At 45.6% G+C, this 72,089-nt stretch overlaps 2 protein-coding genes across 2 annotated transcripts; one reads left to right on the top strand and one right to left on the bottom strand.

The window, feature by feature from the left end:
* The first annotated feature begins 18,407 nt into the window (after positions 1-18,407).
* On the top strand, positions 18,408-20,170 carry LOC147435871 (protein PHOSPHATE-INDUCED 1-like). The gene has a single exon (XM_086488788.1). The coding sequence runs from the start codon at positions 18,453-18,455 to the stop codon at positions 19,509-19,511; it is 1,059 nt and encodes a 352-aa protein (XP_086344914.1). The 5' UTR covers positions 18,408-18,452; the 3' UTR covers positions 19,512-20,170.
* Positions 20,171-20,301: 131 nt separating this feature from the next.
* On the bottom strand, positions 20,302-69,025 carry LOC147435870 (uncharacterized). The gene is made up of 6 exons (XM_086488789.1): positions 68,728-69,025; positions 68,558-68,644; positions 55,604-55,686; positions 52,848-52,986; positions 21,728-21,875; positions 20,302-21,630 (listed from the first exon to the last, which is right to left on the bottom strand). Exons 1-6 carry the CDS (start codon positions 68,817-68,819, stop codon positions 21,316-21,318), a joined length of 864 nt encoding a protein of 287 aa, XP_086344915.1. The 5' UTR covers positions 68,820-69,025; the 3' UTR covers positions 20,302-21,315.
* Positions 69,026-72,089: the final 3,064 nt, after the last annotated feature.

Raw genomic sequence — 72,089 nt, 5'->3', positions numbered from 1 at the left:
ATCTCCCCTTTAGCAACACTATCTTCAAGCAATGTCACCAGGGGATGGGATCCAATGGCAAACATTAGGGGGTGCAGGAACCCTATTTTATAGATATTTTGACCTCAAAGGTATGCACAATTCTCTTGTTGAAAAAGATCTCCGATTGGCTACCTACACCATAAGGGTACTGACCAAGCGGCACATTTGCGTCCCAAAGCCTAATAAATTGTTGATATCTTCAATGAGCGACCATGTTATCCTATCTTGAGTTGCGTAGTAGGATACACTCTTGCTTAGTAAAGCAACATATTCAATGCCGACCGTTGCTTCCAAAATATTGTCATAAGTTGACCTTCCCTTGATAAATCCATGTTGGTGGGGAGTCAGGACTTTGTCGAGGAGGGGGAAAAGCCTAAGGGCTACAATTTTGGCGATAATTTTATAGGCTACCGACATCATCATTATGGGGTGCCAATGCTTTAGTTGGGAGCAGCCAACTTGTTTGGAAATAGGCTTAATGAGGCCTCTTTTAATGCTTGCGTCCATGACTCCATCAACCAGGGCTTGGTTAACCATTCTCGTGATAGGAGACTTAAGATCATTCCAAAATTCCTTGAAGAACTCTATAGTCAACCCATCCCAACCAGGGGACCTCTCTTTGCCAAAAGCTTGCAGCGCAAGAGAGCATTCATCCTGAGTGAACCCCTTCTCTAGTAGGTTGGCTTCAGAAAGGGATATTGTTCGTTTAATGCTCCCCAAGAGAGTAGATCTAACATTGTCTATCGTAGACAAGTAAGTCTCAGGTTAGCCTATAAGCTGTTGTAGGTGGTTAAGCATTAAATGAGCCATTTCATCAGAATTCTTTATATAATTTCCATCCACATCGATGAGCGAGTGGACCAAGCCTCAATTTCTTTTGACGTTGAGGGCCCTAAACAAGGGTGCTCAACTCGCCTCCTTTGGATAGAGAAAGGTTTCTTTAGATAGGATTCTGGCCTTCCTCAACTCCTCTAGTTGGTGATTGATTAATGACGCTTTATCTTCTGTGCTTCGTCCCTGAGACGGACCCTTCTTGTTGACGGACCCTTCTTGTTTTTGGTGGTTAAAAGCTCAACTTTGTTAGCAAGCTGGTTCAGCCGTTCCTCTTGGTTCTTCTTTCTCCTGGGCCTTGGAGATTCTTTGTGGAATGTCTAATGCATACACTTACTATTGTGAGTTTGAAAAAAAAAATTTGTCTTGGTCATGGACTCTACGATAGAGAAGTTGAAGTTCATAAAGGGGATAAAAAATTATCACAAGCTAATGCACACACTTTATGCTAACTAGTTGGGCAAGAATTTGCAAAGTAGTGCACGTTAGGAAGACTTCACGTGCACACTCTTAGTGCTAGCCTTCTCAAAAAGTAACTAAAATGTTTTGTGGCTCCTTATCTTGCACAATTGCAAGGTACTAGGCTACCTAACTAACCTACATGGGATCTATTATGGGGAGCCTTGTCTACAGGATTAAGGTGTACGCTAGAGGGATCAACTCTGACACTTTCTCTAGTTGTAGGAAGCCTGTGAAGACCCCCTACATCTATTCAACCAGTGCTCAACTTCACAGGGACTAGCCGCTAGGGTTAGAAAGGCTAGCAAGGGTAGACATAACATAAGCAAGCGGACTCTATGAGAAACCCCTTTTATAGTCTATGGAAAGCTATCTTAAATGCTAGCCCCTTCTCTCTCTCTCTCTCTCTCTCTCTCTCTCTCTCTCTCTCACTCACACACACACACACACACACAACTAGCCCTCATCTCTTCCTTTTAAAGAAGAGATGACCTTGTGGCATATTACCTTATTTTTGGATGAGAATTTCAAGAGAAGATTGGTAGGGATTTACCTACAACTCTCTCTCTCTCTCTCTCTCTCTCTCTCTCTCTCTCACACACACACACACACACACACACACACACACACACACACAACTAGCCCTCATCTCTTCCTTTTAAAGAAGAGATGACCTTGTGGCATATTACCTTATTTTTGGATGAGAATTTCAAGAGAAGATTGGTAGGGATTTACCTACAACTCTCTCTCTCTCTCTCTCTCTCTCTCTCTCTCTCTCTCTCAACTAGCCCTCATCTCTTCCTTTTAAATAAGAGATGACCTTGTGGCATATGACCTTATTTTTGGATGAGAATTTCAAGAGAAGATTGGTAGGGATTTACCTTTGTAGGTAGAAAGGCTTTGTTTTGAATTCTCTTATTAGATGAGAAACGGACACTTACTAATGAGAAACGGAGGGACTCATCAATGTTTTGGAATGATCAGCAACAAATGATACTTTGTTACTTATTTATTCTCATTGAGAGAGAGAGAGAGAGAGAGAGAGAACTATTTTCACTTTACTTCTTTGCCAAGTCTCATTGTTTTGAGCTCACACAAATGGGAGAGTCTTCAATAGATACGAGCTTATCCAATGGATTTAGGGACCTCAAATTCTTGGGCATGGGAGAGCAATTGAAAACACTACTTACCTAACCAAGGCCTTACGCTCTGTCATATTCAAAGAGGACTCAGATGTCTCAAAAATCCTTGATAAAGGGCCTCTTATTTTTAACAAGACAATTGTTTGTGTGGTATTGTGGGAGCTAGTTTTTGACTCGACGGAGTCTCTCTAGGGGATTCATCCTATTTGGGTTGAGTTTGTGGGTTTGTCTAGTTATGGGATAACACCAGGTTGCTTGCCAGTATTTTAATATAAAATTGTTATCATCTATAAACATACATAGTCATCATCTATAAAATTGTTATCATCTATAAACATACATAGTCACAAATGGTTTATGTATTATGAAGGGTCCCACTTAAATAGTGTGAAAGATGCACATTGCACATCAACATTTTGAAGGAATAAAATGAGAAGTAAAATTCAAAATTTCAAAAAAATAGTATTCCTTCATAAAGAAAGATAAATTTAATAAAGATAGAAAATAATAAAACTACTGAAATATATCCTTATGAAGTTTCTAAATGAAAGATCCCTTTATCAATACCTCACATCATGGGATCAAAACTCTTATGAATACACTTTTTAATTGAAAAAGTTGAATGCAACTTTGGAGATAGCATTTAAAAGACCATCATTTCTTTATATTCACGCTTTTAGAGACAGCATTTAAAAGACCATCATTTCTTTCTATTCACACTACCTCTAAGTACCCTTGGGGACACTTGTCCAACAATGAAATTGAACTACCTTCACCCATAGTGCACTAAGGCCTTTACAAGCCAATTACATGTGATTGTAAGCATTCATCCATACCTGTTGATCCCTCTTTAAAGTTATGTTGATCCCTCTTTAAAGTTAGCAGGCCTTCATGACTCGTCATCTTATTTTTCTTTGTTTGTTTGTTTTTTTTTTTTCTGGGGGGGGGGGGAGAGAGAGAGAGAGAGAGAGAGGAGAAGAAGAAGAAGAGGAGAGTTTTAACGTCGTAGGAAACTATCCAAAGAGACCTCGGTTTGTTGCACGTGCACGCGCGCACACACACACATAGAAGGAGGAGAAGAAGAACGGACTTTTAATGTCGTAGGAAACTATCCCAAGAGACCTTAAATATCGAGCCGACCAAGAGTTGAACTCAAGACCTGTTATTCAAGAGGGAAATGGCATAACCAATATACCACACTTGGGTGATAGAAAGGATATACCATTTTCCTCTTTTTATTAGCATGTGTGTGCGCGCACGCACACACACGCACTCCCAAGAAGAAGAGAGTTTTAACGTCTTAGGAAACTATCTTAAGAGACCTTAAAGATCTAGCTGACAAGGAGTTGAACTCAAGATTTGTTATTCAAGAGGGAAATGGCATAACCAATCTAAGACACTTTCGGTGATAGTAAGGTTATACAATTTTCCTCTTTTTAGAGAGAGAGAGAGAGAGAGAGAGAGAGAGCTTATGTTAAGGGCTCTATTGGCATAAGCTCTCTCTCTCTCTCTCTCTCTCTCTCTCTCTCTCTCTCTCTTAGTGTTTGCACAAACCGAGGTTTAGTGTATTTTTTAAATGGTTAGAATTGCAAAATTTCTACTAGATTTTGAGATTGCCCTTCAAAAATTTTGATTAGTTTTAGTGTAATAATCGAGAAATGCTCCAAATTCTAATCTGAAAACTGGAAAAATTTGAAGAGTGTTTTGGTTAGCCTTGCGTCCTATGACGTCTAGTTCTACGGAGTTCAAATTTTTCTTCTCTCTCTCTCTCTCTCTCTCTCACTCTCTCTCTCTCTCTCTCTCTCTCTCTCTCTCTCTCTCACACACACACACACACACACACACACACACATTTTTTTTTTAGTAAGTGCATTTGATTAATTTACAAGTGGGAAACCTTCAAAGAAGGAAAACCCACAACAAGAAGTCGATACATCAGAGTGAACACCAATGTGTTCAAGTATGAAAAGGTTCTAGAAACAAACATAAGAAAGCTGATAAAGGTCAGGGGATATATCCCCAACAGAGAGGGCAAAGCGCAAGGATTGTTGAAGAGACATCTTAAAGTAGGGGAAAGGGTCTAGATCAATGTGGTCAAACATGTGGGAGTTGCGTTGGCGCCAAATACTCTAGAAGGCCCAATATCTGACCCATACGAAGAAAGTAGCGAAAGGCTTTAACGCCAGTGACACAAATCCAAAAAGCCAGAATTCCTTCCCAAAGCCGCTGCGGGAAAACAGAGACGCATGAGTGTAGAAACCCAAGCAATAAAGACTCGAGTACAGCGACAATCCCATAGCAAGTGCTGAGCAGATTCTTTGGAAGCAGAGCAACGAACGCAACGTGAGGGGCTGATCCGACGCTTTTGTAGAAAAGAACCAACCGGCAGCACACCCATCAAGCAATGCCACAAAAATAGACGTTCCTTAAGAGGCAAATGGCTCTTCCAAATGGCAGTAAGGGGTTTCTTCCACCACCGGGTGGAACGCTATAGTGACCATAGGGCATTGCAGTGGTCCGCAAGCCACGTATCAGGCAACAAAATGTTGTAAACCTGGCGAGCAAAAAATTGTAGCGAAGGTGAATTGATGCAGTCACCAATCCATGATACGGCCTCCATCAGCAGAGGTGGAATGGGGAGTAGGTCAGCCAGCATGAGGTGCAATTGCTGCCAGAGAGGTCGATAATGCATGCCTAAACCAAAAGTGCATGCCATCTCGTCAAAATGAAGCACATTCTCTTCTAAATTCACGACATCAGCAACCATACGCAGCCTACGACGAGAAAGAAAGTAAGCATGGCGTGGGAAGCTGTCCACCAAAGTCAGCGCGAAAGCCATGCTCCAATGAATGCTTTCCAACCTCAAAGAGTTACCTTCATGCTCGGTGCGACCAACCCAGGTCAAATGCAAGGTGACCTTTTTCCACTCCGATATCAAAGTAGAGATGAGAGGACAGCCAGGAATATGTCCATCAAGTTTCCCAAACACAAACTCCCAAAGAGATGAATGCCAATGGCCAAATGCGGAGGTAACCACATGCTCACATAAGAAAGCAACCATCACTACCCATGGTTGTCGCTACTCAACAAGCGTGGGCAAAAGCGATGCTTTCTGAGCAATAGCACGTCTGCGCAAATCCAAGATGTTAAGGCCACCAAAGCGTTTTGGACTGCAAACCTTGCCCATGGACATCAAGCGAAAACCACATTTGTTAGCCTTTGTATGCCATAAATGCGACAATATAGCCGACTGAAGAGAGGTAAGTCAGTGTTGCGGCCAAGGCAACAAGGGCAAATAGAACTGAACATATGCCATCATGATGCTCTATACAATGCGAAGCCTGACATGTAGTGGCCAAGTAGACAATTTCCAATATTGGAGTTTGATATTGAGATGATGCATAACCCATTCAATCTGTTGCGTGCCAGTAACCTGCCAGACAATAGGATATCCCAAATGTCGGGTAATTTCATGCGGAGGCACAATCTTTCCAGGCCACAAAAGCTAATGCCAAGCTTGTGCATGAAGAGGCAAGAGATTAGACTTGTAGAAGTTAACTTTAAGACCAGTCGCAAGACCAAATAAGTTCAACGCCTGGATAATTTCGTGCATGTCCTCTAGAGTATTCTTGGGCATGAACAAGGAGTCATCCGCATAGGCCTGCCCAATTAAATTCTGGCCTGAAGGCAAATGTAATCCATGAAGGTGGCCTTAGGAGATCAAGTGATCCAAATGTAAAAGCAGAGGGTGGGTAGCAATGGCAAATAACAAGGTACTAAGCGGACAGCCTTGTCGAACTAAGCATCCAAGAGACCAAGAATCTGTCACTTCGCCTGCAAGGATCCTTGAGGCCGTACTGCGAGCGTATAGAAAATACACAACATGCGCTAGCTTTGGGCCAAATCCGAGACATTGCATGACCTCCGCAATATAATCCCAGAGGATAGTGTCAAAAGCCTTATCTATGTCAACTTGCATCACCAGAACATCCTAATGAGTATACTTAGCAAATTCCATACCCACTAGGATATTGGCCAGATTGTCCATTATTTGGCGACGGGGGATAAATCCGTACTGCGCTTGATGAAGACCTGCAAAAAAGATAATCTTTGATACGAAGTACCATCATTTTGGCCAAAATCTTGAAAATGACTAGCATAAGGGTAATAGGCCGCCTATGGGAAAAATGCTCGCAGAGTTTGCGTTTAGGTAGCAATACAAGAAGACCCTCTTTCCAAGATTCTGGCAGAGGCTGGGTGTCCCAAGCGGCATTCATCATGAGAAGCAGGGGCTCCTTGAGAGAATCCCAGAATGAGATGAAGAATTCAACTATGAGACCATCCCAGCCAAGTGAACGCCATCTACCAAGAGCAAGCAAGGCCAAGTGTAACTCATCCAGCGTAAATCCTGCCTCAAGGCAATTAGCAGCCTCTGGTGAAAGGATTGGTTGCACGCGAGATAACAATAGTTGCCGCGCTTGGTGAGCCTCAGCAGAGGCGGTGGGAGGAGCAGCAAACACAGAACTGTAGTGAGAAACCATAGCATCAGCAAGCTTCTGTAGAAGTCCAAGAGCCTGAGGGGAGCATAACCTGTTCAATACTTTGGGATTGTCTAGTATGATGCAGGTGTTTGAAGAATTGCTTAGAGGCACACCCTTTATCCATAAGAGCCCGTTTGCGAGCGCGAGTTTTCCATTATCAATTTTGCGCTGATCATTCTGATGTACACATAGATGAGCTTGACAAAGAGCGGCCTCTTGTGAAGCCGATAAGGGTCTTGAATCAGAAAACTCTTAAAGACTTTGACAAACCAACTTTGCCTCATGAACATCCCCGCGCAGCTGGCGCATGTACTGCTTACCATAATCCCGGATAACACATGACAAAACGATACCATGCAGTATCCGGGTCATAATGCATCTGATCGTAGAGTGGAGGAATGACCTCCTTAACCATATCTCGAAAGCGGTCATGAGAAAGGTAAGCATTATTCATCTGTAGAAGACGCTTCTTCTGTAGAAGAGCATTGTTCGGAAAAATCATGCAAATCATGTTCCTGTAAAACCACAACATCTGCCTTACATGTATGTATAAAGTGCCAGGTTAGCCTCCACTTGTCGAGGTTGCATAAGCCTCACACATTATATGAGATGCATACTATACTGCTATTCATCACACCACATATGTACAAAGGGTGAAGAAAGTATCAGCTAGGTTGGCATGCCCATGGACACGTCTTCATCCATTCTGTGCAAAGGGGAAGTTAAAGGCTGACTTGACCCAGGATGCGGATCCGAGCTAGAAGCTTCACCTGTAACCACATCTTTATAGGAGCGAACTACTTTATCCCATGCGACTGCCAAAGATTTATTGTCATTACAAGGAAGTTTGCGTTGACCCACAATCTTTGGTTGCGGTACATAATTACGTGAAGAAGCCGGAGTTCGAAGTTTAACAGGTTTCTTAGGGACCATCCATGCATCAGTATTGATAGGTTTCCCTTTATCTTTCTCTTTTGATATAGTGGCGATAGTCGTAGACTACTTCCCTTTCCCTTTATCTGTCGATGAATGTGTTGTAGAAACCGCCGTTCCAAGAGATCTATGCACAGGTGGCGACTTTGTAAGTGGGATGGATTGCGAGGTTGGAAACACTGAAGGAGGAGGCTATAAATTCGGCTCAGGGCATTCAGACTGCATATGTCCGAACTTACCACAACGAAAGCATGAATTGGCAAATTTACCCCATTTCAGTTTAAAAGGTCTTTTGCCCACCAAAGGATCCCCTGAATTTACATAAATACCAGTAGGCGTGAGAATATCTGTATCCCATAAGATGAAGAAACGATTTGTGTTTGCATCTAATTTTGGGGGACAAATGACCTTTCCCAGCTGCGAGGCTAACAACAGGAGAGAATGGCGCCATGTTCGAGGAAAATCCTCCACCTCAACCCACATCGGGCATTTATGACGAATCAAACTCTGATAATCTCTGGCGAGTGTCCAAGGCAAAACGTGAGTCATCTGGGTATTAAAAAACAAAGGGGACATTTCAAGAAGAGTGTCTCTGGCTTCAGAGTTGATCAACAAAACTTCGTAGAATCCTTGCGTTCCAAAGTAAACACCTCTGACTGCTTCACGTTTGAGAAGAAAATCCACCCATTGTCCCACATCTTGAGCAGTAAGCATCTTGCTTGGAAAAAAAAGGATTAGTGCATTAAGAGCATATTGTGCGACAAGATCCATCAGCTCCTACACGGGAATAAGCACTTCTTTATAAGTGTTAGGAAATAAGACGTAGCTAAATAGATAATTGAGTAGATTACTTAATGGAGAGAGACAGATTTATATACACGAGATTATAGAGTAGATAGAGAGAGAGAGAGAGAGAGATTACACACGATATACGTGGTTCACCCAATGTGGGCTACGTCCACGGGAAAGCAGCCACTCAATGGCTTTAGTACTTCAAAACAAGAAGTAGTTTACAAAGGGATTATACCCTTAATGGAGCTCCCGCCTTGCTTCACTCTCACCACCTCACACTCACCTTGTTGCATCAACTTCACACTATGAAATGTGTGTAGAAATGGCCTCCTTTTATAGGCCAAAAGGGCTGCCCTCTCTTATGAGAGACAGCCATGTGTAGCCGCCCTTGTGCGAATAAGTCCAAATCGGACCCTCCAATCCGCCCATGTGTGGCCGCCCTTGAGAAGACAAGTCCGCTTTTGAATTCGGCCACCAGCCATTGAATTCGGCCATCGGACACCGGCCATTGACTTCCGACCACCGGCCATCGGCCATTGACTACCGGCCACCGGTCAACCAACCGGTTGTTTTTCGACCACTTTCCGGACGCCGTCCGGCCATAATATTTCGGCGAAAAAGAATATTCCGGCGGAAAAAAAAGTCTCGGGGACGGAGGTCCCCGAGGCCTTTAAAGTTGCCCCTGATTTTTGTCCGTGAAATTTTTGGTTTCCGGTGAGTGATTTTCCTTCACGCACGATGGCTTCTCCTCATAATGGGGGCCTTACAAATGTGCGCTTTTATCACAGAAAATTACAAGGGTAAATCAGGCTCCATACTTAACAATCTCCCACTTGGAAACTGATCTCCAAACCAAACCTATGACTGCTTTCCATTCTGGCTTCTTATCCTTGAATGCCGATTGAAGATGAGCAAAAGCTCAACTTCTCCTTGTTGACCACCTTTGTAAACATGTCTGCAGGATTTTCACTTGTATGCACCTTTCCTAGCTTTAGTTGTCCCTCTTCCAAAAGAGTGCGTATGAAGTGATATCTCACCTCAATGTGCTTTGTCCTTGAATGAAAGGCTGAGTTCTTCGCAAGATGAATAGCGCTTTGGCTATCACTGTACAAGACACAATTGTCTTGTTTGAATCCAAGCTCTTCTAAGAATCTGTGAAGCCACAGAATTTCTTTGCTTGCCTTCGTCATTGCTACATACTCTGCTTCCGTGGTAGAAAGTGAAACCACTTTCTGCAGCTTTGAATCCCAGCTTACTACTGTGCCTCCAACCGTGAACACATAGCCAGTAGTGCTCCTTCGAGTATCTTTGTCACCTGCCATATCTGCATCAGCATACCCTTCTAGAAAAATATCAGTTCCTCCAAAATACAAAGCATTTGTTGTTGTCCCTTTTAGATACCTAAGTATCCACTTCACAGCTTGCCAATGCTCTTTACCTGGGTTGTCCATGAACCTACTCACAACTCCCACTGCATGTGCAATGTCTGGCCTTGTCCAGACCATAGCATACATTAGAGAACCTACCGCTGCAGCATATGGAACTTTAGACATATAGGCTATCTCCTCTTGTGTCTTTGGACACATATCCTTCGTTAGTTTAAAATGACCAGCCAAAGGTGTAGAAACTGGTTTTGCATTTTGCATTGCAAACCTTTCTAGTACCTTCTTGATGTAATCTTCTTGAGATAGCTTTATTGTCTTCTTCGTCCTGTCCCTTGATATTTTCATACCAAGTATCCTCTTTGCAGCACCTAAATCTTTCATTGAAAAAGATTTGGACAGCTTCTCTTTTAGGTCTTTGATGTCCTGCATGTTAGCACTTGCAATCAACATGTCATCAACATACAACATTAGGATGATGAATTTCCCATCTCTCAAATTCTCCGTGTAGACGCACTGATCCGAGTTGCATCTTGTGAATCCATGATCCAACATCCATCGATCAAACTTCAAGTACCATTGTCTTGATGCTTGCTTTTAACCATACAAGCTCTTCTTTAATCTGCAAACCATTTTCTCCTTACCTTTTACTTCATACCCCTTTGGTTGAAGCATGTAGATTTCCTCCTCTAAGTCATCGTGAGGGAATGCCGTATTTACATCCATTTGCTCGAGATTTAGATCATGAGCAGCCACAAGGCTTAAGACAAGCCTAATTGAGTTCATTTTTACAACAGGAGAAAATATTTCATTGAAGTCAATACCTTTCTTTTGAGAAAAACCTTTTACCACAAGCCTAGACTTGTACCTTTTCTTCCCACCTTCTTCTTCCTTTAGCTTGTACACCCATTTGTTTTGAAGTGCCCGCTTACCTTTAGGCAACTCAACCAACTCCCATGTTTGGTTGCGATGTAGTGAGTCCATCTCCACTTACATGCTCTTTGTCCATTCTTCTTTGGATTCATGTTGCATAGCTTCTTCATATGATTCCGGCTCTCCAGAATCTGAGATCAAGAGATGGTTGAAGGAAGGAACAAACCTTTCTGGAGGTCTACTTGCTCTTGTAGATCTTCGGGGAATAGGTTGAGGCTCCTCATTTGGTTGACGTTGTTGCACATTGTCACTGTTTGCAGTCCTTGAGTCTTCACTGTCCTTAAGCTCCATGTACTCATCACCTGTTTCTTTTGTTTGTTTTCTTTCCAAGTAATCTTTGTACATATTTTTTTCGTTAAAAATTACATCCCTACTCCTTAAGATTTTACCATCTTCAGGATTCCATAGGCGATACCCAAAGTCTCCTTCTCCATAGCCAATGAAGAAACACTTTTTGGACTTTGCACCTAACTTTGATCTTAGGCTTCTATCTATGTGCATGAAAGCCTCACACCCAAACACTTTGAGAAATGCATAATTCACCGGTTTACATGTCCATACCTCTTCTGGAACTCCCCCATCCAATGCCGTTGAGGGTGACCGATTGATTAAGTACACAGACGTACTTACAGCTTCCGCCCAAAGCTCAAGCGGTAGGCCTGCATGTAGCCGCATGCTTCGTGCTCGTTCCATGATTGTCATGTTCATCCTTTCCGAAATCCCATTTTGTTGAGCTGTCCTTGGGGTTGTCCTCTGCCTCCGAATGCCATTGCTAGCACAAAAGCTTTCAAAAGCTTGGCTGCAATATTCGCCTCCATTGTCAGATCTGAGGCATTTAACCTTGGTACCTGTTTCATTCTCCACAAAGGCTTTCCACCTTTGAAATATGGAAAATACATCGGATTTATTCTTCATGACATAAACCCATGTTTTTCTAGTCGCATCGTCTATGAATGTTACATAGTATAATGAGCCACCAAGTAATGGTGTACTTGCAGGACCCCAAACATCAGAATGAACCAACTCAAGTTTTTTTTTTCTCTTTCATTTCCTGATTTTTAAAATTTTACCCTCTTTTGTTTACCATAAACACAATCTTCACAAAACTCTAAGTCCACTTCTTTCAAACCTGGTAGAAGCTTCTTTGTTTGAAGGATTTGCATTCCTTTGGCACTCATATGCCCAAGTCGGTAGTGTCACACCGCACTGTCAACTTCTGTAGTTGCTGCACAAGCTGAAGGTTGCGTGCTAACAGTACACAAGTAAAGTGTTCCGACTTTTTCACCCTTGGCAACCACCAAAGATCCCTTTGAGATCTTCCACCGTTTGTTTCCGAATGCAATGTTGAGACCTTCATCGTCCAATTGTCCTGTAGAGATCAAATTTTTGCGAAGAGAAGGAACATGCCTAACATCTTTAAGCTTCCATTCATTTCCATTAGCAGTTTTGACAGAAACTGTACCTTTGATGACAATCTCACAAGCTTCATCATCTCCCAAGTATACATACCCAAAATTACCTTTGGTGTAGTCTTGGAAATGTTGCTTGTGTGGTGTCGCATGGAATGAAGCCCCAGAATCTACTATCCAGGAATTAGACACATTGTCTAATGAGAGAATTAGAGCATCTTGCTCTACTTTACCTGCCACATTGGCCTCCGATGTTGGCTTGTTGTCTTGAGACTCTGTCTCCTTCTTTTTCTTGGACAAGCAATCCATCTTGACGTGGCCCTTCTTGCCGCAGTTCCAACATTCAAGAACTGACTTTGTGCGTGACTTGCTTCGCCTTGAGCGATCACGACCCTTTTGGTTTTTGAACCTCTCCTTAGGCCTTCCTCTTGTTTCCACTGATAGTGCAGCACTTGATGATTCTCATGTGCTTCTCCTTCGCATTTCCTCGCTTAGGAGAACACCCACAACATCATCAAACTTAAGAGTATTTGTGCCAGAGATAGAATTACTTACAGCCATCACAAGGCTGTCCCAACTATCCGGTAGAGATGATAGTATAAAGAGAGCTCGCACTTCGTCATCGAAATTGATTTTCACTGATCGAAGTTGACTTGTGTTTGTGTTAAAGTCATTTAGGTGTTCTGCAACTGAACCATTCTCTGCCATCTTTAGATTGAACAAGCGCTTCATAAGAAATACCTTATTGGATGCCGATGGTTTCTCGTAGAAGTCGTCAAGTGACTTCATCAAGTCCTCCGTGGTCTTCATCTCCGAAACATTGAAGGCCACCGTTGACGCCAAGCTTAACCGGATTGTTCCCAATGCCTTTCGATCAAGGACAATCCATGCTTCATCTGCCATTGTTGCGAGCTTCTTCGCAAGACCGCCTAGTGGTAAATAGAGGTCCTTCTGGTAGAGATAGTCTTCAATCTGCATCTTCCAATGTTGGTAGTTTTTGCCGTTGAACTTCTCAATCTTGAGCTTCCCTTCCTCCGCCATAACTCCCACTCAATTCAAGGAATCCTTTCCTTGAGATAATTTAGCTACGAGCAAACCTTGCTCTGATACCAGTTGTTAGGAAATAAGACGTAGCTAAATAGATAATTGAGTAGATTACTTAATGGAGAGAGACAGATTTATATACACGAGATTATAGAGTAGAGAGAGAGAGAGAGAGAGAGAGAGAGAGAGAGAGAGAGAGTACACACGATATATGTGGTTTACCCAATGTGGGCTACGTCCACGGGAAAGCAGCCACTCAATGGCTTTAGTACTTCGAAACAAGAAGTAGTTTACAAAGGGATTATACCCTTAATGGAGCTCTCGCCTTGCTTCACTCTCACCACCTCACACTCACCTTGTTGCATCAACTTCACACTACGAAATGTGTATAGAAATGGCCTTCTTTTATAGGCCAAAAGGGCTGCCCTCTCTTATGAGAGACAGCCATGTGTAGCCGCCCTTGTGCGAATAAGTCCAAATCGGACCCTCCAATCCGCCCATGTGTGGCCGCCCTTGAGAAGACAAGTCCGCTTTTGAATTCGGCCACCAGTCATTGAATTCGGCCACCGGACACCGGCCATTGACTTTCGACCACCGGCCATTGGCCATTGACTACCGGCCACCGGCCAACCAACCGGTTGTTTTCCGACCACTTTCCGGACGCCGTCTGGCCATAATATTCCGGCGAAAAAAAAAGTCTCGGGGGCGGAGGCCCCCGAGGCCTTTAAAGTTGCCCCTGATTCTTGTCCGTGAAATTTTTGGTTTCCGGTGAGTGATTTTCCTTCACGCACGATGGCTTCTCCTCATAATGGGGGCCTTACAAATGTGCGCTTTTACCACAGAAAATTACAAGGGTAAATCAGGCTCCATACTTAACAATAAGGAGTCTGACCATCCCAAGCTTTGCGAGCATAGTCAAAATCCTCACTCAAACATTCTTTGATGATGGACATAACATCCTCCGTAGACGTCTCCATCTCTTTCCGACGCTTATAAGTGTAGATATCAGTTGTCATGAGGCCGATCAAGACGGGAGAATCACTGTCCGCACCCTAGAAACCCTAATGAGCTACAGTCCGATGGCAACCGCTGACTCTCTGTCTGACGCAGCGGACTCTCTGTCTGACTCGCTGCTGCTGATTCTTTGTCTGACGCTGCTACAGATTCTATGTCTGACGCTGCTGCTGCTTCTTTCCAGCGCGCAGCTGCTGCTAGCCTGTCCACACACCAGTGCGCTCACACACACCTGCGTGCCCAGAGACCACACACCTCCACCACACACACACACACACACACACACACACACACACAGCCTGCTGCCCAGGGAATTGACGCCGAGCAGCCAAAGGGGCGCGCGTAGCCAGGGGATGGACGAGGCACGAGAGAGCAACCTACTGATGCCTGCTCGTGCCCTAAAAAAACCCTAACAGATGCTTTCCAACCTGCGCGAGCCCTAAAAAAACCATGCACAAACCCTAACCGATGTTGTCCAACCTCTCACACACACACACACACACACACACACACACACACACACACACACACACACAAGTGTGGTAGATTGGTTATCCCAGATGCCTCCTGAGTATCAAGTCTTGAGTTCAAGACTCGTCAATGAAATCTTTGAGGTCTCTAGGGATCGTACGTAGGGCATTAAAAACACACATGCACTCTCTCTCTCTCTCTCTCTCTCTCTCTCTCTCTCTCTCTCTCTCTCTCTCTCTCTCTCTCTCTCTCTCTCTCTCTCTCTCTCTCTCTGTGCAGCAGTCGAGGCATACCCTCACACCCAGCCTGAGTCCAGACACCGCACTGGGAGTATGCCCCAGAATAGCTGGTATGATGATGAGTGCAAAGAGATGCGAGCTACACTTCAGAGGGAGGTACTTTTAGGGATTATCACACACAGACAGTCGCAGGTTCTCTTTCGACGCCTAGTACGACGAAAGAAGAGAGCTTATCTTGCTCACCTCGAGGAGGAGTTATATCAACTTTTCTTGAGCCAGGACTCAAGGGAGGCGTGGAGGCATGGAGGCGTTTTCAGGAGTATTCTTCTACACTTGCCATTACATCTACAGAGACTTGGGATACATATGCAACCTCTCTCTACTCGATCCCAAGGCAGCAGTCCTTACCTGATCCCCCAGAGCCTTGTCCACCGACTTGCACTTTCTTCACTGCTGAGATGGTAAAGAAAGCCCTTGACAGGATGAAGATTGGGAGAGCTTATGACCATGATGGTTTGGTGGCCGAACACTTTATACATGCTAGAGATATGCTTGCAGAGCTGATTGCAGTGATCTTCAACCGAGCCATGTGTGAGGGATTTCCTAGCACTTGGAGCTTATCCACTGTTGTGCCTATCTTCAAGGTAGGAGACCCTATGGAGCCAGGGAACTACCATACCATCATGATTGGACACACTTTGGCTAGGTTGTATGCATCTATTATCGAGCATCACCTCAGTAGATGGGCAGAGAGACAGGGCATACGAGCTTTAGGACAGGCTGGCTTCAAGAAGGGACTCTCTACTCTTGATCATATACTGACATTTAGAGCTATCATTGAGGAGGGTAGAGCGCACGGCAGGAGGATCTACTGTAGCTTTGTGGATTTCCGCAAAGCCTTTGACATGGCCCCTAGAGCCAGGTTGCACATATTACATGAGCTGGGTATGCCCACAGAGCTGATCTGGGGGATTATGGCCCTGTACAGGATAGTAGTGGGACAGGTACGCACTCCAGAGGGTATGTCTGGTCTAGTTCACTCCACCATTGGGGTGAAACAGGGATGCCCACTCTCCCCTACTCTCTTTGGGATGTACATTGATGAGGTTTCACACTACATAGAGAGGGACGGTGGAAGCGGAGCATAGTTGGCGGGCACATGGATTTCCTTGCTGTTATATGCGGACGATATTGTCTTGATCTCTGATTCTCCAGAGGGGATGCAGCGTCATCTGGATGCTTTACATAATTTTGCTCACGATAGTGGCATGTCTGTAAACCTTAGCAAGACTAAGGTTATGGTGTTGAACACCACACCACAGTGGGTCAGAAGGTCAGCTCCTGCATTTACTTATGGCCATCAGCCAGTGGAGTATACAGATGCATACACATACCTGGGGGTGGTCTTTAGCGGCCAGGGTTTTCTTTGAGGAGAGCAGCAGAATTGAGACTGACAAGAGCACATACAGCTTTGGGGAGATTAGAGAGGATGTGTTCGCATATCCAATTTCAAGAACCTCGTACAAAGCTTTGGCTCTTCGATACCTTAGTGACCTCAACCATGCTATATGGAGTTCAGATATGGGGCCCTTCTGTGGCTCATAACAGTCGCCCTAGTAGTACTGATGGGTGGAGATGCATGGAGAGACCTTTGGTTTCCATGATTTCGCGGATGATTAGAGCCAAAGCCTCAGTACCACATGAGATTATCCGCGCAGAGCTGGCTGCCCCCCCGCTGGTGGTAGAGGCACTAACTAGATCAGTCTCCTTTTTACATAGCATCTGGGAGCTCCCCAGAGACAGGTATGCACGTTTAGCATTAGAGTCTTCTCAGCAGCTGGCTTCACAGGGAGATACAACATGTTGGTATGCACAGATGACCTCTTGGTTCCACTTTCATGGTTTTAGCATAGACAAGCTACCACCCTTCCAGTATTCGCTGGATGCACCCTCCTTGTCCCTTACTCGGATAGAGGTTAGCAGACTCATCAGACAGGATGTGACTCAGCTGGATACCAGGAGGACTTGGATAGAGCCAACCCATGAGCTAGGCATGAAGATGTCTTTCTACAGGGAGCATCTTCTCCAACTCACAGAGGACGGTTTTGTGACTAGACCTAGCTACATGGACACACACCTGTCATATGGCTTACGATGTGCCATTGGTCAGATACGCACATCTTCTCATCAGCTGGAGATTGACGTGGGTAGAATTAGTAGAGTGCCAGCAGAGGCCAGGATATGTCAGTTATGCCATTTGGAGCCAGAGACAGAGCTGCACTATATATGCCATTGCCCAATTTACTATGAGATACGAGGCGGTTTTCATTGCCTCTTTAGGGATGGTTTTGGGCCGCTATCTCGAGTTATGAGGTACCAGGATCAGAGATGCCTTGGGCTATTCTTACTAGAGCTGCGCAAACATAGAGAGAGCCTCTTGAGGAGATCAGATAGGGGTAGACAATCCCAGAGGGAGATCACTGATTTCTTCGTGTGGAGACGTGCCAGTCAGAGGAGCAAGATCCAGGGCAGCCTCCAGGACCTACCTACACTAGAGGTATACTGATTGACAGGGCCATGGAGCTTGGGAGATCTAGACGCCCGCGATTGCGAGGATCATCACTGCATCGACGGAGGATTCATCAGAGGATCAAGATCATTCTAGCACGATATGGGAGACGCCCAACCAGAGTGCTTACTATGGAGGACATTGATGAGATTCGCCAGCGGCCGATGCTGGACATCTTGGGACCCTGATGTGCAGATGCTCCCTCACCCTCAGTTTCTTCATGTGCATGAGTTTGTATCATTGGATTATTGTACTGGCTAGAGAGTCTCTAGTCAATCCCCCCCCCCCCCCCCCCAGCCCCCCAGCTTGTCACTACAGCTTTCAGTCTAGTTTTTCTTTCATAGTTTTTTCATCTTTTCAGTTCTACTGACAGTGTATCGGATACACCATTTTGTAACCGTGATGGTCTCATAGGTCATTTTGGCCTTTTGTAGACGTAAATATATCATTTCATTTCATTTCTCTCTCTCTCTCTCTCTCTCTCTCTCTCTCTCTCTCTCTCTCTCGTTGTGTATCTCTTCGAGTCTACACTATATGTCTTGCTCTAATTTCAATGTGTGGGGCAACCAATGGCCATGGATATGGGCGAGAGCTGCGTTAGGAGAGATGTCGGCTTTTGGGCATCACCTATATAGCAAGAGCCATAAGCAACTCGTCCAAGAGAAGCAAAGAATGGCATCATTGAGCATCTCTCTCAGCATACTCGTACTGCTTGCCGTGGCCCAATTCCTCATTTCTTGTGTGTGTGAGGCCGCCCCCCGCAAGCTTGTGCTGCTGCCCAACCCTCCTCTTGCAGGGCTCTCCTACCACAATGGCCCCCTCCTCACCGGCCCCTCTCCTCTCCATCTCTACTTCCTCTGGTACGGATCCTTCTCCCCTGCCCAGAAGCAAATCCTCTCTGACTTCGCCTCTTCCGTCTCCCCCTCCTCCTCCATCCCCTCTCCCTCTGTCTCTTCATGGTGGTCCACAGCCGCCTCCTACACCGACTCCTCCCACTCTCACGTTTCCTCCACCATTGCCCTCTCTGCACAGACCTCTGTCACTCCATCCCGCTCCATCGTCCTCACCAGAGAGTCCATAGCTTCTCTTCTCCTGCACACATTGGAGAGTGGCGAGCTTCCTATTGACGAGAGAGGCATCTACTTCGTTCTCACGGGGGAGGAGGTAGCTGTAGAGGGTATGTGCGTGAGCGCCTGCGGGTTTCATGACCATTTGCAAGTCAATAATACCACATCAAAGCAAAATGTGCAAGAAGGAAAAGCTCATGACAATGAGGACTTGCATTTGCAGGTAAAAATTGGGGCCTCCAACAAGAAGGCTTCAAATGTGGTCTTTGCTTGGGTGGGCAATTCGCAGCGCCAGTGTCCGGGGCAATGTGCATGGCCCTTTGCACTGCCTGAATATGGGCCTCAAGGAGCAGCACCGCTCGTGCCTCCGAATGGAGATGTGGGTATGGATGGCATGGTGATCAATTTGGCCACATTGCTCGTGGGTGCTGCCACTAATCCTCGCGGTGCAGGTTATTTTCAAGGGCCGTCCACCGAGCCCCTTGAGGCAGCATCGGCATGTACTGGCATTTTCGGCTCCGGTGCTTACCCTGGTTTTCCTGGTATCCTTCGCACGGATCATCACTCTGGGGCGTCCTTCAATGTGCATGGCACCAATGGTCGCATGTTTCTTCTGCCCTCCATATGGAACCCCGCATCTCAAACATGTAGCCCTCCCTCTTAGCACTGTTTTCTCCACTATCCTTAAGTATTACACCCTAAGTCTTTCCAAAGCAAATAGTGCTTCAACTTTTAACAGAAACCCAAGTAAAATGAAAAAGAAAAAAAAAACATAGCCATCCACTTCATGACGCCTCCATGCATGGTCACACGTGCACCAGTTATTCATCTTATATGCAACTATGCCGACCTGCTGAAATCGGCATAGTTGCATCAATGACGTCTTTCTGGTAACCGATGCACGTATGACCACACCATTACAACCTTGAACTCTATATGCCTAGACAGCACTAAGGTGTTGACAAATCAACTGCCCTTCCTTGTTCATACCACTATCTCATCTTGTTTCCTTGTTCATACCATTATCTCAACTCCTCATTGTTCTTGTTCATACCTACCTCTATTTCTTTCCCTAAGTTTTCCAAGACTGAAGAACCTTCTTATTTATGCCCCACCATCTTGTAACATGCCTTTGTAAAAACAAAGCTTCATCTTGTGCCTTTAGTCATCCCCACATCCATACCACCACAGCATCAACTTTGCTACATGAACTTAATATTTAAGCAATAACCCCCCAGCATGGTTTTGAAAAAAGTAAAAACTACTGTCAAATGGTATGCCATTTGTGAGCTTAATGCACAAAACTTTTGTATGTGCTGAGAACTTGTGATCTAGTGTTGAGATATGAAAGGGTGTCGTTTATTTTGTGGCCTTATAGACTTGCTCATTCAGAATTTTAAGGTTGCAAGATGTATAGGGAGCATTTTATCCTCTTAGGAGGAGGGCAATGCTTGCTTGCAATCACAGGTCCACGTTGCTTTTGATTGTGATTAACTTCTAAAGCACAAGGCAAAGGTAGACGGATATGCGATTGCAAAGCTCAAGGCCTTAAGAAGCTCTAGCTGGGTTTGTCCTTTTTCTTTCGCATGTGGCCTTGATGTTGCTGGGGGTTGGTTGAATCAAAGCTTTTGGCATTTGGTTTCCCTTCTCGACCTCTTCTTAGCCTGGAGAAGATAGGAAAAGTATAGTAGTTCCTCCATAGCATTGGCGCCATGCCATCCATTGTCAGCCAAGAACCACCATCGATGTATTCCTTCTAGAGCCATTACCTAGAGAAGGTAGAACTCAAAGTGCTTTTGGATATCGAGTGTAGCCGAGTATGCTCAAAGTATGGTATGAGACCATACTACACTTTGCTTTTTTATCAAGTCTAAAGATGTCAAGAATGGTCATTCTTTCACATGGTACTCCTAACCGTGTGTTTCCAGATTTAAGATGTGCACAATTATGGTCGGCCATAGTAGAAAATGTTATGCATTGTCGATAATGTAAGTCTACCTCTTCAGACAATGAGGAAGTAATCCTTCAGGGCTTCTGTGTGAAGATATTTTATGCCCCTTGAAATGTCTGGTGTCTCTATTGAGTATGATCCATTCATACTCAGTAACAGAGTTTCAGAGACGGCCCATGAATAGCTTATTGTGGAAAAGACTCTTCTTTCTAACCATCATGAGAGTCCCAGACTAACCTAAAGGTGAACTGTTTTGCTGTTTTTTGCAGACATCTGATTTGTATTGTCTGTTTATCGATAATGTTGCTTATTGCCATAAACAAAAAGTTTTGAGAAATGGTTTCGACAAATTTTCTTTGTCCGGACAATAGGAACATTCCTCATTGCTTAAGGAGTTTGTTTGGGTGCATAAAAGACCCAAGGTTCTCTTCCTCAAATGAAGAAGAAATATTTGTTCATAGACTCGTCAATTTTGACAGAGAAAAACATACTCTTGTGCCAAGTGATGGCAAGGTTTTCAGCTCTGTAATCTGTCTGAAAGCGACTTCCTTGTTTTGCTTTCGCTTGGCGAACTTGCAGTGACACTTGCCTCCAGTTGTGCTAGTTTTTCAATAAGCCTCTTCTGTTCTGTAGCACACCCTTCAAAGAAAGACTGCTTGAAGCTCTCCAATTTCTCACGGACAATAGAATCAATCGCTTGATCAAGGCTTTCAGGTTTTTTCTTGCTCTCTTCCAGTTTCAAAGCTTCCGCTGCGGCCACTTTCTCGGCTTCAATTCTCTCAAGCTCAACCTGCCTTGCTTTTTCCTCTGCTTCAAGAGCCTCTTTTGTAACCTAGCTCAATGGAAACTCTTATAACAAATGTAGCACTCTGCACTTCAAACAACAATACATTGGATGAACAAATTAGCCTATGTCCATAACAGCATACCCGCTCTTGAGCTTCCAGTTCTTCTTGACTAGAAGCATCTGACAAGGGTGCTATTAATGCTGTTTCCACAAGAACGACTTCCCTACGACTTTCTTTACAGGCTCCAGTAGAAAAGCAATATGCATACAGGGCGTAATGCTGAAAGAATCTGCATAATCATATCCAATGAAAGCTGCCCAATAAGCAGCTAGGACTGAGCATTCTCACAACTTGAAACTAGACCTCATCAATTCAGGAAAATCCCAAATTACCTATGAAGCTAGGTGCAAGTTACAAAACCACAAAACTTTACACATGCACACAAAACAAAAAAGGAAGAAGAACAACAAAATATAGTCATGCACACTACTACTGCTCACAAAAAGATCCCTGAGCATAGAAGAGGCATAGAAGTGTAGCTAATTGCAATATTCATTCATCGGTCAGAAAATACAACCATCTGGAATCTGTGCAATCCACCGGTAATGCTACTGCCTTCATGATTGGATTTTCTAGAACCATGGATCGGTTGAAAATTCGAATAAAGTCCAGAAACATATACCCCAAGAAACTGAGACGCCACGCCGCCAACCCTTCAAATCTTTCATCATACTTGGTCTTTCCCTTTGTTTCCTGAAATCCTTGTCACACCCATTATTCCTATTTAACTCCCTCCATTACAAAGTTTATAGCAGGTTAAACAGTCCTCTTCTTGATGCCTGAAATTGTCATTGTCTTTGGCATTGCATGCGTGTTGGCTAGTCGATACCCAAGCGAGAGCGTTTCCTTCTTATTTTGACTGGGGGAACATCTTTAGAGCCAAGCTTGCATTACAAGTTGCTAAAGGAAGCACAGTTTTAAAAGGTTCTTTACGTCCATGCACAATTGACACTAGGGTTTGAAAGCATTTTGGTCACATAAATCAAGCCATAAGCATAGCATATTCCTTCAGCTCCAGATGTACTGAGCATAACTAATGAGTCAAACCATAAAATCCAGGCTGTCGAGACATGCATCTATTTGTGACACTAAGTTTTGCAATTTGCATGTCGTGCTCTCTACTGTGGGTGCTCCTCAGTGCAATGTGCAAGAAACCTCACTCCAACAGAATGGAAACACAATAATATAGAGCAATGGAACCAAGAAAATTCAAAGACACAACAGTAAACTGCAAACTCAATGGAACTCAATTAGCTCATGGAACCAGTACAAACTCTCGCTGGCAGCACACTCAGCTACAAGCCCAGGACTCACAGGTACAATGGGGGTGTCGAGGCTCCAACTGTATAGGGAGAGTGCCGATGTAAGTGCTAGACTGAACACAAGACTCAAGACTCTAGACTCATAGAATGTCTAGGAAGCATACCACCACTAAAGAAAACTGAGCATATGTACAACCATAAAGGCAGCCAACGGCTAGCTCAAATACCTCTTGACAGTCCAGCTGCACCTATCTCCGAACTGTGGGGGGGATGAACTAGACATGGTTTCCACTAGACCACCACTCCCTGTGTCTGCCACGTCACTGCCAAGGCGAGAACCCAAGACCAACTGTACCTACCTGTCCCGTGCAAGTGACATTGTAGTAGGCTATAGGTTGCCCGCCACAAGACCACTCACCATCTGGGAGAGTCATGGTATAGCTACTCTAGAAATCTACTACTGGTGATATGTACACTGGAGAGGATGAAGAGGCTGCTATCTACTGGAGCTTTGATGATGTCGGGGGCAGATAGAATGGCGGGTACGGGGATGGAGGCAATGCATATGGTGGAGGATAGTGGCCATACCCTGGATGAGGGTACATAGGATATATGGCGCACCGGCCCATGAGCAACAGGTGGAGGAGAGACAATGTGAGGTGTAAACACCAAGGGACTGCCCTTGCTGGTCCATCCGCCCAACCTCCCTTTAATAGGCTCCTAGCCCCTTTCGGACCCCTTCCCACTGGCAGCCGGCCCTTGGCCGAGTCCGTGACCCCCTTGGTTTGGCCCTTGGCCTGACAGTACTCCCCCCTTCGAGAAGCGTTTTCGCAAGGGCCGAGTCCGTGACCCCTTGGTTTGGCCCTTGGCCTGACATTACTCCCCCCTTGGAGAAGCGTTTTCGTCCTCGAAAACAAAAGTGGGGAATTTCTTCTTAAGAACACTAAATGTTTTCCCAAGTGGCACCCTCTTCAGGGCGATCTTTCCACTTGACTAAAGCTTGACTACGTACATGATGACGAGTACGGAGTTCATGAAAATCTAAAATGCGTTCAGGTTCATGCGGCTGAGTGGGAGGTTCAGTGAAATCAACCAATATCTGCTGGTCGATAACATTGTCGTCCCCATGCAAGCGTTTACGTAAACGACTTACATGAAATACCGGATGGACACGCGAGTGCGCAGGTAAGTCAAGTTTGTAGGCCCTATCACCAACTCGCTTGAGTATCTTGAATGGCCCACAATAACGTGGAGATAATTTGGGTGTGGGTCCAGTCTTCAGACTTTCTGAATGCTCTGGCACACGCAAAAATACTTCTTCACCTTCGGTGAAGGTAACTTGCCGACGTTTCTCATCAGCATACTTCTTGTACCGATCCTGTGCTTGTCGAACATTTTGACGAGCAAGTCTCAGTATTTCCATATGATCTTGGAGAAACTCCTTGACCTGTTGGAGCTTCTCAGTTGCCAACCCCACCGTCACTGGTGATCTAGGTTGAAAACCATACATAAGCATGAATGGACTAGAACCAGTTGTAACATGCTTAGCACTATTATATGCAAACTCAAGAATAGAAAGATAATCTTCCCAATCTGATTGCTTCTTGCTAACGTATGCTCGTAGCATATCCTCTAGCACTTGGTTGACTCGCTCCGTCTGACCATCTGTTTCAGGGTGATCAGCCATACTTAAATTAAGTTGTGTACCCAATCGTTTAAAAACAGCCCTCCAAAAATGACTGTTAAACTTGGGATCACGATCACTCACAATGTTACTTGGCAATCCATACAACCGGTAAAGATTGTCCACAAATAACTTAGCTAATTCTGGAGTCTTAATGGTTGACTTGGTTGGAATAAATCGACAAAGTTTAGTCAACCGGTCTACGACCACTCATACCGAGTCATGTCCTCGACTAGTGGTTGGTAAACCCACAATAAAATCCATGGAGATACTTTCCCATTTACCATTGGGAATCTCTAAAGGATGTAAGAGTCCTCCTGCTTTCAGGCGCTTTGCTTTATTAATTTGACATTTTTGGCAATGCAAGACATAGTCTTGAACATACCCATGCAAACCTGGCCAGTAAAACTGTCGTCTTACGAGTGCATAATTTTTCTTAATTCCCGGGTGCCCTGCACTTGGACTATCGTGACATTCATAAAGAATTTGGCGCCGAACGTCCGCGTCCGTCGGTACACACACTCTCCCCTTGTGGAGTAGGTACCCATCATCTATGGAAAAATTCTTCCATCGCTGCAGTTCATCACTCGAAAGAGGAGAACTGGGTGTGGAGGAAACAGAACCACTACCAACATTGGAGTGAGAAGGATCCCTCTTTCTAACATAGCTCCACACCTTGGAGTATGCAGTATCATGCTCGCACTTACCTTTGAGAGATTCCAAAAACTCACTCCGCAATTCCGTGAAAAGGAGAGAGTTGATCTCTGGCATTCGGCTGAGAGCATCAGCCACTACATTGTACCGCCCTTTACGATATCGTAGCTTGGCGTCATACTCCTGAAGAATCTCAGCCCACTTGGCCTTGCAACCCTTCAAATCACTTTGTTGTGTAAACAACTTGATACTTTCATGGTCAAACACAATCTCGAACTGTGCACCATACAAGTAATGTCGCCATGTCTTTAAAGCAGACACTATTGCATAGAGCTCTCGTTCGTAAGCAGAGTAATTCTGTTGTGCTGAATCTAGCTTCTTGCTTTCAAATGCAATTGGCCTTCCCTCCTGCAGAAAGGACTGCTCCAATCGCACGATCACTAGCATCCGTTTCCAAAACGAATGGCTTTAAGGGATCCACAATAGCCAAAACAGGAGCTGTGGCTAATGTGTCCTTAAGTTTGTCAAAACTTTGCTGTTGTTCTAATCCCCACTGAAAGGACTTGCCCTTGGCTTTCAGTTGATCTGTCATGGGAACAGCAATATGGGCATAGTTTTTAACGAATCGACGATAAAAACCTGCAAAGCCTAAAAAAATCTGAAGCTCTTCCAAATTTTTGGGAGAGGGCCACCTCCGAATGGTATCCACCTTGGATTGATCCATGTGTAACCCTGCAGCCGAAATAACATGCCCCAAGTAGTGAATTTCCTCCTTGAGGAAATCACATTTGGATTCCTTGGCATATAGCTGATTTTGGCGTAACAAATGAAACACTTGTTTCAAATGTACTAAGTGCTCTTCCTCAGATGCACTATATACAAGAATGTCATCGAGGAAAACGATAACAAACTTTTCCAAGTATGGTCTCAAGACACTATCCATGAGTGTCATGAACGTAGCTGGAGCATTGGTTAACCCAAAGGGCATTACCAAAAACTCATAATGTCCAAACCTTGTTTGGAACGCTGTTTTGGGTATATCCGCAAGCCTGATGCATACTTGATGATACCCAGATCGTAAATCAATCTTTGAAAATATACGAGCGTGGGTGAGTTTATCAAACAGCTCATCCACTCGTGGCAATGGGTACTTGTTCTTAACAATAACCGCATTTAATCCACGGTAATTTACGCACATGCGCATACTACCGTCCTTTTTCTTCACCAAGAGAATGGGAGAGGCCCATGGTGAAGAACTAGGTTGAATAAACCCTCTACTGAGATAGTCAACAAGCTGACGTTCCACCTCAGCAGCCTCAGAATGACTCATTCTGTAAGGCGGTTTACTCACTGGCTTACTGCCCGCAACCACATCTATGCCATGTTGCACAGAATGTGTCGGCGGTAGCCCTGGTGGTAAATCATCTGGAAAAACATCCTTGAATTCCCTTAAAAGTTCCTTTAATTCATTAGCAACCTTTGCTTGTTTTGAATTAGTAGACATAGCTGGAAGAGGAGAGAGAGAAGAAGGCGGCGTTGAGGAAGTTTTAGTCAAAACATTATCAACATTAAAAACATCATCCACATTGGAAATAAAATGGCACAGTGAGTAACACAAAAAGAGTTCTTCTATTGCATCATCAGAAGCGAGCTTCATAAGCTCCACTGTACAAATAAGTGGTGAGGAAGGTACATCCTTCTCCCCCAACAGCAGCACGTACACACCATTGGATTCGAACATTAGACTATTATGCTCATAGCTACGTCTAAGGGATGATCCTAAACTATGCAACCATTCACGACTAAGAACCACATCCGCCCTCTCCATATTCATGACTTGGAAATCCAAAGAGGTACGGTATCCTTGAATTTCCAGAGGTACATCTTTAACCTGAGTTTCCCATATCTCAGCATCATGGCCGTTAATCATTGCTACCTTGTAGCGATGGGAACTCGGGGTTTGAGGCAATTTGAGTCGTTTCACCAATTTATAATTGATGAAATTGTGCGATGCACCATCGTCTACCAAGATCCGCACCCTGTGCCCTTGGATAGAGCCATGCATACGCACCAACTCATGTGGTCCGAAAGTCTGCTGCCACATGGAGGCCGTGATACAGCACTCATGCACCGCCTCGGTGTGTGTTACTTCCACATTAGCAAACTGGGAAGAGGACTCAAGAGGTAAAAGCTGCACCATGTGTACTGCTTTTTCCTTCCCTTTGTCTTGAGAAGCAGATTTTCCCTTGGGACAATCCTTTTTGCTATGTCCAGTTCCCAAACATTTAAAGCACAACTTTTCTTTTTTGGCTTTCTCAAACTCTTCCGTTGAGAGAGGACCTCGAGACCCCTTGGGCTTTTTGGAGGTCTCTGATGCAGTAGAGACATTTTTTCTTTTATGATGCACATGCTGTGGACGTGTTAAAACAGGTGTAGTGCCATGCACATGAGAACTATGCAATGCCCGATCATCGGGATCATCATGGATGTGAGCTTGCACTATTGCGTCCTCAAGTGTTTGTGGATCCTGGGTTTTAACGTGCTTCTTAAGCTCGGGAGTTAACCCACGGATGAACCCATGCACCTGTTGAAAGGTATCCATCCCTTCCAGCTTGAGGATCACATCTCGATAATGGGAAATATATTCCAATAATGTTTTATGCTGGCACATAGAACATTCGTCCCAGGTGGTCCAATTTCTATCCTTCTCATTGGTAGGTAGAAATTCCTTCCTGAAGACCGTCTCAAAAGCTGCCCAAGTCTGAGGTAGCATGCCCTTCTCCTTGAGAGACATCCACCATTTGTAGGCCTTGCCGTCCAAAGTTAGACTTGTCTGTAGCGCCTTGGCGGCATCCGGGGTACGTCTAAGGGCATGAATACCATCCCACTTACTGAGAAAAATATTCACGGTGTCCTTGTTTCACTCACGCTCTTCTCCCCGAAAAATTGGTGGCTTTGTATTTTTCAACAAATCGTCCACCTCTTTTTGGGTCAGAGAGTGCAGCGGACCCAGAGGAGGGCCTTGCCCAGCAGCCGGCCCTTGGCCTGGTGTGGAGCCGTGCTTCTGAATTGGATGACTAGCAGGGCCCGTGGCCTGCTGCCGCATATGCAATTTAATCAAATCGGATAATGCTGTGACATTCTGATTTAATTGTGCAAAATTCGTTTCAAGCACAGTCATGCGTGTTTGCAATGCACGGAAATCGTGCATGTCCAGCAACTCATACGTATCGTTTGTTGCCGTTGGGGCACGATTACTCTCCGTGAGAGGGACCATCCGCGTGGCATTGACAGACAAAACGGGTGCGGACTGCTCGAAATCAAATGCATGATGCATATCTATGTCCGAATCCATGTTGTGGACGTACTGTGCGAGAAAAGAAAGGAGAATACCTGAATTCCAACGAGCTCGTAGCCGTATGCAATAAGGAACTGTATAATTGCGCCTTTGATGGGGAAGATGCTGAATTCGAAAGCGAACTTCAATCCAAAAGGAAGAGTAACTTGAAAATAATGATCAATTCTGCAGCCAAAGATAAGCTTGAGAACATGAATCAAGGGATCTTCACCACCGAATTGGCTTGCATCGTATGCAAGAAGCCAAATCCGAAAATTTTGCCACCAATCGCTGGCTTTCAAAACTTTAGAAACCGAGTTGCAGCAGATTTGGACTGCAAAATTCGGAGAAATCCTCCGATGCGGAGAAGTATGCCGTAGCAATGGAATCCAAACCGCGCAGGACACGGCCCTTGGCCAAAACCCACAAGGGGTTATCGGGTGTGAACGGCCAACCCCTTAAGGGTTGTTATGAAAAAAAAATATCGAACCCTCTGTTGCAGAGCTCGCGGCCGACCTGCGCAGGCTTTGTGAGGAGCTACCTCGCGATGGCGAGGTCCCCTGAGACTGGGCAAGAAACGGGAGTTCTCTAACTCCCCCGCGCGCTCCCAGCGAGCTTCACAGCGGGCAAAACCGCGCAGGTCGAGATTGTGTGCCTCCTCGACTAGGAGCTCCTGCACACGCTGTGCGGCTTTGTTGTGTGGCTTCGTCTTCTTGCTCCTTGACTTGAGGTTGCATGCAACATGCAGCCCCCCAAAAAACGTGCCCCAGTGCTCCAAAATAGCCTGAAGCTCTAATACCAATGTAAACACCAAGGGACTGCCCTTCCTGGTCCATCCGCCCAACCTCCCTTTAATAGGCTCCTAGCCCCTTTCGGACCGCTTCCCATTGGCAGCCGGCCCTTGGCCGAGTCCGTGACCCCTTGGTTTGGCCCTTGGCCTGACATGAGGGGTAGATGTAGCGGATGGCAGATAGCTTGGAACCACCATAAGGCAAAGCATAATGGGACGAGGGTAGCTGGGAGAACGGCTACCGATGGTCCTCCAAACTGAGATGAAGCCTAAACGGGATGGGGAGACTCTGTAGTCGCGGGCTTCTCTATACCCTAGGAGACCAAGTGATTGTCTATCAAGCCGGCTCTTGGACCGCGACAGCAACATCACTAATAGTACTCGGGGTGACAGTGACAGTAATCGGTGATGTAACTGACAGCAAAACCGCTATGGAATGCGCGTGGGCGCATGAGGGACACACTTGAGCGATTATTGAAGCAAGCTCCTGAATAGATGCAAGATCATTGGCCTCTGTAAGCTGCATATGTAAAGTTTTGACCACTTTTTTAAGATCTTGCATCTGTCTGTTTAGAATTCTCATGCGATCTTGGTTCTGTGCAATCGATACATCCCTGTCCGTTGATCTCTGAATGTGACTGTAAATCTCCCTTTGCATGATGTCATACACTGCACAATGCAAGCCGTGAGTACCCTGCAAAGTAAGCGCTGTATCTGCAATACTCTGAATTGTTTTTCTATCTATCTCCAGAAATCTGTTCGCTTGGGCCAAAAAGTTGACGTAGGGGTCACCTTGCCCTGAAGTAGCTGCCTCTGCACTAGTAGACATGCTAGTGGTCGGGAGCCCTAGTGTGGCAACTGAAATTTGTGAGACTGAAACAATGACAATGGGCGGGGTGAATGTAGAGGTGGCCAAAGAAGTGGAGCTTGTAGCAGTTTGAGGAGCGGCAAAGGGAACTGGAACTTGAACCCCAGAAATTCTGACCTGAGACTCCGAGAAGGGCAAGGCAGATAAGTCTTCAATTGAATCTCTGTGTACTTTCGCCCTTTTTCGTGGGTGGCATGTCCCTTGTGGCTTCTTGGATGTACCCGTCTTGGCATTGTCATCATCTCTCTCTGCCTGAGTAGAAGCGGTGGCACTCACTGTCTTTTGCATACTCTGAACCACCTAATACATGATCGGAGCTGCATAGCAATTGAACTTCTTTGCCTTCCCTTTTCTCTGTGTCCGGAATCGCTTGGCCCTGTCTTGCAGAACCTTAAAGAGCAGGTGGTGAAAGGGTTATGGCAAACAGTGGCAAAGACAAAACCAAAAGCATCGCATACTACTGCGAACGACGGGGTGACTGCCTTGTCGGGTGACCACAGCAAGAAATAATACTATAGGAGGTAGTAGAGCTACTAATTCCGGAGATAATCTGCATATGAGTGCATCAAAAGCTCTTGCAAGCACTAGCAGTATCCTCAAGAGAGAGATTTGAGAATGTTTATATAGTAGGCAAAGGTACAGGCACATTTGTCATCCCCATAGCTCGCCCGACATCCTATACTGTAAGAGTCGCCCTGTTTAGCTTTGGAAAAGTGAGCAGCAACGTACCTAGATCGGCCTATGCTAGATGGTGGAGACCCAGGTGTACCAGCTCCTATTGAGAGTAAATATCCTTCAGTAATGGCGTGGGTACCTATAGGTGATAGACCATTAGCAATGGCATCTAAGAGCGAGCACCACATGGTCGAGGCACCTAGAGAGTTGCAATCTTTTTCAGGGGAGCTGCTGTTGACTGGGGCGAATCCGCTTCTGAATATTCTTCAGTAGACAACATAAGCTAGGCGCATACACCAGAAGAAGAGGCTGATGTTTCCTGCTCGGACTGATGTTGTTGCTCTTTATTTCTTGTGAGAATCATGATGTTGTAAAGAAATGACATCAAATACCACTAAGTATGATCATTTTCAATCATTGAGATCCATCAATAGTTGTTTCCAAAAGTATATCCACAAAAGCTTAAATACTTTCCATTCCTTGAGTAGACTGCTAAATATCCATCCACGTTCAGCTAATACTCGAATCAATCTGGACCATACGGTGCATACAGGAACCCACGATGGAGTCTCTATAGAAGATGCCAACTTGTGTAGGGGACGGCGAGGAGACCACAGATACCTGGCAGCTGCAATGGTGCTTTGCCTTGCTGGACTCTGCTAAGCACAGGTTTAGAGACTGGCTGCGTTCCTTACTCTGCTCTACGCACAGGTGTAGAGGTTGGCCGCATTCAAAAAGGCGACGACTACCCAGTACGTGATTGTTTCTCTCTTAATAATCTATGCTTTGCAGACTTAAGCTTAAAAAAACAAAAAATCGACGTTGGATTAAAATTGTAACTAATGGCGAATGGCGAATGGCGAACCGTTGGTGCAACCAAAGTTGGTCTGAGCTGGAAAGTGTGCAATGCAAAGCTATGAGTGCATATAGGTGCAGGGCCAAGTGTTAAAGCAGGTGCAAAAGACTTGGGTGAGCACGTGTTTGTGGAATGTATGTCTAAGGTGGTTCCATAGGCCCGAAAGGCTCCAAAACGGGGCAATTAGGATGACAGGTAAAAGTGCCTGAAGTGCTATGTTTGTGGCCTAGGATGTGGTGTTCGAGATGCTTTATGAGCCGGTCCAGATGGTTCCTCAAACAGAGCCACGGTGCAAAAGTTATGCTAGTTCAAAGTTGGAAGGTCTTGCAGATTCCCGACAGATAGGGCAGATGGAGACAAGTGGTCAGAGCTGGCTTCAACGGACGGATGTGAAGAGCTCATTACATGGAGCATGTTGGTCTTTTTAGATCGACAATTGGAGTCCTGGTTGCCAAGTTATGGTCACTGGAAGATTTACCGGGGGCCAGGTGTGGGCCAAATTGATCACTTTTGAAGTCATGCGATCTGGAAGTTTTTTGGGCCCGAACATGTTTCAGCACGTAGTAGGCATCACGTGAAGTCAACAAGAACTGACGGTGCACCAATCGGAGTCACGGTGACCAGGTTATGCCAGGCTGAAGTTGGGATCCGATTAGGGTGGGTGCATATGTTTTTCCCAGATTTTGGGCTCTTGTTTCAAGGCCTTAGCGAGGTCGACATGCGGTGCAGATTAAGGGGATTGAAGACGGAAACCGGCTCTACCGGCCGGGCTTTATGGCTAGGGCATGGGATTCCTGAGCACCAGGCACTGTTTGGATGCTGACGTGGCAAAGGTGCCCACGGGCGTTCTCACGGCCCTAAGAGGGCCACCCATTTTGAAAGCAAGGAGGTAGGGACCCCCCCCCCCAGCAACCTCGCTAGAGCTCGGGGAGGGAGGTGTTAAGTGCACTAAAGGAGAAGTTGAGAGAGAATGTAAAGTGCAAGCTCGCTCAGCCGCGGGCTCATCTTTTGGGCCATGTGGTCTCCCACAATGGCATTGAAGCAGATCCAAAGAAGGTGAAAGATTTGGTTTTGATGGAACCCCCTACTAATGTGACAGGTTTGGCCTCTTTTGTGCACAACCTCAAGTATTTGGCTAGGTTTTTTTGGATGCTTTCGCAGTATGTGTATCCCCTTCAGAAGTTAAGCCGGCAAGTTCACAATTTCAAGTGGACAGAAGATGCGCAGGTAGCATTTGACAGGGTGAAGGAGATCATAGCCCATCTTTGCTGACGGGACCAGCCCATCTTCTGGTCCCCAGTACTTTGTCGATCTTCTTTCTCTCTCTCTCTCTCTATATCAATTGGCTTCATTATTAAATGATGAATTCTATTTATCAGAGTATATTTGATATTGTTATGCGCTCCCGTTTGTGAAACAGACAGCAACCTCTCTTTCTCTCGATTCGACCGAAGAGTAAGAGAGGTAAATCTATTCAAGATAGATCATTTTTTTACGCAAGTGACCACATCAAAGACATGAGCAGTTCAATAAGCATTTTTGGTAGGGACTACTTTTTGCAGGTCATGCGCCAGTGATTCTTAGTTTGTCACATAGACAGTGGAGTGGCAATCTCATGTTACCCATCTTGGAGAGGATTTTGTTGGATACAAAGCTCAAGAGCAGGTTGTGGTGCTTTCGATAGTGAGTCTGGACACATCGGGCGACTCTACTGCTAGAGCCGCCACTGGCCTTGTGGAGCTTAGTCGTTTCTTCCTCCAGGAGTCGGCACAGCCCGCTTGGCTGTGGCCCGATAGGAGGAGAAGCGGCTCCGGTGGGGCATTGCTCCCTTACGGCGGATGCACGAGCAACACCCCAAGTACCCCTCGGATGGAAGAACAGATGCAGTAGGCTCGACAACGGCTGATTACCATTGAGGAGCGGCACCGCAAGTTTTCCTTCCATCCATCATCAGGCATCTCAGTGGACTCAGGTAGGAGACAAAGTTACTGGTGACCCTCATCATGCACATACCAGTGTTTGCTAGTTGAGGAGATTGGATGGGTCTATTGCCACAGAGCATCACAAACCGGGCACCACGTGCCAATAGAAAAGAACAAACTGAACAGACTTTTAGCACTTCAATAACAATTGAATTGAAAGAGAGAGAGAGAGCACACACGACATGGAGTGGTGGAATTCCACCCCAAAGATTATTGGCCCCAAACCTTGGTGCCCCTTTCGGTATTTCTTATTTCTTTATATTGCATCATCAAAGTACAAGCCGGTACTCCATCCTTTGCACCTTCGACCAGAAGCATGCCCGAGAATGAGCCCATGGCCTCATATATAAAGGCCCTAGGCTCAAAAGCAATTTACATGAAAAGCCTTAAACTCAAAAGCGTATGGTTCAAAAGTATCATGTCCAAAAGCTGCTAGCACAAATCAAAGAAATCCGTGCAGTCTGCCACGTCAACAGTCAGCGAGAAACGTGGGATTTCGTACAGTCTACCACATCAGCAATCAGCGTGAAACGCAGGATTTTGTACACTCTGCCACGTCAGCAAGCCAACGCAAAATCCGGAGTTCCGTACAGTTTGCCACGTCATCTTCTTTTACTGCTTCTGCTTCTTAGGGTTAAGGCCCCTCGGCCGGTAGCTCCGTCCTTCAGTGACTTGACACGTCAGCAATTTGTGACATCCCCCCTTCTTGCAAGAGAGTAATCGTCCGCGATTACAGCATATCTGCAAAACAACTCAAGTTAGCTCAAAATTTCTGAGAGACATTCCGAGGGACAATCCGAGGAACAATCAGCTTGCTCTTTTTGTTAAGGAGTTGGCTTCTCCTTTCGTCCAAATCGAAACTCTTGATATTCCGGGGTAGTAAAATTAGCCAGCACACCCAGATCGCGTTGATCTTCTGCCGGTGTCTTGATGCACTAAAATTACATACCCAGGCAATCTCATCCAATTAGGAATATTCAGTGGTTGGCACATCACAATGCAACACAAATGCTCACATATGCATGTTACAAGACATAGAAACATAAAGTCCCCGATGAACACTCCCCCCACAAATAACCATCGAGGTCCAAGCCATGAGGAGTTCAACGACTCCCTCATCACTTCTCCCACAAATGACCTAAAAAGGTCCGGGCCTTGAGATATAGAGGCGTTTTACAAACAACCACCCTAGGCCCACACCGCAGCCTGCGTTGTTTGGAGGTGTTGAGAGTAACCACTGCTCACACTTCTTAATACTCCCCCCGCAAAAACCATCCAGGTCCAGGCCATGAGTAACAACAACAATACTCTCCTATAAATAAACACAAGGGTCCGAGCCATGAATGAAAACAGCACCTTTCAATCATTCAATACTCCCCCCGCAAATAACCACAAGGGTCCGGGCCATTAGTAAGAACAAGCATTCTCAAACATCATTTCTCACTACTCTACCAGGCAGTAAAATCATCAAGCATTCCAACCAGTATTAAAACCAGAGTCAAACAATTCAAATCGGCACCAAGACAGGTTCAAAACAGATACCGTCCATTTCAAACAAATTCCAAACACGATCACCAAACAAGTTCTCAAACAGAACTCAAACTTGAAAAGCAATCTCGACATCAGCCGAGCTCGAAAAGTCGACTAACTTTCCATCTTGAAGCCTACACCAAAAAAATTAGGGCTAGGTTCCTTCCATAAGGTCGTAGCTGACCACATCATGGTCCATCATCTCTTGGACAAGTAGTGTTCCTCTGGCGGCGATGGTAGTCCCAAGCCATAGCAATCACATCAGACCTCCAAGGTCATCAGCTCGTGAACACTGTGACATAAAAACGCGTTTCATGCAGATGAAACCCCGAAACCTATGAAACGTTTTGCCGAAACGCATGAAACGGACAGGCATTTTTTATGAAACGTTTAAAATTGGGGCTTTTTTTCCAGAAACTTTGTTCAATAGAAGTACTTTGCTAAATGAATCAATGATGCATTAGTTATGATTCATGAAACTAGTGGCTGTGTTTTAACTTTCATCAATACTGAACGTCTCTTTGATCGTGCTCGCTTGAAGTCGCTTCTAAGAAGTGAGCACGTCTCTCTCTCTCTCTCTCTCTCTCTCTCTCTCTCTCTCTCTCTCTCTCTCTTCTCTTGTGGACATTAAAGTCTAGAGTCATGTGTGCTACATTGTATACATATTTATCATATTTTATTAATATATAATTTAATGTCGTTTATGAAACCTGTTTCATGTTTTTGACGCTATGAAACGAAACGTTTCAAAACCTCAAAACCCCCAAAGGACCGAAACCACGAAACGTTTCATGTCACACTGCTCGTGAAGAGACATCTACTGAGAGATGTCGAGAAATTTCAAGTTATAATCTGCTAGGGTTTCCATGGCAAGCATTTCAAGATACCCCACTTTGCCAGAAGTTGCACTTCGAAGGAAGATGTTAGAAACCATATAACTTCGGCAAATTTTTTCTTGAAAGCTTGCCAAGTCCTTGGAGTGTGCGGCTTGGTAGCTACAGACATCAACATTTGCATGGCACTTCTTTTGAGAAAAACAGTGACTCCAAACAAATATTGGATCCTTCTCTTGCAAGTGATTTTTTTGGCTTATGCCTTGTAAGACATGAACGGTGAAGACGAGAGAGCACCCGATGTGTGATGAAGTAAGGGTGGAAGTGGCTACTAAGTCCGGGGTCGGGACCCGAAGATACTTCAAATAAAATTTCAATAGCCTCTAGTTTACTCTAGTTTTGTAGGACCGGTATGCTTTCAGAAAAGCACACGCCTAATGCTCTGATACCATTGTCACAAGCGGGCAAGCACGTGCCAATAGAAAAGCACAGACTAAACAGACTTTTAGCAATTCAATAACAACTGAACTGAAAGAGAGAGAGAGCACACGCGACACGAAGTGGCAGAATTCCACCCTAGAGAGTATTGGCCCCAAACCTTGGCGTCCCTTTCACTATTTCTTTATATTGCATCATCAAAGTACAAGCCGTTCCATCCTCTGCACCTTCGTCCAGAAGCATGCTCGAGAATGAGCCCATGGCCTCATATTTAAAGACCCTAGGCCCAAAAGCAGTTTCCATGAAAAGCCTTAAACTCAAAAGCGTCTAGTACAAAAGCATCTTGTCCAAAAGCTACCAACACAAATCACGGAAATCCGTACAGTGCCACGTCATCACCTCTCAGCGCAAATCACAAAAATCCGTACAGTCTGCCACGTCAACAATCATCGTAAAGCGTGGGATTCCATACAATCTGCCTCGTCAGAAGTCAGCGTGAAACGCGAAATTCCGTACAGTCTGCCACGTCAGCAAGCCAGTGCGAAATCCGGAGTTTCGTATAGTTTGCCACATCATCTTCTTCTACTGCTTCTGCTTCTTAGGGTTTAGGCCCCTCGGCCGGTAGCTCCGTTCTTCAGTGACTTGACACATCAACAGTTTGTGACAGAACCCGATGATATGTGTGCAATTGCTACTAACTTTGACCGTGAATTGCTTTTGTAGTGCATACCATGTCATTTTCCACACTAGGAAGATGCCAAATAGCATGAGCGAGGGTTTGATTTATCTTATCCCCAAGGAAGGGGGCTCTTTGGACAAGATTCTGCAGTGGCGGCCCATCACCATTTGCAACTCGGCCTAGAAAATTCTAGCAAAGACTTTGAGTTTGAGAATTCGATCGTTACTTGAGACCATCATACATGAGACACAAACAAGTTTTGTCAAGGAGCATAGCATCCTTCACAACATTTTCACCTTTTGGGAGGCAACTGCTCTCCCTCATCTCCGAGGAGAGGATCTTGTGGAACTCTTTCTCGACTTTGAGAAGGCTTATGACAGAGTTGACAGGCCTTCCTTAAGGGCACTATGTGCCGGATGGGCTTTTCAGATGCATGGATTAGAGGGGTGTCGGCACTCTACAGGTGTGCGCACAGTCAGGTGTTGTTGGCAGGGGGAAGAGGGGAACGTTTTATGCTCACACGGTCAAGACGACACGGCTGCCCTCTTGCCTCCTTCCTGTTCCTTTTCTACGTTGAGGCAATGAGTAAATTATTGACTTCACAAGAGGTTGGTTTGCGTGGACTACAGCTACCTATTCGGAATATGAGCTTTTGGAAACTAAGTATGCTGATGACTCGGGCATGTTTCTGGAGGGACGGGAGGCCAATTTGCACAAGTGTGAGCAGTCTCTGGAGGTGTTCTGTTGTGCGTCGGAAGCATCGACTAACCTGCGGAAGACAATAGCTTTCTCGGTTGGCGGTGCTCCCACGTCCTACTGGTCACCTGGAGAGGGCTTTAGGTGGATCCTCCCAGGGACACCAGTTCGATACTTGGGTTGCAGGTCAGTTTGATTTGTCACCAAAACAACAAATTGCTCCTCTCCTCCCATCAATCAGGAGGATTGGAGTTCGGCACGTGGTACTATGTGGTACATCACGACTTGCTAGAATTTCTCCAGTTCTCACATCAGCCAATTGGAGAGGTTGATGAGGAACTTTTTGTGAGACACACATTTTGCTCGGGCCAAAGTTTCCTGGCAAGTCATTACTTTACCTTGCTCTCAGGGAGAGTTGGGGATCATCGACCGGCCACGGCAAAGTAGAGCCCTGCATGGGAAGCTCATTGTCAGAGGTCTCCTTCCAGGGATGGGAGGACCGTTTTGCTTTGAGTCTACTTCGGTCTTGGGAGCAGCTACGAAGTGGCCTTGACACCACCAGCCCACATGCATTGAGGAGCGCTTGTGGCAACCACTTACATGGGAACCCCTTGGCTAGCACACAGTGAGGTCACATGGTTGGTAGCCGACCTCATGTCTCTTGGGGTCCCATAGCGAAGGGTCCAATCCGCACTTTTGGGGACGGGTTACAATTTATAGCACTTCTTGAGGAGATTCAGAGCCTTCAGTTGCGAGACATGAGGGGGGTGCAGAGCATGTGTCAAGATATTGTAGAGGCTATACCAGTAGAGTGGCACACCTCTCTCGAGACGGCAGCTCCTTGCTGGATGGGGGCTTTCACTCGACTGGAGGTCCTCATTGCAGTTAGGGCTTCCTCAAACACAGGTTTCTGCATGTTCTTTGAGGTTCAGAGAGAGGGCCGCCTCCAAAGAGTCACTACCGAAGCCACCACAGGTGACCAAGTGTTGCTTTCAGCGGATCCAAGTTGTGGGCATCAGTGGGAGGACTTGTGTATTAGACCCCGATCCGTCACCTCTTGAGTCAGGACACTGGCGATTATGAGTTTGGGAGAGCCACCCTCTGGTGCGAGTGCAATGGGACCTGGGGCAGTGGTTTTGGCGGGATCCTTTTACTCCAACCAATCACCAAAGGACCCCTTTTTTCAGTACACAGCACAGCTGGGACGTCACATACTGACAGCGCAGAGAGAGGCTCTTCCTACTGCAGCGGATCATTGGCAGGAGGAGGGTCTCACAACCGAGTTCTTGGCAGATTTTTGGGGGTGCCTGTGGGACAGCAGACAGCTGAGGAGAGTCACTATGTTCCAGTGGCTAGTTGCCCATCCAGCTACAGCAGTTGGGAATTGGTTGGCTGCACAGTGGCCACTCTACGGTATGTACCACCTGTGACCATCCACTAGGTCTGAGCTGAGCGTGCTACCAGCCAGTATCTGTATATGGTGCATTGAGAGTACACTAGTTCAGCTGAGCATTGAGTTTACGATGTTCTTTCCTTTCTGGTCTTATAGTCGTCATTTCGTTGTGACTTTCTTTAGCTAGTTATGGACATTGTGGCTCTTTTCACAAAGAGATTTCTTGTGCACATTACACTGAGGAAAAAGCATCACATGGTTTTACTTCTATAGCTATCTCAAGTCGTTGTGGAGTGCTAAAGCAGTCTCAAGCATGCAGAGATAAGTAGTTGACTGACTCTTTCCAACTGTTACTTGGGAATCTCGTGTGGACAATGCACAAGTGTTCTGGCCATTATTGAGAAAAAGCGCACCTGACTACATCAACCTGTTGGTCATAAATTAAGGTTAGAGGCATGCCATTTCAAGTCCGAAAGTCACATGCACACGAGGTCCAATGTGCAACCAGAACTTTAGAAACCCACAAGAATGGAGAGACTATCCATAAGTTGCAAAAACATGTGGATGATGAGCATTTGACTTTATTTTGGAGATTAAAAAAGCATCACTACCATTTGCACAACCTTGCGAATACTTGACTGTAACAGAGCAAAGACTAACAGCATATAACTTTGACATTCGTTTTCATGCCGCTTGAAATCGCTGGGCTTGTTTAAGCTCACGACATAAGTTGTCCAACCATGAACAAAAACTAAGACATTGAATAATAAGCTGGAAAGGCTTACATGAATAAGAAAAAGTCGATGATCTTTCTCACATAAATAAGAGAGAAGGTTGGACCAAGAGCTGCATCAAGTTGTTTAGTGTTTACCAAAAAGTTACATGTGCGAAGCACTCGCTGCTGCTGTACACTGCCCTCCCCCTCGCCCCTTGCCCGCTCGCGCCAGCCCGCCCCCTCTGCCCCTCCCGCTACCCGCTCGCGCCAGCCCACCCCCTCCGCCACTCCCGCTGCCTAAACCCGCTCCCCCTCAGCCCGCCGGTGTCACTGCCCCTGCCCGCCTCCCCTCAGCCCGCAGCCCGCCTCCGCCGCTCTCCTCCCCTTTGCGCACCTTTAAAACCCCCCCCCCCCCCCCCCCCCCCCTTCACACAAGGCCTCGCTCTGTTCAGCCCTGCAGTGGTGTTCTTGCTGCGACGCTACTCCCCGGGTTTTGCAGGTGTTTGTCTTCGTGCACCCCGCCTTTCCACCACAGCAGCAGACACAGATGGAGGCTCATGCTCCGCCCCAGAAGCCCCCTCGCCCGACCCAGCTGAGCCCACCATCCAACTTGCTCTTTCACCGACAGAGCAAGCGAGCCTCGCAGCAGAGGTGGAGCGCCTCCAGGCGAGCTCCGTCATCTGCAAGATTCTCGGCACCAGACCCTGCAGAGGAGAGCTGCGTGTCTTCTCCAGGCCCGCCTTCTCGCAGAGGTGGGCAAGATCTTGGACGTTCATATCCTCGGACGAGGCTACTATCAGATCGAGTTTGAGACCTCCGAGATGGCGTCCAAGGTCATCGCCATGAGCCCCTTGACCATCCGAGCAGTTCGAGCCCACTTTCGACAGTGCGGACATGGTTTTGACCCTGCTTCAGATGTTCTCGCAGAGGAGGCAGACATTCCCATCTCCGTCTGCTTTCCTGGTTTGCGGAGGGAGTACCTACCACTTTTGTCCAGGATAGGCTCAGCGATTGGGACTGTCCTGGAGACACCTCGCACAGCAGCCTCAGTAGCTGCCAAGGCGGCGGACATTCCCTTAGTTCGCGTTCTGGTTAGGGACACTCACACTCTCCCGAAGGTCATCCTATTTCCTCGTGTGAGTGGGGGTTGGTTTAGACAGAGCGTGGAGTATTCGGGCCTCCCGAATCAGTGCTCCATTTGTCGACAGATGGGCCATCTTGCGAAGGCCTGTCCACGGAGGAGGCCCCGACCTACACCACAGACCCAACCCCAACCTGCAAGGGCTGGCCAGCAGCCACAGGCAGAGACACAGAGCACATGGGCAGAGCCACCCTCCGAGCCTGGGACTCCAACGGAGGAGGAATGGTGGCAGGTTCGTGGTCGACGACGACAGGGGCCACAGCGACAGCCTGGCACTCAGGGTGGTCCCCAGGCGCCTGCCCAGCAGCAGTGGGTTCCCACGGGGAACGGATTTGGTCCTCTTGAGCAAGATGAGTTCCGTGCTCCAACCCCCACCTCAGCTTCACCATCGACAGCGCCCCCTCCCTCCGAGTTCCCCCCCTCCTCATCAACCCCCCCCCCCCCCCCCTCCGCCGCCTCGCCCCTCTCCTCCCCCACCTCCCCCTACTCCTACACCCCCCCCCCCCCCCCCTCCCACTCCAGTTCCACAGTCGACCCAGGGGGCAAGGCCATCCCCGGCTGCTAGGAGATCCCTTGGCAGCGCCTTTGCCACGAGTCGCTTGGCGAGAGAGGGACAGCCTTTCTTGCGACCCCCTCTACAGGTAGAGACGTCTCCCTTTGCAACAGTCCCTTGAGGTCTGACGAGCTTCAACATTCGGCGTCGATGGGACTTCTTTGCCTACGACTTTACACGCTTTCCCGGCTACTCCTCACCAGACCTTGAGGCAGCCTGCTTCAGGGTTCATTTCTGTTCCTTGCAGATAGGGGGATAGAGGCCTTGGACTCAGTGGTTGGCTTCTCTTTTCCCCTTTGCGGGCGGCAGGGACCAGACTGAGTGGACTCTCGACTTAGTGTTGGAGTGGCTCCAAACACAGGCCCTAGAGTTCTCTCACCACATGGGAGACCTAGGAGTTACAGACATGCTTCAGACTCTGTGGCCTTTGGCCAAGTTTGTTGTGACCCCTCCAGATGCAGCAGGATGTAGACACATTGTGGTTCACTTCTTTGCTGATACACAGTGCCCGCCATGCTATGTACACATTCATGAGGACTTCTGGACAAAGAAGGTTGCTTTACGCATGGCTCGGTCTACTTGGGATTGGGCCAGGCAGTCTTTGCAGTCACGCCTATCTAGAGGACGCTTGGATGCAGATTACTCCCCATCCAAGCTAGCCTCGAAGATAGCACGTTTATCTGCTGCGGCAGCATCTGTTCTCTCTCGCTCCCCATGAGGATCGTCTCATGGAACATGCAGGGATTAGGTCGGCCCCAGTTTCAGCGTCAGAGGGGCCGACTGTGTCAGGAGCTTCAGCGTTGCCTTGTGGGTGGAGCGATTGATCTCCTTATGCTACAGGAGCACCATCTGTGTGAGAGCCGCATTAGACGATGTGGTCAGCTCTGCGTGGACGATATGATACTTTTTGGTCAGCTGCTTTTGGACCTGGAGGCATCTAGGGTGGGGTATGTATGACTATTGCGGATTCTTTGCAACAGGCCATTGTGGGCAGAGGGATTATTGTGTTAGGCAGGGCTCAGTGGATCATTATGCAGGTTCAAGGTTGGCTTGTATGCTTCCTGAACATATATGCGCCCAATGTGGCGAGTCTGGTCACAGATTGTTGAGTCTCTGCCGCAGGCAAAGCAGTGGTGCATAGGGGGTGACTTCAACATGTTGGAGGACCCTTCTGACAGGATTGGTGGTAGCCATGCTACTGTGCATGGAGTTGAGCTGTCCCTTGGGAGAGGTTTTGTATGACTTTGAGGGTTTCGGATGTGTGGCAGCACTCTAGCTTTGTGAGGCCCCCAGACAGCCTAGCCTTCTCTCGTTCGGACCGCAGAGTGGGAGGAGTGAATCTATCACGGATAGATCGCTTCTACACTAGTGACCATTTCTGTGACTTGGGTGGGACAGTCGGCATTCTGGCAGGGACTTCCTTCTCGGACCATGCACCAATGATCCTCAGAGTGGCAGATAGGCAGAGGAGGGGGAGCACGATGCTTCGCATCTCTGAGAGGGTCTTGCTGAACTCTGCACTCAGAGAGCAAGTAGAGGCTCTTTGGACAGAGAGCTTGGACAGGCAGGATTCTCCTGCTGACAGAGTGGCCTAAGGACTAGCTCAGCTTAGTCGTTTCTATCTCCAGGAGTCTTTGGCTCGCTTGGCTACAGCGAGAGAGGAGGAGCAGCGTCTCAGACGGGGCGTTGCTTCCTTGCAGAGGATGCAGGAGCACCATCCAGATAGTCCTTGGTTGGAGGAGTAGTTACAGCATGCTCGCCAGGATCTTGTTAGCACAGAGGAGCAGCGCCATGAGTTTGCTTCATAATTACCGGTGAACGCCCCCTAGCCCCCGTTCCGGCGTTCCGGGGGGCAGTTCCCTTCCCGAACGTTCCGGAACGTCTCGGAATGTCTGACGTTCCGGGTGGCCAATGCAAACCGGAACGGCCGTTCCGGAACGTTCCGAAACGCCCCCGGACCGTTCCGGAATGCCCCTGGAACGGCCAACGGCTACAAACAAATTTGGCAAAAATTGAAAAAATTGAAGTAAATGTTTGGGCTTCTTTTGAAAGTGTGCAAGGCCTCAAGGACTCATAAAATGCACCCCCCTCCCCCTTTCTCTTCACAAGCTAATCCTCAAGGCTCAAGCTCTCTCCCTCTCACTCTCAAGATCTCTCCCTCTCAAGACTCACTCTCTCAAGGCTCAAGGCTTCAAGCCTTCAAGCTCTCTTCCTCTCCCTCCCACTCTCTCAAATCTCTCCCTCTCCATCTCTCTCTCTCTCTCTCTCTCTCTCTCTCTCTCTCTCTCTCTCATCATCTAGTCATAGCAAGGTTGAATGGTCTTCAAAACGAGTTTTTTGTGAGTATTAGAGTCAAAGCACTCTAATACTCCTTGTATTTAAACACAAGGAGCTAAAAATTGCACTATTTGGGTGTTTTTTATACCTCCCGTTCCGCGACATTCCAGTTCCGAACCCCTAGCCGTTCCCCCGTTCCGCGGGGATCCCGTTGCCGTTCCCGTTCCGCGTTCCGGGTAACTATGGTTTGCTTTGCATCAACAGGCATCTCAGTGGACGCAGGTGGGTGACAGAGTGACTGGTGCTTTCTTCGAGGCAGTGGGACCTCGACATACGCATGCCAAGGTCAGTCAGTTGAGGAGGCCCGACGGGTCAGCTGCTTCTGAGCCAGAGGACATGCGTGCAGTTGCTACTGACTTTTATCGTGAGTTACTATCTGCAGAGCCTCAGTCAGAGCGGTAGGATGCATGCAGGGAGCAGGTGTGGGCACAGATGCCTTGCCTTGTGACTGAGGAGATGCGTCAGAGGCTTGAGCTGCCACTTCAACTTGAGGAGTTACACACGGCTCTTAGTGAACTCCCCCGTGGTAGCTGTCCAGGTGAGGATGGCTTAACTTCCAGTTTTTTCTTCAGATCTCTGTAGTGCTTTTCAGTACATCTTGCACATAGGAGAGATGCCTGACAGCCTGAGTGAGGGTCTGATCTACCTCATTCCCAAGGAGGGTGGCTCCTTGGATGAGATTCGGCAGTGACGCCCCATCACCATCCTCAACTCAGGCTACAAAATTCTTGCCAAGGCTCTGAGTTTGAGGATCCAACCACTTCTAGAGAGCCTTATACATGGGACTCAGACAGGTTTTGTCAAGCAGCGCAGTATCCTTGACATCTTTATTTTTTGGGAGGCTTCTGCCCTAGGGCAGCTACGTGGTGAGGATCTGGTGATTCTTCTTCTCGACTTTGAGAAGGCCTACGACAGAGTTGACTAGGACTTTCTGGAGCACACTCTACGTAGGATGGGCTTCTCAGATGCTTGGATCAGAGGGGGTCAGCTTTGTACAGACGGGCACACAGTTTGGTACTTCTGTCAGGCGGTAGAGGTGATCGTTTCATGCTCACACATTCAGTCAGACAGGGCTGCCCTCTTGCCCCCTTCCTCTTTTTGTTCTATGCTGAGGCGATGAGCAGGTTTTTGGTGTCGCAGTAGGTTGTTTACGGGGCTTAGCACTCCCTATTCGGAGAAATGAGCTACTGGACGCTAAGTTTGCTGACGACTCGGCCTTGTACTTGGATGGCCAAGAGGCCAACCTTCACAGGTGTGAGCAGGCTCTAGAGACCTTCTGTTGTGCATTTGGCGCACTGATCAAATGGAGAAAGATAGTTGCTTTCTCGGTTGGTGGTGCTCCTGTGCTTGATTGGATGCCAGGTGAGGGTTTCAGGTGGATTCCCCCAAGGACTGCAGTTCGGTACTTGGGCTGTCAGGTTGGTTTGAACTTGTCTCTCGAGCAGCAGATTGCTCCCCTCCTCCTATCTATCAGGAGGAAGTTGCTACATTGGAGCTCCGCACGACTTTCTTTGCCTGGTAGAGTTGTAGTGGCCAACCAGGTGTTGTTGGCTACTATGTGGTACATCACTTCTTGTTGGATCTTCTCGAGTTCTTGTATCAGCCAGGTAGAGAGGCTGATCAAGAACTTCCTTTGGTCAGGGCGTGACACTCAGATAGCCCGGGCCAAAGTGGCTTGGCAGGTCATCACTCTTCCTTGTTCACATGGAGGGCTTGGGATCATAGACCCAGCACAGCACAGCACAGCAGAGCCCTTCTTGGAAAGTTCATCGTAAGAGGACTTCTTCCAGGAGAGGAGCCCTGGAAGGAGTTCTTGCTGCAACGGCTTCGTGCTAGGGTGCCTCAGGCAGGAGGCCCCTCGCGACCTTAGAACAGATGGATCTTCACAGAGATACATAGACTTGGTTTGAGCACGAGACTAGAGGACCGCTTCGTTGTGAGTTTGCTTCGATCTTGGGAGCACTTGCGGCGAGGCTTGGAGCAACGGCAACCTACTTGCACGGAGGAGCGTCTGCGACAGCCCCTTGTTTGGAACCCCATGGTTAGCACTTAGAGAGGCCACTTGGTTGGTGGTCGGCCTCATGTTTCCTAGGGTCCCATGGCAGCGGGTCCAGCACGCTCTTTTGGTGACTAGTTACAGTTTTCAGGCTTGTCAGAGGAGCTGCAGGGCTTTCAGCTACAGACAATGAGAGGGGTGCAGAGCATGTGCCAGGACATCTCAGAGGCAGTACCAGCTGAGTGGCTCACACCTCTCGAGCCAGCAGCGCCTAGATGGATGGGAGCCTTCATTCGGGCTTTCTCAGATACTATTCCCTCCTTGTTTTTCGAGTTACAAAGTAAGGGACGCTTACAGCGAGTTGCAGTAGAGGCCCCGCAGGTGGCAGAGTGCTGTTTTCAGAGGATCCGAGTGGTGGGCATCTGTGGGAGGACTTGTGTCATCGATCCTGACCCAGCAGCTTTTGAGTCTGGACATTGGAGACTATCGGCTTGAGAGTGTTGTCCACTGGCACGAGTACAGTGGGGTCCTGGAGAGTGGCTTTGGAGGGACCCTTTCTCTTCTATAGACCACCCAGGTGTCCCTTTCTTTCAGTACACTGTTCGACTGGGACATCACATACTGGCAGCACAGAGAGAGGCTCGCCCTGCTACAGCACCTCATTGGCAGGCAGAGGGTCTCACAACTGAGTTCTTGGCAGCTTTTTGGGAGAGGTTGTGGGACTCCAAACAGCCGAGGCGAGTCACTTTGTTTCAGTGGCTGGTCGCACACAGAGCTACAGTAGTTGGGAGTTGGCTTGTGCATAGTGGTCTCTTGGCCGCATGTGCAGCTTGTGACCATCTTATGGAGAGTCAGCGTCACTGTCTTTGGGGCTGTCGTTTGGCACAGCAAGTGTGGCTTCGTGTTCTTCGGCTGATGCTTGCTCTTTCCACGGCTCGGCAGTACACTTGAGGGAAAGCTGCTTGGTCCACTCTCACGGGCCCGGCACTTCAGTTTGAGCTATCTTCCACCAGCAGCATGATAGTGATGCAAGGGCGGCGACCTACACTCAAGCCTGCCACAGAGCTTACTCCACAGGAGTGGTGCAGTGAGAGAGAGGAGTGCTGGGAGCTCATCAGTGGCCTGACACTCTTGGTCCATCTGGCAGGCCCACTGCTTCTGCATCTTTGAGGCTTGCCCAGTACCACCAGCAGAGACTGTTCGCGATCTTTGGCTAGAGCTGATCCACACTCTCAGAGGACAGCTCGAGAGACTCCAGGGCAGCTCCGACCGCATGCGGGAGCGGGGGAGCGCAGAGAGGCATTCCTTCGACTCTGGCGTCCTGGGCCTTTCTTCAGCATGGTCCAGGGTGTACTCAGATGGCACTACCGTCCACCTGTGTGGCTTTTCCCTCCTCCCATTTTTTGATTTAGCCTCATTGTATATATGGTGTTTTATCATTGGGAGAGTCTCCCCATCATGGTTGTTGTAGCCCTCTCTCGAAGAGGTGGTTGTAGCCCTATGGGCAGTTTCATTAACTGATCTTTTTCTCGGAAAAAAAAAGTTGTTTAGTGTTCAAAGACAGAATGCCCTTCTCAAAAAGGTCCTCAGCCTCTTGAAAACCTTTTCCAACAGGACAAAAAAAGTACAACAATAAAGCTTCAACAACAGATTGAAAAATTAATGGTGAGGACGAAAATCCGTATCATGTCCAAAAGCTGTCAGCACAAATCACGGAAATCCGTATAGGGCCACATCAGCACTTGTCAGCGCAAATTACGGAAATCCGTACAGTCTGCCACGTCAACAGTCAGCGTGAAACACGGGATTCCGTACAGTCTTCCACATCAGCAATCAACGTGAAACGCAGGATTTTGTACAGTCTGCCACGTCAGCAAGCCAACGCAAAATCCGGAGTTCCGTACAATTTGCCACGTCATCTTCTTCTACTGCTTCTGCTTCTTAGGGTTTAGGCCCCTCGGCCGGTAGCTCCCTCCTTCATTGACTTGACACATCAGCAATTTACATCCCCCCTTCTCGCAAGAGAGTAATCGTCCGCGATTACAGCATATCTGCAAAACAACTCAAGTTAGCTCAAAAATTTTCGAGAGACATTCCGAGGAACAATCAGCTTGCTCTTTTTGTTAAGGAGTTGGCTTCTCCTTTCGTCCACATCGAAACTCTTGATATTCCGGGGTAGTAAAATTAGCCAGCACACCCAGATCGCGTTGATCTTCTGCCGGTGTCTTGATGCACTAAAATTACATACCCAGGCAATCTCATCCAATTAGGAATATTCAGTGGTTGGCACATCACAATGCAACACAAATGCTCACATATGCATGTTACAAGACATAGAAACATAAAGTCCCCGATGAACACTCCCCCCACAAATAACCATCGAGGTCCAAGCCATGAGGAGTTCAACGACTCCCTCATCACTTCTCCCACAAATGACCTAAAAAGGTCCGGGCCTTGAGATATAGAGGCGTTTTACAAACAACCACCCTAGGCCCACACCGCAGCCTGCGTTGTTTGGAGGTGTTGAGAGTAACCACTGCTCACACTTCTTAATACTCCCCCCGCAAAAACCATCCAGGTCCAGGCCATGAGTAACAACAACAATACTCTCCTATAAATAAACACAAGGGTCCGAGCCATGAATGAAAACAGCACCTTTCAATCATTCAATACTCCCCCCGCAAATAACCACAAGGGTCCGGGCCATAAGTAAGAACAAGCATTCTCAAACATCATTTCTCACTACTCTACCCGAGAGTAAAATCACCAATCATTCAAACCAGTATTAAAACCAGAGTCAAACAATTCAAATCGGCACCAAGACAGGTTCAAAACAGATACCATCCATTTCAAACAAATTCCAAACACGATCACCAAACAAGTTCTCAAACAGAACTCAAACTTGAAAAGCAATCTCGACATCAGCCAAGCTCGAAAAGTCGATTGACTTTCCATCTTGAAGCCTACACCAAAAAAATTAGGGCTAGGTTCCTTCCGTAAGGTCGTAGCCGACCACAACATGGTCCATCATCTCTTGGACAGGTAGTGTTCCTCTGGCAGCGATGGTAGTCCCAAGCCATAGCAATCACATCGGACCTCCAAGGTCATCAGCTCGTGAAACACATCTACTAAGAGATGTCGAGAAATTTCAAGTTATAATCTGTTAGGGTTTCCATGGCAAGCATTTCAGGATACCTCACTTTGCCAGAAGTTGCACTTCGAAGGAAGATGTCAGAAACCATATAACTTCGGCAAAATTTTTTGGCTTGGTATTTATAGACATCAACATCTGCATGGCACTTCTTTTGAGAAAAAGAGTGACTCCAAACAAATATTGGATCCTTCTCTTGCAAGTGATCTTTTTGGCTTAATGCCCCCGAACATACTTCAAATAAAATTTCAGTAGCCTCTAGTTTACGCTAGTTTTGTAGGACCGGTATGCTTTCAGAAAAGCACACGCCTCATGCTCTGATACCACTGTCACAAGCGGGCACCACGTGCCAATAGAAAAGAGCAGACTAAACAGACTTTTACCACTTCAATAACAACTGAACTGAAAGAGAGAGAGAGAGAGCACACGCGACACGGAGTGGTGGAATTCCACTCCAGAGAGTATTGGCCCCAAACCTTGGCGCCCATTTCAGTATTTCTTTACATTGCATCATCAAAGTACAAGCCGTACTCCATCCTCTGCACCTTTGTCCAGAAGCATGCCCGAGAATGAGCCCATGGCCTCATATTTAAAGACCCTAGGCCCAAAAGCAGTTTACATAAAAAGCATTAAACTCAATAGCGTCTAGTACAAAAGCATCTTGTCCAAAAGCTGCCAACACAAATCACGGAAATCCGTACAGTGCCACGTCATCACCTCTCAGAACAAATCACAAAAATCTGTAGTCTGCCACGTCAGCAATCATCGTAAAGCGTGGGATTCCATACAGTCCGCCTTGTCAGCAGTCAACGTGAAACGCGAAATTCCGTAAAGTCTGCCACGTCAGCAAGCCAGTGAGAAATCCGGAGTTTCGTATAGTTTGCCACGTCATCTTCTTCTACTGCTTCTGCTTCTTAGGGTTTAGGCCCCTCGGCCGGTAGCTCCATACTTCAGTGACTTGACACGTCAACAGTTTGTGACACAGAACTCGATTATATGTGTGCAATTGCTACTAACTTTGACTGTGAATTCCTTTTGTAGTGCATACCATGACATTTTCCACACTAGGAAGATGCCAAATAGCATGAGTGAGGGTTTGATTTATCTTATCCCCAAGGCAGGGGGCTCTTTGAACAAGATTCTGAAGTGGCGGCCCATCACCATTTGCAACTCAGCCTAGAAAATTCTAGCAAAGACTCTGAGTTTGAGAATTTAACCGCTACTTGAAAGCATCATACATGAGATACAAACAAGTTTTGTCTAGGAGCATAGCATCCTTCACAACATTTTCACCTTTTGGGAGGCAACTACTCTCGTTCATCTCCGAGGAGAGGATCTTGTGGAACTCTTTCTCGACTTTGAGAAGGCTTATGACAGAGTTGACTAGGGCTTCCTTAAGGGCACTATGTGCCGGATGGGCTTTTCAGATGCATGGATTACGGGGGTGTCGGCACTCTACAAGTGTGCCTACAGTCAGGTGTTGTCGACAGGGGGAAGAGGGGAACGTTTCATGCTCACACGGTTAAGACGACACGGCTGCCCTCTTGCCTCCTCCTTCCTTTTCTATGTTGAGGCAATGAGTAGATTATTGACTTCACAAGAGGTTGGTTTGCGTGGAGTGCAGCTACCTATTCGGAGAGATGAGTTTTTGGAAACTAAGTATGCTGATGACTCGTGTATGTTTCTGGAGGGACAGGAGCCCAATTTGCACAAGTGTGAGCAGTCTTTGGAGGTGTTCTGTTGTGCGTCGGAAGCATCGACTAACCTGCGGAAGACAGTAGCTTTCTCGGTTGGCGGTACTCCCACGTCCTAATGGTCGCCTATAGAGGGCTTTAGGTGGATCCTCCCAGGGACACCAGTTCGATACTTGGGTTGCAGGTCAGTTTGGATTTGTCACCAAAACAACAAATTGCTCCTCTCCTCCCATCAATCAGGAGGATTGGAGTTCGGCACGTGGTACTATGTGGTACATCACGACTTGCTAGAATTTCTCTAGTTCTCGCATTAGCCAGTTGGAGAGGTTGATCAGGAACTTTTTGTGAGACACGCATTTTGCTCGGGCCAAAGTTTCCTGGCAAGTCATTACTTTACCTTGGTCTCAGGGAGCGTTGGGGACCATCGACCGACCACGGCAAAGTAGAGCCCTCCTTGGGAAGCTCATTGTCAGAGGTCTCCTTCCAGGGATGGGAGCACCGTTTTGCTTTGAGCCTACTTTGGTCTTGGGAGTAGCTACGAGGTGGCCTTGACACCACCAGCCCACATGCATTGAGGAGCGCTTGCGGCAACCACTTACATGGCAAACCTTTGGCTAGCACATGGTTAGGTCACATGGTTGGTAGCCGACCTCATGTCTCTTGGGGTCCCATAGCGAACAGTCCAATCCGCACTTTTGGGGACTGGTTACTATTTATAGCACTTCTTGAGGAGATTCAGAGCCTTCAGTTGCGAGACATGAGGGGGGTGCAGAGCATGTGTCAAGATATTGTAGAGGCTATACCAGCAGAGTGGCACACCTCTGTCGAGACGGCAGCTCCTTGCTGGATGGGGGCTTTCACTCGATTGGAGGTCCTTATTGCAGTTAGGGCTTCCTCAGGCACAGGTTTCTGCATGTTCTTTGAGGTTCAGAGAGAAGGCCGCCTCCATAGAGTCACTACCGAGGCCACCACAGGTGACCATGTGTTGCTTTCAGCGGATCCAAGTTGTGGGCATCAGTGGGAGGACTTGTGTAATAGACCCTGACCCGTCACCTCTTGAGTCAGGACACTGGCGGTTATGGGTTTGGGAGAGCCACCCTCTGGTGCGAGTGCAATGGGACCTGGGGGAGTGGTTTTGGCGGGTTCCTTTTACTCCAACCAATCACCTGAGGACCCCTTTTTTCAGTGCACAGCACAGCTGGGACGTCGTCAGTAATTTTTCAGTAGCTGTATATGGTGCATTGAGAGTACACGAGTTCAGCTGAGCATTGAGATTACCATGTTCTTCCCTTTCTGGTCTTACAGTCGTCGTCATTTCGTTGTGACTTTCTTTAGCTAGTTATGGACATTGTGGCTCTTTTCACAAAGAGATTTCTTGTGCACATTACACTGAGGAAAAAGCATCACACGGTTTTACTTCTATAGCTATCTCAAGTTGTTGTGAAGTGCTAAAGCAGTTTCAAGCATGCAGACATAAGTAGTTGACTGACTCTTTCCAACTGTTACTTGGGAATCTCGTGTGGACAATGCACAAGTGGTCGGGCCTTGAGAAAAAGTGCACCTGACTACATCATCCTGTTGTAGGTCATAAATTAAGGTTAGAGGCATGCCATTTCAAGTCCGAAAAGTCACATGCACACGAGGTCCAATGTGCAACCAGAACTTCAGAAACCCACAAGAATGGAGAGACTATCCATAAGTTGCAAAAACATGTGGATGATGAGCATTTGACTTTATTTTGGAGATTAAAAAAGCATCACTACCATTTGCACAACCTTGCGAATACTTGACTGTAACAGAGCAAAGACTAACAGCATATAACTTGGAGATTCGTTTTCATGCCGCTTGAAATCACTGGGCTTGTTTAAGCTCACGACATAATTTGTCCAACCATGAACAAAAACTAAGACATTGAATAATAAGCTGGAAAGGCTTACATGAATAAGAAAAAGTCGATGATCTTTCTCACATCAATAAGAGAGAAGGTTGGACCAAGAGCTGCATCAAGTTGTTTAGTGTTCAAAGACAGAATGCCCTTCTCAAAAAAGTCCTCGGCCTCTTGAAAACCTTTTCCAACTAGACAAGAAAAGTACAACAATAAAGCTTCAACAACAGATTGAAAAATTAATGGTGAGGACCTGACCAAGCACCCTGAAATTGCTAGCAGAGTGTTTGGAGCAACCTTTGACAATGGCATTTAACACTGTTGCATAATATGCAACAGGAGCTATTCTAAAAAGGAACAGAATCAAAATTTCAACATTAAAGGCGATCCTTTTGCTAACAAATTGCATAAATTCACCAGAAACTTGATACCTAGCACAAACAGGACAAGGTTCTTTCTTCAGTAACCTCATTGAAATTACAAAAAATCAGCCAATCAGTTGATAACCTAATTTCACAACAGACAACAATGTTAAGATGTAGCACTGCTCTATGGCCATGGTCACACAAAATAAGGAAAAAGACGTGACCATACTATATTCCAAGACGTCGTGATAATGCACATGATAACCTGAAAGAAATGAAAACGTGAAAAGAAGATCCTTCTATGAGTTACAAGAAACTGTGTGATGGGCTACATCACTCCTAGCATGAGGTAACACTGAACAAAGAGGGGAGACTCTTCCAGAATGAGTGAAATGAAATATGCAATGGCTACATCATAAAATGGGAGGGAGGAATATGGGAGGCCTAGGACACTTACGGTCTCCCTAAAGAGAGGTGGAATTGGTCTTCCAAATTTGGACACAATGGCTACTAAGATAGCTCCTAAATGGGCAGCAAGATCTGTTGATTCTGCTGACTGCTGGGCCCTGCTTATAACCATCTATTCAGTGTGCAAGGATTCAAAGCTTGGAGGGATCTTTCTTCCAGGGACCTTATGATCTGCTCAGTCCAATTTAAACCTGCTGGTTTAGAACTTGTCTGCAGAATGTGGAGTTCTTGGGCCATTGTCAAAAGCTCATGGAAAGTACCTAAGAGCACTCTATTCTCTAAGGACTTTTTTCTTCAAGACTCCATATGATTTGGCTTTGATGCTCATAAGATCGGCCATGCATTAGACCAAAGGGCATACAGATGTTATAAAGCTGGGAATAGATGCTGGAAGGATGTCAACAAAGAAGACGCTTGGATGTCTAAAGAGGATACCTCAAACTCTTTCATCTTTTGCCTATGGTGATTTTGTTGTCAGCAGGATCAACAACATGGCTAATTTCCAGATCAGATATCTTACTAGAGAAGGGAGAGAATGCTCTTTACTAGAGAAGGGAGAGAATGCTCTCTACGTCAACTCTGTTCAGGATTCTACAAGTAGTTCTCTCAGACCTTAAGCTCAAGCTCAATAACAAATGGGCAGTTTCTTGGAGCTCCTCCCATTGGAGCTATAGGTTCAAAACAGTACGGACATTCCGTGCTGCCATAAAACACAGCTTCCTCCTATGGAGTATTCTTCACCAAGGGATATGGACTAGTCATAAAGCGAAGAAGTTGGGCAAAGTGGAGTCTGTCAAGCATCTCTCTTATACATGGAGTAAGAACAGAATTGTCTCCTGTTTGCAGAGCATATGTAAATCAGTTTATCCAGAGCCTTTCACTTGGCAGGAAATGTGAAGGTATCTATGTCTTTATCTGGCACTCTTTGAGAAGCTCATATTTGGTGCTTCAGGAACTCATTCATCTGAGGTACCCCCAGCCTTCAGCCCATCTGATTGTTCAAGCATGATATTGCCACGCTTTGTATTTTATCCTTCTCAGCAAATAAAAATGTTCCTGAAGACAACCTGCACAGGTTCGAGATGTCAAGTTTGGCACAAAGTTTTGAGTAGCTATCAATCCCCAAAGAGATTAGAAGTTCTGAAGGCTTTTAAAGCTTTACCATGATGTCAGTTGGACTGCTGATGGTCATCGATTTTCATGGCTATATGTCAGTTTGTTCCCCCATTTATCCATGGGTTCATTTCCTGTCTAGCTTCCCTCCCTTTTGATATTTTTTATGTTTGGGACTTCCCCTTTCCCTGCTTTTGGGGACATGACTTTTGTAATCTCTTTTTGTGAGTTATAGTGACTTCCACTTGTCTCCAAAAATAAACATCTTGCTTACACGTCTCCAAACTAGCTGGGCAATATCACGAGTACAGAGACAAATATGGGGAGTCGCTTAGATAGGTAACACACATCTGATTAACTTTTGGCAGCCCTATCTGATCTGGCCATCTCCCCACATAAAGGCCGATCGGTGCAATCCTCCAGAGGTATAAAATGATCCTCTGATCTCTAAAATAATCAAAGAGTTGAAGGTGCCTTCTATAGCCATTCAAATCTAATAAATTTCCACCTGCAATAAGGCCCTTCTACTCAGTCTTGGAATGTGTTCCAAGAATGGATTCAAAAATGAGTCATTTGAGTAATTTGAGTAAATCCTACAAGAAAGCATTCAGTTGGAAATCCTAACACATTAATCAGAACGCATAAAAGCATTGAGGAGTAAAGCAAGAATGCTTGACTTGGCAGGACACATGTGGCGTTCACTTACCAATGGCTTAACTAAATTAAAACTGGAAAACATAAGTCAGCCTAAGAAAGTAATTTCATCCTAAAGAACCAATACTACAATTTGAATAGTAGGAACAAAATCTGAGGTGTTTCAACCTATAGTAAAAACAGGGTTCAAGATGATGACAACAGTTACCTAACAATGTGCAAAGAAGATCCTTGCCAAAATTCAATATCATCGTCGCTTGCTCCAAGCCCAAGTTGATCTCTGCAGAGAATCTGCAAATTCATGAGCAGAGTGAGACTACATAACCTGTGTTTTTTTCCAAGGGGGGCGCGGCGGCAGGGGAGGGGAGGGGGTGCGGGGGGGACACGCTTTTGGGGGTTGGGGGGTTTACTCTCTCAACAATGAAAGGGGCTTTTTTCCTTCACAATTCGAGAGTGGTAAGGTCCAAATAAAATAAACATTCCAAAGAACAAAGAGAAACCACATCAAGTTACAAGATTGTGATCTAAAGACAAGCCCTGTTGCTCATACAGCAACGAATCCGCACCTAGTGACATTGGAATTCAATTGTGAGACAATAAGATGATTGGAAGGAGCTTGAGAAGCTTCCAAGTGCACGCCTTTGAGGATAGCTTTTAGGCCACGGACATTATATTCTTCTCAGTGACTCATCAGGCCCCTGGACAGATGATGCCACATGTGCCGGAATATAGATGGGAGACAGCTTGCCGGACTGACACAAGATCTGAGCATGGGAGCAGGCTGCAGAGGATAAGGGAGAGTAGCAGTATTGTTCAAAGAGGAGTTACGGCCACTTCTACACATTGTACAAATGGAGTCACCCTACTGCTTCTCAGACTATTCATAATGCTTCTCCGCCATCTTCTTTTGGAGTTTCAGTGGTCGACCAAGAAGAACCACTCAAACAAAAGCCTTCGAAACTCAAATTTTCTCACCCAAAGCATGGTTTCTCAAAGACAACTAGACACAGAGTACCTTCGTGCGAGCAGCAAATTCTTAGCATGGATATTCTTGGAAATGCTACACTTCTAAGCAACCAACTTCTTATCGGCATCATCACCAACAGAAGCAGCAATATGAAGCTTCCAAAGAATCATCAGCGATATCAAGATGGGCTTACTTAGTGGCACATATATCCGACCCTAGTCGAGTACTCGGTCGTGAATGCCGCGACACTGGACAAGTTCCTCCTCGCAAGCCATGCCCTACATTTAAGTCTTTCTTATCTAATGGTGGTAAAGTTGAAGATTTATTGATCCTTTCCTTGTGCAAGAGGATTCTTCAAAGGTCTAAGAGGAAACAACTCCCTCAACCTCCTCCTCAATTGGAAGCCTTAATACCCGCTGAGAAAGCTGAAGATTCAGAAGATTTTGGTTCTTGTGTGACAACAGACAAGCACAAGGCCGTGATCTAGGCAGAAAAAGTCGCCTCATCACCGCCCTTGCAGAATAAAGTCTTTGTTTCTGAACAGATACCAAATGCAGTGGTGAATGATATTTTTTCAAACTTGAAGATACCACTCATTACCTTCAGTGGTGCAAAGAATAAAACAGATACAGACTCTTGCAGCACGACTTTAGTCGCTGCAATTGAATCGTTGGACACAACTCGTTCTATTATAAACCTTTACAAATCGATATACCTCCAAACACTACTCTGTTTCAGTCTACGATATCCCTTCAGAAGGATTTTACTGTTCCAGACAAACCAATGGAATACCTTACAGATTTCCAACCAGTGGTCATCACTCAACAAAAAACTCAAGTCAGTTTACCAACAATTTCACTTGAAGCAGATAAAGATTCAATCTTCTATTGGACAAAGCTCGAAGTTACAAATAACTGACAAAGGCACTAATCAAGTTGCAGATATGATCAATTTTCACTTTGGCAAAATAGTCGTGGTCAAAATAGTGCCGGACTTAACAGGTTGAGCTTTGGATGCAGAAGCAAGCAGGAATACATTTTCCTTCTCCCAGAGTTTCTACAACTTCCCTGGGTTTTAATTTAAATGGGAGGGAATTTCACGATTGTGACTATGTTACAGTATTACACCTACTCCTAGTTGCAGATATGCGAAGTGCCATGCCAAGGAGGACCCCTACGCTTGGATGGTTGCAACTCTTCGCTCAAAGAACATGCCTCTTCGTCAAAAGCCACACTCCTTCAACGATTGGTCACACCCTTCGCTCTATGGGTGTGACTCTTCGCCCAATGGTTGCAGCTCTTCGTACAAGGGATGTGTCTCTACGCCTAGAGTCATGTCTATTCGCCATGAGATGTGACTGTTCACTCGTGACTCTTCGTCTCCTATATAAGGAGCCTATTGTACTCAGTTTTCAATCATTCACAATCAAACACAGAGTCTTCTAAGTCTTGTCTTTGAGTCAATTTCAAGTTTCTTAAGTCTTAATCATGAGTTTAAGTACTTAATTAAGGATTAGTAACTAGAATCCTTACAATTTTGGTCAGCTGCATTTGTATGTATGACTACTGCAGACTCCTGGCAGCAAGCCATTGTGGGCAGAGGTATTATTGTGCCAGGCAAGGCTTAGTGGATTACTATGCACGTTCAAGGTTGCCTCATGGGTTTCCTGAACATATATGCATCCAATGTGGCAAGTGCACAAGCAAAGTTTTGGTCTCATATTGTAGAGTCTTTGCCGCATGCAGAGCAGTGGTGTGTTGGGGGAGACTTCAACATGTTGGAGCATCCCTCTGACAGAAATGGAGGTGGCCATGCTACTGTGCACAAGGCTGGGTTGGCAGCTTGGGAGCGCCTATGTATCACTTTGAGGGTTTCTAATGTTTGGCAGTACTCAGGATTTGTGAGGCCCCCAGACAGCTTGTCTTTCTCTCGCTCTGACCGCAGAGTAGGAGTGAATTATCTCGGATAGATCGCTTCTACGCCAATGACCACATCTGTGAGATGGAACATGCTCAACGTACAATATGTCATGCCTAGGAAAAGGGATCACATAAAAACGCTGACTAAAATACAGGAAACGATCACGAATGAAACAGTCGAACAATGCGTGCTGACTAATCATGCGAACACATAGTACTTCCTGTGAGGGTTCTTTGGACCGAGGCTCGAGAGCCAAGATCGGTTCTTCCTGAAGGGGTGCTTTGGACCTAGGCTCGAGAGCCAAGATCGGTTCTTCGTGATGGATCGAATCTGCAATGAGGTTAGCTTCACTAGAAAAAGTATCCACTAACACATCATCCTTGTGAACAATCACATCATCTTCATGCAACTCATCATGCTTGTGAGAAATCACATCTTGATCATGCAAATCATCATGCTTGTGAGAAATCACATCTTGATTATGCAAATCATCATGCTCATTGTTATCATCCAAATCATCATGCTTATCATTGTCATTCAAATCATCATCATGCTTATCATTATCATTCAAATCATCATCATGCAAATCATTATCATTCAAATCATGTGTGTCATGCTTGGGAGAAGAAGGGAGTGAGAGCGGCTCTTTTTCCTGATTCTGTGCAAAGTACGCCTGCACTTGGGAAAAAAGTCGCCACAACTCTTTCATGTGTTGGTCGCCCTTCTCTTGTCTTGCTTTGTTCTCACGATCCTATTCTGCTTGTCTTTCGTTGTTCTCGCGATCAAATTTTGCTTGTCTTTCTATGGCTTCCAAGCGTGCTTGCTCGTGCTCATGCTCTATGGCTGCCATTCCTTCTTTGTATTCATGATCTATGGCTGCCCTTCGTTCTTCGTAGGCCTTTCTTTCTGCTTCTCTTTCTGTATTTATTTCTTCACGTTGTAACTGTCTTTCCATAAACAATTGCTCCAACTCCTCCATAGGAACTAGTGCAATCCTAAGCGTAGATGGGGAAGGGTCGGAAAAACCTCCTGGTGAGGAAAACTCCTCTTCGCCACTCCCATGCTCACCACCTCAAAGCGAAGTATCCATTCCACTTCGAGTGATGACCATCCACTGAAGTCCGGGGTTCTTGTGGGTTCTTGTGGTCTTGGGTTCTTAAGTTCACGAGGAACTTGGGTGCTTGTGGGTCTTGGTTCTTGAGTTCTTGAGGTTCTTGAGGTTCTTCTTTCGCTTGCAATCTGTGTTCGAGAAGGATCTTCTCTTCACCCGAGTTCTGCTTTTTTCCACGGGCGCACCCCTTGGCGGCCTTGCGCTCACACCAAGATTGCTTTTTCCCACCTCACGTCGATTGGCCAGCCGCCGCTAAGTGTTGCTAAATTGGCTTTATCTTACAGAAAAATAATTCTAAATGAATTATTGGATTTGTAAGTGAGAGGGTTTTCTCGCTTGGAACACCAAGGAAAAATAATTCTAAATGAATTATTGGAATTTTAAGTGAGAGGGCTTTTCTCACTGGAGACATCCGAGTACAGAGTATTCATAGTGCGTCATTCAAAGTAATGACGGGAGCACTGAGAACGGGAATATCTGTAAGACCACCAGGAACGGGTACTTCTGATGCGTCACATCGGATGGGTGACGGGGAGCATCGGGAAGAAGTATCCGACCATCCGGGAACGGACATCTCTGATGCGTCATAGGATGGGTGACATAGAGCATCGCGAAGGAGATCGTACCGTAAGTTCGGTAGGAAAGGACTAGGTGATGGGTATTCCTGATGCGTCACAAGGTGGGTGACGGGTGCATCGAAAAGGGAATATCCATAGTCGGGAGGAAATTCCGAACCGTGTTAGAATTGTGCACAAGGAAAAGTAAGCACTTGAATGAAGATGGGTTCAGAGGAAACTTTGAGGAAAAACAGATGCTTTCTGAGAAAGCGAGATTGCTTTTCGGGAAAGCAGATACTTTCCCGCGAGGAAGTTTATGTTTGCATTGCAATTGTGTGTGTGATTGCATCCAGGGACGCCTGGGAAGTGCTGTGAAAGCATTGTTTTTAACTTATAAGGTTTTATTGAGTTTTTGGGCAGGTTCAGACTATTTTTTAAAATACGCCGGCCGCCCATTTAATAAGTGGACAGCCATCTGATAAATAAGGCAACAGATCAGCCAGCGTTTTCTCTCTCTTTTTCTGAGAGAACAGAAAAAAAAAAATGGAAAAAAAATTACATTATTAAAAAAAAAAACAAACGGCCGCGATCTCGACGCGAGCAGCTATTCGTGCCCGTGGCTAGGAGCTATAAAAGCATCACATGCCCTCACTCAAAGGGGAGGACCAATCTTTGTAAGGAGGAGATGCTGCTGTAGATTTCAGCCGTAAAGAAGACGTTGCCGGTGATGCCCATGGCTGCCCCAAGTGTACCAGATGTCGCCAAGACCCAGTGCGCGAGTTCCCTCGCGAAGAAGTGCCTACGAAGCGTGTTTCCATCGCGACAAGTTGCTGTTTTTCTCTGTTTTCAGCCCATAAACGTCGTAGACGGGGCTGATTTACGAGAAGGAACCCGAGAACACACCTCTTTTGTGTGTAGGATTGGAAGAGAGGATTTTCTATGGAGAGATCTCTTCCGGGGAATTGCTTTTTCGAGAACGGAGTTGCGTTTCGAGCGTCGAGACTTTTAAGGTAACGATTTTCATGTTCTGATCTTTGAGTATTTGATTGCAGGTGTACTTCCTCTTCGTGAGGGAGTAGGAGCAGAGGAAGGCATGAGCCTCTGCAGGAGAGAAGCACTCTGAGGAACTAGAGCTAGATCAGCCCAAGGGTTTCGTACCCGAGTTTGGGAAGTAGATCCACGGATCGGAGAGAGGTAGTCTCTCAAGTTGTGATCCGGAAGTTGGGATTCCCACGTAAGGACTTCGTGTCCCGGAAAGCAGAGTTGTTCTGCGGGAAGAGGACTCTGGAAAGAGAGTTGGAAAAGAGTTGCAGGGATGCCATGCCCTGAGTCTGGAAGGTGAGATCCAGAGGCGAGAACCTTGATTCTCGAGGAATTGGAATAAGGAACGGAAGTTCCTTGGAATAGGGTTTTGCCCTAGGAATTGGAAGCTGAGGCTTCCAGGAACCATCAAGTCTTATTCTAGAACGAACGTGGTAATACGTTCGGTTCAAGTGCTTGTATAGACTTCTCCTCAGTAATAAAGATACTATTACGGGGGGGGACCAGCCCATCTTCTGGTCCCCAGTACTGTGTCGATCTTCTCACTCTCTATCTCTCTCTCTATTTATTTCTCTCTATATCCTCTGGCTTGAGCAATAAGTGATAAATCCTATTTATCCGAATCTATTTTATATTGTTATGCGCTCCCGTTTGTGACAGTGGTATCAGAGCATGGTCTCCTCTCTTTCTCTGTAAAGGAGGACGACTCTGGGAAGATACGGGAAGAAGCCATGACAAGCCAAGAGAGAAGTAAGCAGGCGGAACCCTAAGTCCTGCAAGGAAAAGCTCGCAGAGTTGGAAAAAAAAAAAATTTCTCTCTGCAAGAAGTCGACACAAGGCTTGGGATTCTCTGAGAAGGCGGCAAGAGCATGATGCTCAAGAACCTAGAGAATCCAAGGAGCGGAATGCTCAAGATACTTCAGAACCCAGAAGATATCCATGAACATCAATCCAGAACCATAGCCAAGAAATCCCGTCATATCGGGAAGGATATGAAGAAGGTCTCTAGACCTAGGAACACTCCAGTCAAGTTTGATACTTTTGACGGAAGGGAAGATGTCCTGAAAGCTACTGCTTTTATTCGACAGTTTGAAGTTGCCTTTGCAAACGGCAATTTCTGAGAAGTGTCGAAGGTGAGGCATGTGACCAAACACCTCAAGGGAATTGCAAGTACTTGGTGGTATACCAAAGCTCTGCAAGGAACTTACAACAAGACTTGGATTCAATTCAAGGCTGAATTTTTTGACAATTTTTTTTCCTCTATGCTTTGAAGAAGGCATCCAAGAAGATTGGGATCGGTTTGCCCAATAGGAACACGATTGACTCAAAGCAAGTAGTGGTTCATTCTTGCCAAGGTAGCTCCACTCTCGATCCTCTTTGAGGAAGGAAAGATGAACAAATTTAACGAAGGACTTTTGCCCAAATTTTGTAAACGCACCTGCAAGATACTTTGCAGTAGATGGTGGAGTAAGCAATAAAAGCTGATAGTGTACACCTTAGTGTACATAGAATCCAATCCTCGTAGTGGGACGGGAATCATTGAACACAGAAAGTTTGGAGTAAGGGAATTCAATCTAACTCCTGAGTTCTTGAATAGAAGACCCTCGAACTTTAAGTGAGAGGGCAGGTTTTCAATCAAAGTTACATCTTTGAGGAAATCATAAAGTGCATTGTGCTTGTTTGCTCTTTTGCACAAGATATGGTTATGTCTAACCGGGACTACCACTCTCAAGTGTTTATGAGAGCAGGATCAAACTGAAACATTGTTTTCTGAGATGAATTGGTTTGGTTAACTAGCTGGAAGGTCAACTATTGATCTGGTATCCGGTAATTCCCGAATAGATTACCTGCTACTGCGGGTAGGAAAATTATGAAGGAACCATTATGAGCTTTCCATCAAAGAAAAGCTTTCATCAAGCTTGAGTACTCTTTAAGCCCACACCCCCTACCCGGTAAGGGAAGATATGGTAGTGCTTTTGGCACAAGTGAATGAACACTCTCTTTACGAGGGAAGGAACAAGCGACGACTACGGCCTGTGCTTGAGGAATCCAAGGATTAAAATCCTAGATTATTTGATGAGCGGGTTTTGCTCTAAGATCGAGCCAAGTGATCGTCAAGTTGAGCGTCTTCGCTCTAAGGATCTTACGAAGGGAAGGTAATTTCCCAGGTTCACCGAAACTTTAACACAGCTTAAGAATTATGTACACTTTTGAGTACATGGATAACACACGAAGATGCAGACCTATGCCAAGGAACTGGACGAGATTTTGTTATACTCTCTTGAGCGCCTTTTTGTGCGCAAGAATATTCCGACCCGAGAATCTCTATTTGAGATGTGTTTGGTAGAAGGAATTTGAGTTTCTCTACGGAGAAGAGGTTTTCCGATGGTCGTTGATCATTGAGTACGCTATGTGCCTTTATCATTACAGTAGCAACTTTTGGTTGCGGTATATGTTTCTCCATGAGAAGGTCAAGTAGCATTTACACGCTGCTGGAATAAATTCGAACTATTATGTTCGTAAGAATATAGCTCGCCATCCGTTTCAAAATGGTAAGAATTACATATGGGAGAACATCCCTGAGAATCAAAGAAGGTTCGCTCTATTGTGAACCGGGTTTGAACGTACGTTCAGAAAATGCTATGGCTAGAATCCTATCTGCCTGAGATTTTGCAAGTTGTCATTGATGCTTGCAAGGTGAATCATTTTTTATGATTTTGCAAGAAAGAGACGCTAATGGGCATCGGGAAAACACTGCTAGTGGTAATAACTCGCAGGAGAATAAGATTGGAAGGAAGTGCCACCGTGCACAAGAAATCTTCGGATTGGAACCGTCCGCCTACGTTGAGCGACGGCCCAGAACAAGAACCTTCTTTAAGGTGATCGCAGACTTTGTTTGTGAAGGAAGATATCGAGATTAATACTCATGATTTGGGCATTCCCTATGTGGGAGGACACAAGAGGTTTAATACCCTCTAGACTAACAACGCAAGATTATGCGCAAGGACAAATACCTAGATTGATTTCTAGGAGGATTATTCTTCTCGGGATTCAGAAGGTGGAATTGAGTTAACAGATTCTCGGATGAGGAAACTTCCGATCGGTTGGAAAGACGCGAATGACGAGTTCTTACATGGCTCGTAAGTTTGATAATTGGTGAAGGATATCCTCGAGGTACTAGAGGAAGGACATGAACCGGTAAGGTAAGTATTGAATTATTGAATTTTTGAATTTCTGTTTAAATTAATTTTAAAGTTCTCTTTTCAGAAAGAACTAGCTCAACTCACCATTGAGCAAGATTTGGAATCTTTCCGGTTTCTCCCCGGTAGTTCAGTTGGACCTCTACAGTTGAGGACAACTGTTTATAAGTGACAGGGATGTTGCTAAATTGGCTTTATCTTACATAAAAATAATTCTAAATGAATTATTGGATTTATAAGTGAGAGGGTTTTCTCGCTTGGAACACCAAGGAAAAATAATTCTAAATGAATTATTGGAATTTTAAGTGAGAGGGCTTTTCTCACTGGAGACATCCGAGTACAGAGTATTCATAGTGCGTCATTCAAAGTAATGACGGGAGCACTGAGAACGGGAATATCTGTAAGACCACCAGGAACGGGTACTTCTAATGCATCACATCGGATGGGTGACGGGGAGCATCGGGAAGAAGTATCCGACCATCCGGGAACAGACATCTCTGATGCGTCATAGGATGGGTGACATAGAGCATCGCGAAGGAGATTGTACCGTAAGTTCGGTAGGAAAGGACTAGGTGATGGGTATTCCTGATGTGTCACAAGGTGGGTGACGGGTGCATCGAAAAGGGAATATCCATAGTCGGGAGGAAATTCCGAACTGTGTTAGAATTGTGCACAAGGTAAAGCAAGCACTTGAATGAAGATGGGTTCAAAGGAAACTATGAGGAAAAACAAATGCTTTCTGAGAAAGCGAGATTGCTTTTCGGGAAAGCAGATGCTTTCCCGCGAGAAAGTTTATGTTTGCATTGCAATTGTGCATGTGATTGCATCCAGGGACGCCTAGGAAGTGCTGTGAAAGCATTGTTTTTAACTTATAAGGTTTTATTGAGTTTTTGGGCAGGTTCATACTATTTTTTAAAATACGCCGGCCGCCCATTTAATAAGTGGGCAGCCATCTGATAAATAAGGCAACAGATCAACCAGCGTTTTCTCTCTCTCTTTTTTTGGCAGAACAGAAAAAAAAAATGAAAAAAAATTATATAAATTTATTAAATTTAATATTTTTTTCTTTTAAAAAAAAGGCCGCGATCTCTACGCGAGCAGCTATTCGTGCCCGTGGCTAGGAGCTATAAAAGCATCACATGCCCTCACTCAAAGGGGAGGACCAATCTTTGCAAGGAGGAGATGCTGCTGCAGATTTCAGCCGTAAAGAAGACGTTGCCGGTGATGCCCATGGCTGCCCCAAGTGTACCAGATGTCGCCAAGACGCAGTGCGCGAGTTCCCTCGCGAAGAAGTGCCTATGAAGCGTGTTTCCATCACGACAAGTTGCTGTTTTTCTCTGTTTACAGCCCATAAACGTCGTAGACGGGGCTGATTTACGAGAAGGACCCCGAGAACACACCTCTTTTGTGTGTAGGATTGGAAGAGAGGATTTTCTATGGAGAGATCTCTTCCGGGGAATTGCTTTTTCGAGAACGGAGTTGCGTTTCGAGCGTCGAGACTTTGAAGGTAACGATTTTCATGTTCTGATCTTTGAGTATTTGATTGCAGGTGCACTTCCTCTTCGTGAGGGAGTAGGAGCAGAGGAAGGCATGAGCCTCTGCAGGAGAAAAGCGCTCTGAGGAACTAGAGCCAGATCAGCCCAAGGGTTTCGTACCCGAGTTTGGGAAGTAGATCCACGGATCGGAGAGAGGTAGTCTCTCAAGTTGTGATCCGGAAGTTGGGATTCCCAAGTAAGGACTTCGTGTCCGAGAAAGCAGAGTTGTTCTGCGGGAAGAGGACTCTGTAAAGAGAGTTGGAAAAGAGTTGCAGGGATGCCATGCCCTGAGTCTGGAAGGTGAGATCCAGAGGCGAGAACCTTGATTCTCGAGAAATTGGAATAAGGAACGGAAGTTCCTTGGAATAGGGTTTTGCCCTAGGAATTGGAAGCTGAGGCTTCCAGGAAGCCTCAAGTCTTATTCTAGAACGAACGTGGTAATACGTTCGGTTCACGTGCTTGTATAGACTTCTCCTCAGTAATAAAGATACTATTACGGGGGGGGACCAGCCCATCTTATGGTCCCCAGTACTGTGTCGATCTTCTCACTCTCTATCTCTCTCTCTATTTATTTCTCGCTATATTCTCTGGCTTCAGTAATAAGTGATAAATCCTATTTATCCGAATGTATTTTATATTGTTATGCGCTCCCGTTTGTGACACTAAGTGCACAGTCCGCTCTCAATGAGTGAAAAGAGGCACAAGGGGAGGCTGGACAAGCCCTTCTTTCCTGGGATTCCTGTCACTCTTCAAGTGAACGTGGGTTCGTGCGACCGCAACAAGCAAAAAAAATTATGTAATTCTTTCCTTGAGTGATACAGAACACTGCCAAAGCTCTGATACCAATGTTAGGTGCAGCGGAATGAATGTTTGCGCTTTGCTCAAGATAAGTGCTCCGAACTGTGCTCAAGGTTCCTTTTGTTCTTATGGAAGGTAGAGCCTTCCGTTCTTAATGAGATAGAGCTATGATCACAAACAAGTGAATGGATACTATGCGTGCAAGTGTATGAGACTGAGAGATAGAGAGAGAAGAGAGATACGACGCCAAAGACGTTGTAAAACCCTCCTCCAAAGGCTCCACTCTCGTCGGTGAGAGTGGTCCGCTTATAATTGCACAAACTGGTACAAACTGAATGCATGGGACTGATGCAAGTCTAGGCTATGTCAGTGATGACGAGACTGACATAAGGGCTGAAATCTGCAATCTTTTATCTGCTATCCAAAAACGCTATGGGCTGAAATCTGGCCTGCTCGAAAACGCTAGGAAAAACGCTGGTACCTGCTGTCTCTAAGGCTGAAAATTTGCACTTCCTTAGGGCTGAAACTGCAAGTTCTTAATGGCTAAAACTGATGGTCCTTTCGGGCTGAATCTACTACTCTCTTAGGGCTGAATCTGCAGGTTCCTTATTGCTTAAAAACGCTGCATGCTGAGGTTGCATCTGCTGAAAACGCTAGCCTTATGAAAAACGCCAGGGCTACAATCTGAAAACGCTAGGTCTGAGGGTGTGTGGCGATGATATCCTGATGCAAAAACGCCAAGGATTGGGACTTGCTTGGCGATGGTGCTTGATGAAGAAAACGCTAGATGCTGAGTCTTGCTTGGAGGGGAGAACCGCCAAGGTCTTGCTTGAGAAGTTGCTTGCTGAGCTTGGCTCCTGTGCCTCTTCTGCCATTTAGTGCTAGTTTGGGTTTGCTTATATACAAACTTACTCAATTTGCCCTACCTACTTTCCAATAAAAGTCACTTAAAAATAATAAGTGAAAAGTGTCAAAATAGGTAAAATAGGCTAAATGCACTGGAAAATTCCCCTGAAGGATTCTGATGGGAATGCTTATGATCATGCTGTGTGCAACCGGAGGATATGCATCTACACTAAGTGTCTGGACATGCACGGTCTGCGAACAGACTCACAAAAGTGCCAGAACACTTCTAAATCTAGACTGACTGGACTGATTGAACCCTTGTCGTGCTATAGCTTGTCCACGGACACATAGGGTTGGATGTGTCACGTGACATTGTGTGTCGTGCATCTCTTTCAGTTTAGTTGTTATTTGAAGTGCTTAAAGTTGTTCAATCTGTTCTTTTCCGTTGACACGTGGTACCCGTCCTATGAAAACACAAATAGCAAATCACTTATTTTTTCGAGAGATCTACTCCGTTGGCACCACGCAGGGTGCCGCACTAAACTTCAAAGAATGCTCGGGATCTCCAAGCTAGGTGGCAAGGGTAATAGATTACTCATAAACTTCCTCAAAGAAAGATCACTCAGATCCAAACTGGATATCAACATTATGTTAAGAAGAGGCTAACAAAGTCCCTTGGAGAATCCTTCATAAGTTTCTTTACCCCCAATCTTTGATGTATACTATTCTATACCCAGATTTAAGTACCGAATGAAGCTAGTTGGATCAGCATAAGCATGATTGTACACCTAATACATATGGTTCTGCAATACCCGTCCTTAAAGATAGAGCTCCATCCATCCACCGACCCCTGATTTTCATTTTGATCCATACATCATCCTTGTATCTTAAATTTTTTGGATGACATTGACTATTCCTTCACCCCTTGCCAACCAATCCCTGACCCTTTGTCGTCTGCCAGTATGATAGGTGGCCAACCCACAACCAAGAACCCATGCACATGAGAAGAGAAACCTAGAATCAAAGTAGAGAACATCGAAAAAAGTGGTACTGTTACATTATTTTGCTAGATGAACCATATATTTTATGATGGAAAATGAAGGCTAACATGCTTGTAGACATGTCGTCAAATTTCTTGAATGAAGTGAACAAGAAGAAAGCAAAAATCAAGTCACTTGATGTCTTACAGATTGAGTCCATGGAAGTAGTCCAAGACAAAGGCATGTTGAGCTCTTGTTGAGTATTCTTTCAGATCAAGCACTTCACTCATATACCTGCCACATTTAAAGAGATTGATTTACTTGCTTGATTGCCAAACAAACAAGAAAGAGACGTATTTAACACCGCTTGAACTCACTTGAGACAATCCTGTGGGCTGTTGCACAGTCGTTGAAACTCTTGAATATTCTCTTGGGTGAAGGTTTTCTCTTGAAGGTTGTAACAGTCCATGGTAGTAGATTAACAATCTGCAATCATCCCCACATCATGCATTGCTAACGCATTGACAAAACGTTCCAAAAGTATCGTCATTCGTGTAAGACCAGTCCTGTGACAAGAACACCAAAATTAATGGCAACGCTAAACGGAACATGGATTGAGCAGGCAAACCAATTGGCTTCAATTAGAATCCTTTCGCGTGCATTTTACTACGTATTAGTTGGTTAACATTTTAGTACGATATAAAACAACGACCTTAGATAGGGGGGCCCAAATATGGCTTTATTAGAAAGAATCTTTGTTGATGCGAGGCGAGGGACACCAGACGAGGAAGGGAGGGCGCACGAGGGGTCGCACACAAGGGAGCTAAGGGCGCACGTGCAGGAGAGGCAAGGTGTTGCACGCAGGGGAGTTAAGTACGAGGAATGACGTTTAATTTTTGACCTAAGAAGGCCATAGAGGAGGAGTGGTGGAGAAAACGTGCAAATATTTCACCATCAATAGTTTCACTATCACATTAAATGTAATGCAACCTTTGTTTGCACTTTAGTCTTTTCATCACCATTTGATTACATACAATATGATTTTTTCTTCATTTTAGTGTTTATAAAAGGTGTCTCTGTATTGGTGTTGATGTGAGGCATTAAAAATGTATTCAGAAGATCCTCTCTCTCTCCTCTCTCCACGGCTAGAAAAATACATTCTCCCTAACTAATGAAAATAAGGGTAAACTTGAAATTCTTTCGATTTATAGGTCAAAATTTGAAGCTTTTGCTGGTAATAACACTAAAACTTGTGTAAATTTCTCAGTTTTCTTAAAGGCAAGCTCAAATACCAACCGAGATTTTAAAATTTTAGTGGGTTAAAATACATTGGACCCCGGTTTTTTCTAACACTACCTCTCTCTCTCTCTCTCTCTCTCTCTCTCTCTCTCTCTCTCTCTCACACACACACACACACACACACACACACAATTTATTACAGCTAGAGGAAGTCAAGGAATGTAGAATGCTTTGAAGGAGCACATGAGCAAAGTGGAGCATGACCATGTATTGAAAGAGAAGAAATTTGACACCATGTTCCGGGATGTATGCGACATGAAAAGCGTATGCACAAAAAAGTCTTGGGCTGATGTATGTGGTGGTAACAATGTGGTTTCTAATTCCTCCTTCATGCAATCTATGGCTCAAATGAGAATGTGGATGTGGAAAAGTTGAAGGAATGAGAGCGACGCTCCAATAACATTATTATTCGTGGAATTCCCGAAGAGAAGTTAGAGACACCTCCTTCTCTTGCCATTGTCATCGAAGATTTCTTCAAAACCCACTTTGACATGTCAGGAGTTATGGTTTATGGAGCACATAGAGTGGGTAAGCAAGGAGCTCCTTGCTTGAAAGAATGGCCAATTGTACGCACCATGCCAGAGGAGACTAAACGAAATATTATCATTGATAATAGGGATCTATTTGAGGGATACAAAATGTTTTGTATATGAAGATCACACTATTAAGAAACAAAATACGTGTCGCAAGGCATATGAGGAGAGAAATAAGAAAAACAAGGAGATCTCTCATGAAGAAAATATTCCCAAGGATGAGGCAAGTCCATCGAGAAAATAGGAATGTGCGACCTATGAGGCCGAGTTACAATTGAAAGTATGCTTTTGGAATTGCAATGGATACCCATGGAAAGTGGGGGCTGGCATAGATGAACTAACAAGCAAAGCTGATGTTGTACTTCTTGTTGAAACTTGGGAGCATGATACGCAAAGGATTAACGTCTTAGAGGATTACAATGTACATTCATTGATGTGGTCAAAGAATCTCAAGCAACGAAGAGGGCAAGGAGGAGTAGCATGTATGGTTAAGAAAGGATTGGAAGATTTTGTATCAATTGTGAAAGATGACAAGCACAAACATTATGTATGGCTAAAAATTTTGACATCAAAAAGAGCACCCATTTTTATAGCCGGTTGCTACATTCCTCATCATGATTCCCCCTTTTATGCTTGCATGGAAAGAGATCAATCTTTTTTTTATTTAAAGGAGAATATGAAAGGATTGGAAGATTTTGTATCAATTGTGAAAGATGACAAGCACAAACATTATGTATGGCTAAAAATTATGACATCAAAAAGAGCACCCATTTTTATAGTCAGTTGCTACATTCCTCATCATGATTCCCCCTTTTATGCTTGCATGGATAGAGATCAATCTTTTTTTTATTTAAAGGAGAAAATTGCTTATTTTAAAGCAAAGGTGATGTTATTGTCTTTGGGGATATGAATGCTTGCACAAAAACATTGCAACACGATACTCAACAATTTGATATGCCATACATTTTAAGGGAGCTAGAGGAAGTTCACTTGCATGCTCGTACTTCAATGGATGAGAAAGAGCCAAATCATTATGGAAAGCTACTTTTACACATGTGCAATAGCACGGGTATGCTCATTCACAATGGTGAGTGGAACCAATGGATTTACATGTAGAAAACATAATGGGGATAGTGTGATTGAATATATGCTACGCTCCAAATCCACCATGTATTGCATAAAGAGTTTTTTGCTTAGCTAATGGACCTCTGAATCAGACCATCAGACCTTATATATTGAATTTTCATGTCGAGAAGCAACTAAGCATGATAATCTTAGCCAAAGGGAAGAGAAGTTATCACTTTGTATGGATTTCAAACGAGCACCAAGGTATATTGAAATGGTTGAGCAAAAGTTACGCATGACAAAGCTTCAACATGATGCACCATTAGAAATTATATAAGAATATTTCAAGAAAGCTATTTGTTCTTGTGCTGAAAAATGCTTTGCCATAAAGCATGTCCATGGTATCGACAAAGATACATCACACAAAAGGTGGTTCGATAAAGAATGTCAAGATGCTCGAAGGTCCTTGAAGCTTGATGCAACTATGGACAAAGACAACTATCAAAGTCACTTGCATACATACAAGGCATTGATTCAAAAGAAGAGATGAAGATGGAAAGTGAAACATCATTTTTTTCAAGTTCAAGAAAAGGCATGTGCATGTGGAAGATTTTGGAGAAACTTGAGGGGCAAGTGGGTTGAGACTTTTGGTAACTTGAGTCTTGTGGATATGTACACACATGGTAGGCAATTATATGAGCAACCAAATGCTGGGAAAATGCCATTTTATGGTTCACTTCCATCTATGCCCTCTCTCTTTACCATTGAGGATGTGTGCGATGGGCTTGAAAAATTGGCCACTCGCAAAGCGGGAGATCTTCAAGGCATCAAGCTCGAAATGA

Source organism: Adiantum capillus-veneris, chromosome 18, assembly GCF_014529385.1.
Source record: "Adiantum capillus-veneris isolate H3 chromosome 18, ASM1452938v2, whole genome shotgun sequence".
Taxonomy (NCBI): Eukaryota; Viridiplantae; Streptophyta; class Polypodiopsida; order Polypodiales; family Pteridaceae; genus Adiantum; species Adiantum capillus-veneris.
This window is presented reverse-complemented; position numbering and strand designations above follow the sequence as displayed.

Coding starts and splice junctions, on each gene's coding strand:
- LOC147435870 (XM_086488789.1), bottom strand. CDS start 68,819: ATGGACTGTTACAACCTTCAAGAGAAAACCTTCACCCAAGAGAATATT. Junction 68,645..68,727: donor AGCCCACAGGATTGTCTCAA/GTGAGTTCAAGC, acceptor TAAATGTGGCAG/GTATATGAGTGAAGTGCTTG. Junction 55,687..68,557: donor TACTTCCATGGACTCAATCT/GTAAGACATCAA, acceptor ATGAATTTGCAG/ATTCTCTGCAGAGATCAACT.
- LOC147435871 (XM_086488788.1), top strand. CDS start 18,453: ATGGCATCATTGAGCATCTCTCTCAGCATACTCGTACTGCTTGCCGTG.